Source organism: Anomaloglossus baeobatrachus, chromosome 11 (genome assembly GCF_048569485.1).
Source record: "Anomaloglossus baeobatrachus isolate aAnoBae1 chromosome 11, aAnoBae1.hap1, whole genome shotgun sequence".
Lineage (NCBI taxonomy): Eukaryota > Metazoa > Chordata > Amphibia > Anura > Aromobatidae > Anomaloglossus > Anomaloglossus baeobatrachus.
The window spans coordinates 69,113,273-69,185,361 of NC_134363.1; the positions used below are offsets into that span (position 1 = coordinate 69,113,273).

The following is a 72,089-nucleotide window of genomic DNA, read 5'->3' on the forward strand; positions in this document are numbered from 1 at the left end:
TATATATATATATATATATATATACACACACAGAGTGCAAGCCAAAAAATTCATAACCAATAAAGATGAAGGCTGCACATCCACTATTTGATAATAGTATAATGCTACAAGCATGCTGACAAGTGCAATGAAAAATGCAATTTGCTAACTGGAAATTGAAAATGTGAATAATGACATGCATACCTGCGAAAAATATTTAGAAAAAATGAGAGATATTTAGCAATCGCATTGATCAATGTAACTAAGCCCCAATACCTCGCCAAGGTGTATCTCTATATTGGGGTCCCTAGCTCTGTGACCCTAACTGTGTGTCATCTCATTGCAATTAAAAACTGCTGTGTGTGGAGAGGGGTAACATTCAGAAAATGAATGTAAACACAGCTCCGCCCCTTTCGGCCATGTTTTTTCCATCTCCTATATAAGCAAGGCTCAAATTGAGGTATTGAACCAAACTTTTAACTACAATTTGAATCAATCAGAACATCAATGGATCCACTCATCCATAGTGTTAATGGATAAACAATTATCTATATATATAATTGCCTTATTCTGTCTGTCTGTCTGTCTGTCTGTCATGCTCCAAAATTGTGTCCTTACGGTGACACAAAGCTGATTGGCCGCTGGGCTCGCCATGGCCCCGCCCCCCCGCACGGATTGGCCGCTCGCCTTGCCTCGGCTCCTCCCCCGCATGGATTGGCCGCTCGCCTCGCCTCGGATCCGACCCCCCCGCACGGATTGGCCGCCACTCACACTCAGACTCACACTCACACGCAGACTCAGACTCAGACGCAGACTCAGACGCACACTCAGACGCACACTCAGACGCACACTCAGACGCACACTCAGACTCAGACGCAGACTCAGACGCACACTCAGACGCAGACACAGACTCAGACGCACACTCAGACTCACACTCAGACTCACATACTCACACTCAGACTCACACTCAGACGCAGACTCAGACGCAGACTCAGACTCAGACGCACACTCAGACGCACACTCAGACGCAGACTCAGACGCACACTCAGACGCACACTCAGACTCAGACGCACACTCAGACGCAGACTCAGACGCAGACTCAGACGCAGACTCAGACACAGACTCAGACGCACACTCAGACACAGACTCAGACTTACACGCACACAGACTCACACTCAGACACAGACTCAGACACAGACTCAGACACAGACTCAGACACAGACTCAGACACAGACTCAGACACAGACTCAGACACAGACTCAGACTCACACTCAGACTCACACTCAGACTCACACTCAGACTCACACTCAGACTCACACTCAGACGCACACTCAGACGCACACTCAGACGCACACTCAGACGCAGACTCAGACGCAGACTCAGACGCAGACTCAGACGCAGACTCAGACGCAGACTCAGACGCAGACTCAGACACAGACTCAGACACAGACGCAGACTCAGACGCAGACTCAGACGCACACTCAGACGCAGACTCAGACACAGACTCAGACACAGACTCAGACGCAGACTCAGACGCAGACGCAGACACAGACTCAGACACAGACTCAGACACAGACTCAGACACAGACTCAGACACAGACTCACACTCACACTCACACTCACACTCACACTCACACTCAGACACAGACTCACACTCAGACACAGACTCAGACACAGACTCAGACACAGACTCAGACACAGACTCAGACACAGACTCAGACTCACACTCACACTCACACTCACACTCACACTCAAACTCACACTCAGACGCACACTCAGACGCACACTCAGACGCACACTCAGACGCACACTCAGACGCACACTCAGACGCAGACTCAGACACAGACTCAGACTCACACTCAGACACAGACTCAGACACAGACTCAGACACAGACTCAGACACAGACACAGACACAGACACAGACACAGACTCACACTCAGACTCACACTCACACTCAGACTCACACTCACACTCACACTCACACTCACACTCACACTCACACTCACACTCAGACGCACACTCAGACGCACACTCAGACGCACACTCAGACGCACACTCAGACGCAGACTCAGACACAGACTCAGACGCACACTCAGACGCAGACTCAGACGCAGACTCAGACGCAGACTCAGACACAGACTCAGACACAGACTCAGACGCAGACTCACACTCACACTCAGACACAGACTCAGACACAGACTCACACTCAGACACAGACTCAGACACAGACTCAGACACAGACTCAGACTCAGACTCAGACTCAGACACAGACTCAGACTCAGACACAGACTCACACTCAGACACAGACTCACACTCAGACTCACACTCAGACTCACACTCAGACTCACACTCAGACTCACACTCAGACTCACACTCAGACTCACACTCAGACTCAAACTCAGACTCAAACTCACACTCACACTCAGACGCACACTCAGACGCACACTCAGACGCACACTCAGACGCACACTCAGACGCACACTCAGACGCAGACTCAGACGCAGACTCAGACGCAGACTCAGACACAGACTCAGACACAGACTCAGACACAGACTCAGACACAGACTCAGACACAGACTCACACTCACACTCAGACACAGACTCAGACACAGACTCACACTCAGACTCACTCACACTCAGACTCACACTCACACTCAGACTCAGACTCACACTCAGACTCACACAAACACTCACACTCAGACTCAAACGCACACTCACACTCAGACTCACACTCAGACTCACACTCAGACTCACACTCACACTCACACTCACATTCACACTCAGACTCAGACTCACACTCACACTCACTCAGACTCACTCACACTCAGACTCACACTCAGACTCACACTCAGACTCACACTCAGACTCACACTCAGACTCACACTCAGACTCACACTCAGACTCACACTCAGACTCACACTCAGACTCAGACTCACACTCACACTCACACTCAGACTCAGACTCACATTCACACTCAGACTCAGACTCACACTCACACTCACTCAGACTCACTCACACTCAGACTCACACTCAGACTCACACTCAGACTCACACTCACACTCAGACTCACACTCAGACTCACACTCAGACTCACACTCAGACTCACACTCAGACTCACACTCAGACTCACACTCAGACTCACACTCAGACTCACACTCAGACTCACACTCACACTCACACTCAGACTCACACTCAGACTCACACTCAGACTCACACTCACACTCACACTCAGACTCACACTCAGACTCACACTCAGACTCACACTCACACTCACACTCAGACTCACACTCAGACTCACACTCAGACTCACACTCACACTCACACTCACACTCACACTCACACTCACACTCACACTCACACTCAGACTCACACTCACACTCAGACTCACACTCAGACTCACACTCAGACTCACACTCACACTCACACTCACACTCACACTCAGACTCAGACTCAGACTCAGACTCACACTCAGACTCACTCACACTCAGACTCAGACTCACACTCACACTCACTCAGACTCAGACTCACTCACACTCACACTCACACTCACACTCAGACTCACACTCACACTCAGACTCACACTCAGACTCACACTCAGACTCACTCAGACTCAGACTCACACTCACTCACACTCAGACTCAGACTCACTCAGACTCACACTCACTCACACTCAGACTCACACTCACTCACACTCAGACTCACTCAGACTCACACTCACACTCAGACTCACACTCACACTCAGACTCACTCACACTCACACTCAGACTCAGACTCAGACTCACACTCAGATGCAGACTCAGACGCAGACTCACACTCACACTCAGACTCACACTCAGACTCACTCAGACTCACACTCACACTCAGACTCACACTCACACTCACACTCACACTCACACTCACACTCACACTCAGACTCAAACGCACACTCACACTCAGACTCAAACGCACACTCACACTCAGACTCACACGCACACTCACACGCACACTCAGACTCAGACTCACTCGCACACTCAGACTCACACGCACACTCAACGCAGCAGACACACAACACCCAACACACAAACACCGCTGCACACACAAATATACGCACATACCGCACAACACACACATTGCACAAAACATACCTCCCCCCAAAACACACACACACACCCACACAAACCGCGCAACACACATACACAACGATACAGACACACAGCGCTCCACAAATAACGACACACAACGCAACACTCAGACTCACACGCACACTCACACTCAGACTCACACGCACACTCACACTCAGACTCAGACTCAGACTCACTCGCACACTCAGACTCACACGCACACTCAACGCAGCAGACACACAACACCCAACACACAAACACCGCGGCACACACAAATATACGCACATACCGCACAACACACACATTGCACAAAACATACCTCCCCCCAAAACACACACACACACCCACACAAACCGCGCAACACACACACACAACGATACAGACACACAGCGCTCCACAAATAACGACACACAACGCAACACACAAACAACACCGCTCTCACCCCCCGCTACACCCAGACAACACCCAGAACATGTACAGCCCCTACACAAACACTTGGTAACTACACACAACAACATCTATATATATATATATATATATATATATATATATATATATATATATATATATATATATATAACAAAAATCATACATGAACTACACAATACGTAAATTCTAGAATACCCGATGCGTAGAATCGGGCCACCTTCTAGTACTACAATAATAACCATGAGCATTTAGGCTTGATTAAAAAATAGTAAAGGAGTTCTTTAGGTTTGGGATGAAAAACTATAGTAACTCTATATGACTGTAAACTTCTGAATCCTGACAGTGTGTGGTGAGCACAGTGTCAGGATTCCCCGGTATTGCTGGTGAAAGCAGGCTATGACAAGATTGCAGGTATGCGATTTGCAAACTTGCATTCACTTCCCAACTAGCAAATTTGTCCTACTTGGAAACTTATAGACCTCTTGTGTTCTAGGATTTGAAAGGGCTTTCAACATGTACTGCTGTCACTCTCAATGGTGTCAGGCAGTTTGGGACCTACTGGCAACTGCAGTGTTTCATGAAGCATGCCGGAGGTCAAAAATCAGTACAGCTCTATGAGAGCCTTGTTCTGGCTCTCATAGAGTTTCACTGAGATCTTGTGACGTAACTTCTGACTTCCAGTCAAAAGATGCTGTGGGAGCGGAGCGGCGCCAAAAACCGATGAAGCGTATATAAACTCCAAGATGTCCAAGGCACCAAAGATCCTCCTTCACAAAGAAAGTTTATTGAACCAGAAAAAAAATGCAAAGTTTTGGACACGCAGGGCCTCTATCAAGTTGTACACCTTTTTAATGGCTTAATAAAGGACCTGTATGGCCGAAACATTGAAAATATAACAGTATCAGATGACTTAGTAATGATAAGTGATATCATGCATTCCTGACCGCTGAAGTTCCAGTTTTCAATGCAAACATCTAATAAACTTCATTGATTAATAATATCCACCTCGTATCATCACCCCAACTGTTGGTTTTAAAGGGAAACTGTTTTCTGATTCATACGGGTCAAACAGCATGATTCACATCCTGGCTGAACAATTGCAGACAGGTATATACTCTGAAGCACTTTCAGAGAAAGTATATGTTAAATTAAGGTCAGAGACCAAAGAGATACATGAGACAAGCCGCCCTTGAAATCTGCTGCAGACATTTCTGCACCGAATTTGCACCTCCTGGCAGGAAACTGCACCGAAACGGCGTCAAAACCGATTTTGTGCATTTTTTTTTACTAAGAAATGCAGATATGGTGCTGAAATTTATACACTATATTCCTGCACCAAATCTGCATCTCCTTGCAAAAAAGCGTTGTATCAAAACTGCATGGTGTTTTGATGAGTTTTTTTTAGCCAGAAAATGCAGATTTGGTGCAGGAATATAATGTATAAATTTCAGCACCAAATCAGGAGATGCAGGTCTGTGAACTCAGTGACCTCACCTGAGCTGAGGTTATTGAGTTTAATGAGGTCACCTGAGGTCAGCTTACCTGAGGTCACAGGTGGGGAACCGTGGGAGCTGTGACCACAAAATAAACTATGACGTCACCACTCATCGCACGGCTCATTCAGTCTCTGCCTGAACCCCACAGTGTGCGTTCATATTCTGTGTCCGCGCGCTGTGACTTCAGTATGTAGCAGAGCCGGGATCGTCATAGGACCTTGTTTGAATTACGTCGGAAGTGGGTATTTTGGGTGTTAATAAAGGGGTGAAAGGGTGTTTTTGTAAAAATATTATTTAAAATAAAGAAGTTTTTCAGTGTTTGTTATTTATTTATTTTCACTTACAGATTAGTTATAGGGGTCTTTTAGACACCTCCCATTACTAATATAGGGCTTAGTAGCAGCTGTGAGCTGTCATTAACCCCTTATTACCTCGATGGCCACCACACCAGGGCTATCAGGAAGAGCGGTGCAAAGCTTGGGGATTGTCTGATCTAATGGATGCGACAATTCTGGACGGCTGTAGGCTGCTATTTTTAGGCTGGGGGGCAGTAACCATGGCTATCCCTAGGCTGAGAATAACAGCCCTCAGCTGTCGGCTTTATCTTGGCTGTTTATCAAAACTGGGGGGGACTGCTTGCCGTTTTTAAAATTATTTTTTAAACAAAAGAGAAAAAGCCGCATGTGGTCCCCCTTATTTTGATACACAGCCGTATTAAGCGCACGGCTGGGGGCTGCGGCCTGCAGCTGTATGCTTTATCTGTGTTGGGTATCATAATATGAGGGGACCCTACACCAATTTTTTATTTATTTATTTTTACACCTTTAAAGGGACACACAGACAGGGGCTCTGATTGAAAGCAGCACAACATGCTGTTGTGACGCCCCTGGACTATTCAGGTCGTCACGGGGTACTGTACAAACTGTCCTTACCGTTCAGTATTCGACCCCCCATGGTTCTGGGTCTCTATCCTGCACTACTGCCTTCACCAGCAAATCAAATCCTAGATACACCCTGCACCACACCCACCAGGCACACCAGTGGGCGGCCTAAGCTGGAATAGGGCCGCCTACCTAGGGGTCAGGCAGGGAGGTGAGAGGTGTCAAAGAGAGTGGAGTGGTAGCCCTCAAGCTGAGAGGAGCTCTGAGGAAGCTAGGAGTAGTGGCTCCCAGGGGAAGCAGACTAGGTCGCAGACGGTGGTCTGGACCTAGAGGAGTCGGACCCGCGGTCGCAGGGGATTGAGGCTAGGTGCCTGGGACCTGTCTTGGAGAACGGTCAGCAGCCTGGTCCTATCACCGGTCCGGGACCGAAGGCACGGTGGGTTAAACAGACCCTAGGTCGGGGAGAAGCTTCAGGCGACCCGGAAATTAACCTGTGGAGGACGGGGCCTTTATGGACTGTGTCGCGGGCGGAGGAGGGGACGCTGCGCTCTCCCACTGCTCGGGTCCGGCTGCCGCTGCTGCTCGGTGGCTCGAGCGATGGGCCGGATCCCGGGGACTCGAACGGCGCTCCTCGCCCGTGAGTGAAAAGGGGTTTGGTTTTGGGGATTTATTGTCCGTGACGCCACCCACGGTTGTGGTGATTTTTGGTAACACCACCGCTGCTCTGTATGGGGATCCCGGGAGCGGTGACAGGGAGCAGCAGAGTTGTTAGTTCTCCCCTCCGTGGGTAGGGGTTGGTTGTCCCGGGGCCCAGTGATGGGGTGGAGGATGAGGGATGGCAGGCCAGGTGCGGGGCCTGGTGAGGTGCAGGGTCGCGGGGGGCAGCGCTGTGCCTCACGGCACGGTGGTACTCACTTAGCCTGAGACGGTGACACAGTTCTCGGTAAAACACACGGCTGGAAAGACGGTTCCCACGGACGGCTGCTGTTGCTTTTCCCCGGTAGTTAACGGTGACTGTCTCTTTCCCTGCACCTTGTGTAATGTTGGTAGCGATGGATTCCCACCGGTAACCCGCTCCCCGACTTGGATATGGGCCGGAGGAGCCCCTCTTTGCCCGCAGGCGCTGGCCCTGAGAAACTGGTGCCTTGGCGGTGTCGGTGTCTCTCTCATACGGTTGGACTGTTGCCTTCAATCGGGACTTAGTTGTTTGGAAACCCAGAGGTCCCCTTCACTGACGGATTTGGCAAATTACGGCGACTCCAAGCCTTGCCGGGGTCCGAAAGGCCCCTGCCAATGGTGCTGGCTTCTCCTTGTGTACCGGTCCTGTACCGCCGGGTCACCACCCGTCCACGGTCCTCACGGCACCTCCGATAGGCCACTCCTGCAGACGGTCACCGCCGTCTGCTAACCTTGCTGTCTCCGTCCGGGGCACACACCCGGACCAACTTCAGGCTTTTTGCTGCCACTTTTCTCCTCTCACTTGCTCCTCTACCACTCAACTCCTCTCACTTCCTCCTCCAAACTCTAACTGCCCGTGTTCTCCCTCCTCCAGGACTGTGAACTCCTTGGTGGGTGGAGACCAACTGCCTGGCTCCACCCCCTGGTGTGGACATCAGCCCCTGGGGAAGGCAACAAGGATTTCTGGTCTAGCTTTGATGTGCCTAACCGGGGTGTAGGGTGTGGTGATGTCATTACCTGTGACCCCTGGCTTGCCCAGGGCGTCACAACTGTTCCCAAGAAGCTCAGAGATCAGGAGCACTAGCGCAACGAGGGGGATAGGGCTTTCCAAACAAGCAATCCACTGAAATCCCAAGCGTGAGCTCCTGAGAGCAGGCTCCTTCACTTAGCCATAGTAGGGAGCGGGGTCCGGAAAGCTCCAAGCTGACGGGCCACAACGGACACTTTAAAATGAATGTGCCAGGAGGCAGGCCACAGACCACCAGGCAGTGCTGCAGGGGACGGGACCTGGACGAGCTCCCCTCAAGAGGCAGCGGCAGTCAGAGACTTGGTTTACCCTGTTGTCAGCGTCTGCTTTATTGCTGTGTAAGTACCTAATTAACCCCTGAAACTAGCGAGCCTGCGCTCCCCTTGCACCCCATCACTCCATCCAAAGTCCCGGGGCCTTTCCCTACCCGTGGAGGGTGATGACATCTAGCTGCCCCACTCCATCACCCCAGGTACTCCCAACGGCAGCGGCGGTACTCCCAATTACCGTATACCACGGGTGGCATCACGAACTATATCTCCCCTGTAAATACCCCCTTTACCATTTGAGTATGGCCCCTAGCCCCCGGGTCCGGAGACCCTCGAGCCATGAGTAATCCCCCCCCCCACGGATCCGGGCGGCACACTGTCACACAGGTTGGGGGCTTCTCACTGCAGCCAATCAATAACGGACTGGGACTGTTGGTGGGCGGGGAAAGCAGCAGTGCATATGTATGAGGGTGATGAGTGGCCCTGGAAGTAGTGTTACAGCCAACGGGGGTCTCGGTAAGCATAACGTTCCTGCTTTAATCCCCCTATCCCTTCTACCATTATAGACGTATATGGGGATCGGCATCCGACCAAATATCCGGGATTAATTCCAGGGCGTTTTTACAAACCCGGTTGGACCTGCTGATCCCAGGTAACGGCGGGTCCACCCATCACTACTCCTGATTAACTATATCCCTTACCTCATGTGCAGGGCATTGCAGCTTAGGTATCCACTCGTATAGTGACAGTTAGTTGCTAGTGGTCTTAACCATGGATACCTAAGCTACTGCAATACCCTGCACATGAGGTAAGTGACATAACTAATCAGGAGAACTGCACTATATTTCTAATTGGAGGTATTTGCTAATATTATTTTTATTACCTACTACATATGGGGATAGGATCACGGAGATGGGGATACCCTTTAAAAGAATACGGTGTGAAATATAGCCTAATAACCCCAAACTAGACAATAAATTAAGAAGCAAATGCCTTGTATATTAACCTTTTTTTAGGGGGAGGCATTTTTGTCAGTAAAACTTTCAGCAAAGTTTTTAAAGTTAGCAATTTAAAGTATTAAACACATGGTGCGCTGTTGAGCACTACAACTCCCAGCAGCCTGGGGAGAGCCCTCAGCAGAGCACAGAGGAGGCTGCAGCAGAGCACAGAGGAGGCTGCAGCAGAGCACAGAGGAGGCGGCAGCGGAGCACAGAGGAGGCGGCAGCGGAGCACAGAGGAGGCGGCAGCGGAGCACAGAGGAGGCGGCAGCGGAGCACAGAGGAGGCGGCAGCGGAGCACAGAGGAGGCGGCAGCGGAGCACAGAGGAGGCGGCAGCGGAGCACAGAGGAGGCGGCAGCGGAGCACAGAGGAGGCGGCAGCGGAGCACAGAGGAGGCGGCAGCGGAGCACAGAGGAGGCGGCAGCGGAGCACAGAGGAGGCGGCAGCGGAGCACAGAGGAGGCTGCAGCGGAGCACAGAGGAGGCGGCAGCGGAGCACAGAGGAGGCGGCAGCGGAGCACAGAGGAGGCGGCAGCGGAGCACAGAGGAGGCGGCAGCGGAGCACAGAGGAGGCGGCAGCGGAGCACAGAGGAGGCGGCAGCGGAGCACAGAGGAGGCGGCAGCGGAGCACAGAGGAGGCGGCAGCGGAGCACAGAGGAGGCGGCAGCGGAGCACAGAGGAGGCGGCAGCGGAGCACAGAGGAGGCGGCAGCGGAGCACAGAGGAGGCGGCAGCGGAGCACAGAGGAGGCGGCAGCGGAGCACAGAGGAGGCGGCAGCAGAGCACAGAGGAGGCGGCAGCAGAGCACAGAGGAGGCGGCAGCAGAGCACAGAGGAGGGTGCAGCAGAGCACAGAGGAGGCGGCAGCGGAGCACAGAGGAGGCGGCAGCGGAGCACAGAGGAGGCGGCAGCGGAGCACAGAGGAGGCGGCAGCGGAGCACAGAGGAGGCGGCAGCGGAGCACAGAGGAGGCGGCAGCGGAGCACAGAGGAGGCGGCAGCGGAGCACAGAGGAGGCGGCAGCGGAGCACAGAGGAGGCGGCAGCGGAGCACAGAGGAGGCGGCAGCGGAGCACAGAGGAGGCGGCAGCGGAGCACAGAGGAGGCGGCAGCGGAGCACAGAGGAGGCGGCAGCGGAGCACAGAGGAGGCGGCAGCAGAGCACAGAGGAGGCGGCAGCGGAGCACAGAGGAGGCGGCAGCGGAGCACAGAGGAGGCGGCAGCGGAGCACAGAGGAGGCTGCAGCGGAGCACAGAGGAGGCGGCAGCGGAGCACAGAGGAGGCGGCAGCGGAGCACAGAGGAGGCGGCAGCGGAGCACAGAGGAGGCGGCAGCGGAGCACAGAGGAGGCGGCAGCGGAGCACAGAGGAGGCGGCAGCGGAGCACAGAGGAGGCGGCAGCGGAGCACAGAGGAGGCGGCAGCGGAGCACAGAGGAGGCGGCAGCGGAGCACAGAGGAGGCGGCAGCGGAGCACAGAGGAGGCGGCAGCAGAGCACAGAGGAGGCGGCAGCAGAGCACAGAGGCGGCAGCAGAGCACAGAGGAGGCGGCAGCAGAGCACAGAGGAGGCGGCAGCAGAGCACAGAGGAGGCGGCAGCAGAGCACAGAGGAGGCGGCAGCAGAGCACAGAGGAGGCGGCAGCAGAGCACAGAGGAGGCTGCAGCAGAGCACAGAGGAGGCTGCAGCAGAGCACAGAGGAGGCTGCAGCAGAGCACAGAGGAGGCGGCAGCAGAGCACAGAGGAGGGTGCAGCAGAGCACAGAGGAGGCTGCAGCAGAGCACAGAGGAGGCTGCAGCAGAGCACAGAGGAGGCTGCAGCAGAGCACAGAGGAGGCGGCAGCAGAGCACAGAGGAGGCGGCAGCAGAGCACAGAGGAGGCGGCAGCAGAGCACAGAGGAGGCGGCAGCAGAGCACAGAGGAGGCGGCAGCAGAGCACAGAGGAGGCTGCAGCAGAGCACAGAGGAGGCTGCAGCAGAGCACAGAGGAGGCTGCAGCAGAGCACAGAGGAGGCTGCAGCAGAGCACAGAGGAGGGTGCAGCAGAGCACAGAGGAGGCTGCAGCAGAGCACAGAGGAGGCTGCAGCAGAGCACAGAGGAGGCTGCAGCAGAGCACAGAGGAGGCGGCAGCAGAGCACAGAGGAGGCGGCAGCAGAGCACAGAGGAGGCTGCAGCAGAGCACAGAGGAGGCTGCAGCAGAGCACAGAGGAGGGTGCAGCAGAGCACAGAGGAGGCTGCAGCAGAGCACAGAGGAGGCTGCAGCAGAGCACAGAGGAGGCTGCAGCAGAGCACAGAGGAGGCGGCAGCAGAGCACAGAGGAGGCGGCAGCAGAGCACAGAGGAGGCGGCAGCAGAGCACAGAGGAGGCTGCAGCAGAGCACAGAGGAGGCGGCAGCAGAGCACAGAGGAGGCGGCAGCAGAGCACAGAGGAGGCTGCAGCAGAGCACAGAGGAGGCGGCAGCAGAGCACAGAGGAGGCGGCAGCAGAGCACAGAGGAGGCTGCAGCAGAGCACAGAGGAGGCGGCAGCAGAGCACAGAGGAGGCGGCAGCAGAGCACAGAGGAGGCGGCAGCAGAGCACAGAGGAGGCGGCAGCAGAGCACAGAGGAGGCTGCAGCAGAGCACAGAGGAGGCGGCAGCAGAGCACAGAGGAGGCGGCAGCAGAGCACAGAGGAGGCGGCAGCAGAGCACAGAGGAGGCTGCAGCAGAGCACAGAGGAGGCGGCAGCAGAGCACAGAGGAGGCGGCAGCAGAGCACAGAGGAGGCTGCAGCAGAGCACAGAGGAGGCGGCAGCAGAGCACAGAGGAGGCGGCAGCAGAGCACAGAGGAGGCGGCAGCAGAGCACAGAGGAGGCTGCAGCAGAGCACAGAGGAGGCGGCAGCAGAGCACAGAGGAGGCGGCAGCAGAGCACAGAGGAGGCGGCAGCAGAGCACAGAGGAGGCGGCAGCAGAGCACAGAGGAGGCGGCAGCAGAGCACAGAGGAGGCGGCAGCAGAGCACAGAGGAGGCGGCAGCAGAGCACAGAGGAGGCGGCAGCGGAGCACAGAGGAGGCGGCAGCAGAGCCGCTCTGCATACACTCAGCCTCCTGGAGATGTAGGGACGGAGGGTAAATATCCGCTCACGCACGGCACTGGCGGGGCGGGCGCTGCTCTGCGCTCAGGGTGTGTCGTGCGCTTGTCGCCGCTCCCTCAGCCGTGTGTATGTGTCCCGGCCGCACCCGCCCAGCCCCAGGTTCCGCTCACTCCCCGCTAGTCCTCGGGCGCAGAGCAGCACACAGGACCCCAGGTAAGTGCCCAGTGCCCCCCACGTGTGACCAGGGACCTCCAGGTGTGGCACAGATGTTCCCAGCCGTATACACTGGCTGTGGGCTGGATACAGCGATGGGAGAAACTTTCTTCTCCTTTTTGTTCTCCATTGCTCTCTTTACATCGCTATTGATGACGTCACGCTATGGTTTCTCTGCAGTGATGTCATCACTCAGGGTTGTGACGTCACTCTGGATGTTATTTTGTAAACAAAGGACTATTGGGTGAAAAAAACCCCCTCAGATTATCACTACATTCAGTGCACAGTATGTGTTTTTTTTTTCTTTGTGCATAAAAAAGTGAGCATTTTACATATGAAAAATAGATGAGATTTCTAAGGTCTCATTCACACGGTTTTCCCTGCAGTTTTTTTTTTTTTTTAAACCAAATGCGAGTTCTTTAATATATTGGGTGCATTTTTTCCATTAAAAGTGTTAAAAATGCATTATAAATCCCTATAAAGTATGCAGATATTTTTTCCTGACAATACTCCTGTGACAAAAAAAACACTGAAAAAAAAACAACCCCCTGTGTGACCAATAGCCTGTATGGATCGAGGTGTCACAGATTTTCTATCTACTGTCTAGATTGGTGATAAATGTCTGACACCCAACTAAATATGACTCTGGGCTCATTCAGATATTGGGGCTTTTTTTTTTTTTCTTGAACACAAAAAAGTCTTATCAGTTTTGTTTATGAGATTTCCATCAGTGTTGAGTTTTTACCCTTTGGCTTTGTGCACATGGCGTCTGTTTGCTCAGTTTTGGAGAAGTTTTCCAAGTTTTCAGATCTGAAAAGTTTCCGCTTTTAAAAAATCTCAGCAAAAAGACTGTGCACATGGAGTTTTTTTTTTTTTTCAAGGTAGATTCTGATTGGCTGCATCTTCCTGCTCTAGTCTGTTCAATAGAGAACAAAAAAAATTCAGAATAAAACCACTTTCCCAAACTATTCAAAAATTCAGGAAATGAAAAACACTCACCCAAAAGAAAGGTGCAATCTCTTTTGAAGAATTGTGGGATGTATGAACATAGGCTACTTAGACAATGTGAGGCTAGGACTTTTTGTTTGCCAACTCAACACTCCTGGGAACTAATGATGACCCAGCGCTACAATACCCGGGTGCTCGGTACTAGTGATGAGCGAGCACTGCGATGCCCGGGTGCTCTGTACTAGTGATGTGCGAGCACTGCGATGCCCGGGTGCTCTGTACTAGTGATGAGCGAGCACTGCGATGCCCGGGTGCTCTGTACTAGTGATGTGCGAGCACTACCATGCTCAGTTCTAGTAATAAACGAGGAGTAACATGCTGTGATGCTAGGTACTTGTGATGAGTGGGCACTACCTTGCTCAGGTGCTCGGTACTAGTAATGAACGAGGACTAACATGCTGTGATGCTAGGTACTTGTGACGAGCGAGCACTACCATGCTCGGGTGCTACTACTGATGAGCGAGCACTACCATGCCTTGGTCTTCGGTACTAGTGATGAGCGAGCACTACCATGCCTTGGTCTTCGGTACTACTGATGAGTGAGCACTACCATGCCTTGGTCTTCGGTACTACTGATGAGTGAGCACTACCATGCCTTGGTCTTCGGTACTAGTGATGAGCAAGCACTACCATGTCTTGGTGCTCGGTCCTAGTGATGAGCGAGCACTACCATGTCTTGGTGCTCGGTCCTAGTGATGAGCGAACACTACCATGTCTTGGTGCTCGGTCCTAGTGATGAGCGAGCACTACCATGTCTTGGTGTTTGGTACCTAGTGATGAGCGAGCACTACTATGTCTTGGTCTTCGGTACTAGTGATGAGTGAGCACTACCATGCCTTGGTCTTCGGTACTACTGATGAGTGAGCACTACCATGCCTTGGTCTTCGGTACTACTGATGAGTGAGCACTACCATGCCTTGGTCTTCGGTACTACTGATGAGTGAGCACTACCATGCCTTGGTCTTCGGTACTAGTGATGAGCAAGCACTACCATGTCTTGGTGCTCGGTCCTAGTGATGAGCGAGCACTACCATGTCTTGGTGCTCGGTCCTAGTGATGAGCGAGCACTACCATGTCTTGGTGCTCGGTCCTAGTGATGAGCGAGCACTACCATGTCTTGGTGCTCGGTCCTAGTGATGAGCGAGCACTACCATGTCTTGGTGTTTGGTACCTAGTGATGAGCGAGCACTACCATGTCTTGGTGCTCGGTCCTAGTGATGAGCGAGCACTACCATGTCTTGGTGCTCGGTCCTAGTGATGAGCGAGCACTACCATGCCCAGTTCTAGTAATGAATGAGGAGTAACATGCTGTGATGCTAGGTACTAGTGATGAGCAAGCACTACAATGCTCGGGTGCTCAGTACTATTGATCAGCGAGCACTACCATGCTCAGGTACTCGTAAGTAGTGATGAGCGAGCACTACCATGCCTTAATGCTCAGTACTATTGATGAGTGATCACTACCATGCTCTGGTGCTTGGTACTTGTAAGTAATGATGAGTGAGCACTACCATGCTCGGGTGCTCAGTACTATTGATGAGCAAGCACTACCATGCTCGGGTGCTCAGTACTATGGATGAGTGAGCACTACCATGCTCGGGTGCTCAGTACTATTGATGAGTGAGCACTGCCATTCTTGGGTGCTCATTGCTCAAATCAAAGTCAATGGGGGACTTGACTATTTTTCCAGAAGATGTTTCAGAAAAGTTCTTGGGTTCTCCATTGGTTTCCGTTATACTCAGTACTCAAGTCACATTCATCCAAGCATCCGACTGCTCGTTTTCAGGCAAGGTAGTGCTCGCTCATCACTACTACCAAGACCCACACATGGTAGTGCTAGTTCCGAACATGGAAGTGCTCGCTCATCACTACTACTGAGCCCCGGGCATGGTGGTGCTAGTTCCGAACATGGAAGTGCTCGCTCATCACTACTACTGAGCCCCGGGCATGGTGGTGCTAGTTCCCAGCATGATAGTGCTCGCTCATCACTACTACTGAGCCCCGGGCATGGTGGTGCTAGTTCCCAGCATGGTAGTGCTCGCTCATCACTACTACTGAGCCCCGGGCATGGTGGTGCTAGTTCCCAGCATGGTAGTGCTCGCTCATCACTACTACTGAGCCCCGGGCATGGTGGTGCTAGTTCCCAGCATGGTAGTGCTCGCTCATCACTACTACTGAGCCCCTGGCATGGTGGTGCTAGTTCCCAGCATGATAGTGCTCACTCATCACTACTACTGAGCCCCGGGCATGGTGGTGCTAGTTCCCAGCATGGTAGTGCTCACTCATCACTACTTCTGAGCCCCGGGCATGGTGCTAGTTCCCAGCATGGTAGTGCTCACTCATCACTACTACTGGCCCCGGGCATGGTGCTAGTTCCCAGCATGATAGTGCTCACTCATCACTACTTCTGAGCCCCGGGCATGGTGGTGCTAGTTCCCAGCATGGTAGTGCTCGCTCATCACTACTACTGGCCCCGGGCATGGTGGTGCTAGTTCCCAGCATGGTAGTGCTCACTCATCACTACTACTGAGCCCCGGGCATGGTGGTGCTAGTTCCCAGCATGATAGTGATCGCTCATCACTACTACTGGCCCCGGGCATGGTGGTGCTAGTTCCCAGCATGATAGTGCTCGCTCATCACTACTACTGGCCCCGGGCATGGTGGTGCTAGTTCCCAGCATGGAAGTGCTCGCTCATCACTACTACTAAGCCCCGGGCATGGTGCTAGTTCCCAGCATGGAAGTGCTCACTCATCACTACTACTGGCCCCGGGCATGGTGGTGCTAGTTCCCAGCATGGTAGTGCTCACTCATCACTACTACTGGCCCCGGGCATGGTGGTGCTAGTTCCCAGCATGATAGTGCTCACTCATCACTACTTCTGAGCCCCGGGCATGGTGCTAGTTCCCAGCATGGTAGTGCTCACTCATCACTACTACTGGCCCCGGGCATGGTGGTGCTAGTTCCCAGCATGGAAGTGCTCGCTCATCACTACTACTAAGCCCCGGGCATGGTGCTAGTTCCCAGCATGATAGTGCTCGCTCATCACTACTACTGGCCCCGGGCATGGTGGTGCTAGTTCCCAGCATGGAAGTGCTCGCTCATCACTACTACTAAGCCCCGGGCATGGTGCTAGTTCCCAGCATGGTAGTGCTCACTCATCACTACTTCTGAGCCCCGGGCATGGTGCTAGTTCCCAGCATGGTAGTGCTCACTCATCACTACTTCTGAGCCCCGGGCATGGTGCTAGTTCCCAGCATGGTAGTGCTCACTCATCACTACTACTGGCCCCGGGCATGGTGCTAGTTCCCAGCATGGTAGTGCTCGCTCATCACTACTACTGAGCCCCGGGCATGGTGGTGCTAGTTCCCAGCATGGTAGTGCTCACTCATCACTACTTCTGAGCCCCGGGCATGGTGGTGCTAGTTCCCAGCATGGTAGTGCTCGCTCATCACTACTACTGGCCCCGGGCATGGTGGTGCTAGTTCCCAGCATGGTAGTGCTCACTCATCACTACTACTGAGCCCCGGGCATGGTGGTGCTAGTTCCCAGCATGATAGTGATCGCTCATCACTACTACTGGCCCCGGGCATGGTGGTGCTAGTTCCCAGCATGATAGTGCTCGCTCATCACTACTACTGGCCCCGGGCATGGTGGTGCTAGTTCCCAGCATGGAAGTGCTCGCTCATCACTACTACTAAGCCCCGGGCATGGTGCTAGTTCCCAGCATGGAAGTGCTCACTCATCACTACTACTGGCCCCGGGCATGGTGCTAGTTCCCAGCATGATAGTGCTCACTCATCACTACTTCTGAGCCCCGGGCATGGTGCTAGTTCCCAGCATGGTAGTGCTCACTCATCACTACTACTGGCCCCGGGCATGGTGGTGCTAGTTCCCAGCATGGAAGTGCTCGCTCATCACTACTACTGGCCCCGGGCATGGTGCTAGTTCCCAGCATGGTAGTGCTCACTCATCACTACTACTGGCCCCGGGCATGGTGGTGCTAGTTCCCAGCATGGAAGTGCTCGCTCATCACTACTACTAAGCCCCGGGCATGGTGCTAGTTCCCAGCATGATAGTGCTCGCTCATCACTACTACTGGCCCCGGGCATGGTGGTGCTAGTTCCCAGCATGGAAGTGCTCGCTCATCACTACTACTAAGCCCCGGGCATGGTGCTAGTTCCCAGCATGGTAGTGCTCACTCATCACTACTTCTGAGCCCCGGGCATGGTGCTAGTTCCCAGCATGGTAGTGCTCACTCATCACTACTTCTGAGCCCCGGGCATGGTGCTAGTTCCCAGCATGGTAGTGCTCACTCATCACTACTACTGGCCCCGGGCATGGTGCTAGTTCCCAGCATGGTAGTGCTCGCTCATCACTACTACTGAGCCCCGGGCATGGTGGTGCTAGTTCCCAGCATGGTAGTGCTCACTCATCACTACTTCTGAGCCCCGGGCATGGTGGTGCTAGTTCCCAGCATGGTAGTGCTCACTCATCACTACTACTGAGCCCCGGGCATGGTGGTGCTAGTTCCCAGCATGGTAGTGCTCGCTCATCACTACTACTGAGCCCCGGGCATGGTGGTGCTAGTTCCCAGCATGATAGTGATCGCTCATCACTACTACTGGCCCCGGGCATGGTGGTGCTAGTTCCCAGCATGGTAGTGCTCACGCATCACTACTACTGGCCCCGGGCATGGTGCTAGTTCCCAGCATGATAGTGCTCACTCATCACTACTACTGAGCCCCGGGCATGGTGGTGCTAGTTCCCAGCATGGTAGTGCTCGCTCATCACTACTACTGAGCCCCGGGCATGGTGGTGCTAGTTCCCAGCATGGTAGTGCTCGCTCATCACTACTACTGAGCCCCGGGCATGGTGCTAGTTCCCAGCATGATAGTGCTCGCTCATCACTACTACTGAGCCCCGGGCATGGTGGTGCTAGTTCCCAGCATGATAGTGCTCGCTCATCACTACTACTGAGCCCTGGGCATGGTGGTGCTAGTTCCCAGCATGATAGTGCTTGCTCATCACTACTACTGAGCCCCGGGCATGGTGGTGCTAGTTCCCGGCATGATAGTGCTCGCTCATCACTACTTCTGAGCCCCGGGCATAGTGGTGCTAGTTCCCAGCATGGTAGTGCTCGCTCATCACTACTACTGAGCCCCGGGCATGGTGGTGCTAGTTCCCAGCATGGTAGTGCTCACTCATCACTACTACTGAGCCCCGGGCATGGTGGTGCTAGTTCCCGGCATGATAGTGCTCGCTCATCACTACTTCTGAGCCCCGGGCATAGTGGTGCTAGTTCCCAGCATGATAGTGCTCGCTCATCACTACTTCTGAGCCCCGGGCATAGTGGTGCTAGTTCCCAGCATGGTAGTGCTCGCTCATCACTACTGGGTACAGCTCCCGGTTTACCAGTTGGTATCTTCCCTGATGATCAGGCAGCCGGTGCCCCCATACTCATTAGTCTGTCGTCTGAACTTGTTGATGTCGGTGAGTAGGGCTGACATTAGTCTGTGTATGGGGGGCTTTAGTCTAGACCTAACACAGTGGCAGATACGGGACCATGCCAGCGTGTCAGCACTGTGGTAATGGAGTAAGGGGTGACAGAGCTGGGGACCCCACTTCTAGTGATCATCTGTGGATAGATGATAAATGTCAATTGTGGAGAAAATAAAATAATGCCCTGACAGTATCCTGTATATACAGCCTGTGTACAGAGCTGTAATCCCACTGCGCAGGATATACAAAGCTGGATTTTACTTGTGACTCGGTGCATGTCGGGTTACAACAGCTGGAGAACCACAGCTGAGCGGTGGAAATCCACGGCACAGATGTGATATTTCGGATATACTGCCCCAGCCTGTAGGGAGGGACGGTAATGTCATATTATCATATAGTAAATGTCATATACACTTGGCATGGATGAGCTGCATAGAAGCGTGTCATCACTCTGTGTTGCCGGCTGCACTCGGCCTCCTCCCCATGGCTCGCATCCTCTGTGTCTGAATACCATTATGACCATAAGTGGACAAGTAATGTGTGTGCCTGGCAGCCGTCCATAGCATGTCCTGTAATGGGGATACGGCCCAGTAAGTCGCATGTTACTGGCCCAGTATAGCTGGAGGTAAAGTGCGTCCCCGGGTAATCCCTTGTGCTATATGGGAGTATATCAGGTGATGTGTAGATCACATTTGTAGCCGGGGAATGTTCTCCTTCTATTTCTATGCTGAGATAAGTGGAAGCATCCTACATGGGCGCGTCCTACAGCTACATTAACAGCATTAGCTAGTCACGAAGCCCAGCTACTGTTTATACTGTGATTGTGCAAGGAGATTGCAAAATTTAATGCTCCTTTTTAAAATAGCATGGAAACCCCCCCCCCCCAAACATTTTAAAACTCCACCTTATCTTTATGATGGTGTTAAAAAGAATCTGTCAGCAGGTTTTTGCTGTGGAATCTAAGAATAGCATGATGTAGGGGCAGAGACCCGGATTCCAGTGATGTCACTTGCTGAGCTGCTTGGAGCAGTTTTGATAGAATCCCTGTTTTATCTGGTATGCTAAGCTGTGTATCACCCCGTTCACACCAATGATTGGCAACTTCCTGTGTACACTGAATTTTCAGCAAGCTGCAAATCCAATGTTGGGGGCAGGTTATACAGATTAGCTGGACTGTCTGGTACCAGACACCACCTAGTCCTGCAGTGATAATCTCTTGATGATAAAACACTGATGGTATTAAAGCTACAAAAAGCTGCTGAGTAAGTTACAACCCTGGAATCAGGCTCTCTGCTCTTACGTTCTTTTTTGTGACAGTTTTCGAAATATGAAGCTTTTCCCTTCCCCCATGACAGCACCACCAAAGCAGTGGTGCTGTCATGGGCTCTGGAAAAAATCATTACCGGTAAGTAATTATGATTTTTTTTTCCCCTTCCCCCATGACAGCACCACTGCTTTGTTGATGCTGTCATGGGCTCTGGAAAAAATCATTACCGGTAAGTAATTATGATTTTTTTTCCCTTCCCCCATGACAGCACCACTGCTTTGTTGGTGCTGTCATGGGCTCTGGGAAAAATCATTACCGGTAAGTAATTATGATTTTTTTTTTCCCTTCCCCCATGACAGCACCACTGCTTTGTTGATGCTGTCATGGGCTCTGGGAAAAATCATTACCGGTAAGTAATTATGATTTTTTTTTTCCCTTCCCCCATGACAGCACCACTGCTTTGTTGATGCTGTCATGGGCTCTGGGAAAAATCATTACCGGTAAGTAATTATGATTTTTTTTTTCCCTTCCCCCATGACAGCACCACTGCTTTGTTGATGCTGTCATGGGCTCTGGGAAAAATCATTACCGGTAAGTAATTATGATTTTTTTTTTTTTTTTTTTTTTTCCTGCTACAAAGTCTCAAAACCAGTTAGACAGAACCTAAAGGTAATATTGGGCTTTGTGCAGAATTCATGAATTCTGTGCTCCATTTTGATGAATTTGGAGGAAAAAAAGTCAACTTTTAAAACTACATGAAATAAAAAAACCCCACAACTGCTGCATTGTGCCTGACGTGTGGCTTTTTAAAAAAGTGGATGTATCTGATCAACAAACTTGTAATATATCATATCTTTATGTATTATTGATGTATCAAATGACGGTAAGACATGTGCATACGTTTGTTTTGGTTTTTGTTTTTTGCTTTTTTTGCGGCATAAAAATATATTGTAATTTCCAGTGTTAGCAGAAAAAATGCGTAAAATCTGTGCATTTTTGGCACGTTTTTCTATTTTATTTTTTTCTCCCCACATTTATTTGAAAAATGAGTAAAAGAATTGACATGCTGCTGATTAGAAAAACACTTTGAAGGTTCAAATCTGCAAGGAAAAAATGGGCAGCGTGTGCAGGAGGTATCAGCATTGTAAAACGCAGTTTACTTTCCCATCACAAAAAATGTATGAAAAAAATGTGGCATAAAACACAACAAAAAAAATGCAACGTGTGAACAATCCTTTACGCTTTGTTTTTTTTGCATTGTTTTACATTACACCTTATACAACTAACTTATAAGGTGCAATACAGTATTGTGTGTTGTTTCCTATTTACTTAGCTATGGTGCAGTTACAACTCATTTGCACAACAGTACTAGTAATTGTGGTTGATTGTGTCGTCTTCTGTGTACTATAGGTCCAGTGACAACTGTTCTTATAGTGCATATACATGTGTTATAGTTTCCATACTAGCACTACAGTGCACATAAATAGTTCTGCTACCTAGCGGTGACTCCTCTACTTGTAGTGTATATCCATGGGTTATAGCTTCCATACCAGCTTTACAGTGCACATAAATAGTTCTGCTACCTAGCGGTGACTCCTCTACTTGTAGTGTATACCTATGGGTTATAATTTCCATACTATCACTACAGTGCACATAAATAGTTCTGCTACTTAGCGGCGACTCCTCTACTTGTAGTGTATACCTATGGGTTATAATTTCCATACTATCACTACAGTGCACATAAATAGTTCTGCTACCTAGCGGTGAATCACTACCCCTGTGCTGATACTGCTGTATGTATATTTTAGTGTCAGACACATATTAGTGCACGCACAATGTAAAGTACGGGATGGCAAAGCCTGTGAGCCCGTCCTCTAATGCCAGCTGTTGTGCTGATAAAAATCAATAATCTGATAGTTATCAAAGCCAGTGCTTGCGTCATAATTGAGGCAATTTTCTTGGAAAGTCTGTTCCGCTGACGTGTGTATCTGCAGTGTGATCTGCCGGGGCTTCCTGTCGGAGGCTGATGTCTAGATAAGATGTCCCCGCACAATTGTCTTCTTGTGTAGTAATTAGTAGATCTCTGATCAGTTCCCAACCAACAGCCTGGTTTTATCCTCCATTTGTAGCCAGCATTAATATTAGTGTAGCAGCTGCTTTATTGCATACACTGGTAGAGCGTAAGCTACCTGTATATGTGGCTTGGTAGAAAACATTTAGGTAATGTGACCCTTACATGGAATTTGTCAGTCTGCTCAACCCTCCTAAGCCATCTATATGGGTATGTGGGTCATAGGAAGCTGAATGTGATATCTGCAATCCAATGTTTTATTACAGAGAAATCCCTGTTTTTCTTCCTATGTAAATGAGTAGTGATGGGCGAACCCAAACTGTAAAGTTCAAGGTCCGTACTGGACACCTGAAAAAAGGCAAAACTGGGATTAAAGCAGGACAATTATACTTACCGAGTTTCCGTGTGGCCATCACACTGCTTCTGGGTCCACTCATTAAATCTCATGAATATTCAATGCTTCCCACGCCCACCCTCTGTGATTGGTTGCAGCCAGACTGCTGCCAGTGTCTGTGATTGGTTGCTCTCACACTAGCTATCACAGATGTTGGCAGTCTGACTGCAACCAATTGAAGAGGGTGGACAGGGGAAGCGGTGAATATTCATAAGCTTTAATGAGAGAGGCATGCAGAAACTCTGTGTATAATTGCCCTACTTTAGTTCCCCTAGCCTTTACTAACACCATTTTATAACACTTAAGTTCATGTCTCTTAAAATTATATGGAGTTTGGGCCAAATCCGCTCCAAGTGTCTGACCGGGTTCCCAAACATCTGCGAGCTGTTTAGATCCATGGGATGTAAATCTCCCCAAGAATTTGCCTCCTTATAAATTTGAATTTTACAGTTTGAGACATGTAATAACTGACAGTCTGCTCTCCTGATCTACATCTCACACTGGTAACACCCTCTTTCATTTACAGTAATCTCTGGAGGCAGATTCTCAGGGAGATCCATGTCCGGCCCATAGATCTTAACAGCTCATTTACATATTAAGAAAAACATGGATTTCTCAGGAATAAAACTTTAGATCGCAGATATCAAGGTGGTATTTTATTTTTTTTCAGATTTCCTTTAATTTCTATTGTTTTATATTGCCTATCTGCATGAGGACTAGTCTGGTTATATCGGGTTAGTCCCCATTTTGTGAAGTTTTCCCATGCATGTGAGCGTGGTTGAGGAAACCCTTTTCCCAGGCTTGGAATGCCAATTGTGGTCTCATCATGGAAGATACACCGCCAAATTGTGACCAACTTATGTGGTCATACGATATGGTTGCACACACATATGGTTGTCACTGCTTCACGTTCGCATGTAGCTTGATGGTCTGTAGTATATTAGTGTTCAGACATCCTGAGCAGTACATTATCAGCAATGCTGCAAACTGTCATATGGTAATGTAGTACACGAGTGACCCCGTCATCGGCAGCCCCCTACCATGTCTAGACAAGATCATTCCGGACATTACTCTCCACAGCCACTTACCGGCTCCGCATAATCCAGAGAATATTGGGACCAGGATGTTTTTTACTGTATAATCTGCCCAGTGATGTAATCTGATCGGTGTGACTTTACCACTAACCCCTAAGAGGAACTTGTGTGACATCACAACGACAACAGATTTTCCTAGCAGCCTGAAAACAGAAGTCCCGAGGTCTCAAGTTGACCTTAACCCCTTTTCTATCACTTTTGTCACACTGCTTGATTCTGATGGGCTTAGGGTTCTGTGGCAGGAGAAGTCAAGTGTTGTGAATTAAAGGCTATGGGCACTTTTGTAATGGGGGAAAATATCTTTACCTATATTACTGGCTACCTTTAAAGCATCAGTCTGCAATCTTCATTCCTTTTCACAATTTACAGCCAAGTTTAATATTATTTTCCTGTGGGAGTGTCTCTATCAGTAATATAGGCTGGATATCCAGGTTGCTGCTGCTTTCATTTACCTTCTTGTGTCCTTTACTCTTTATGTGCTTTCCTCCCTTTCTGCCACATTTTGCTGCCCTCACCGAGACTGTTGTTGATTTCCACTTTCTCCACTTTTTGGAGATCTGTGTCTTCCTGACTTCTGTTGCTATTTGAAACCCTGATAGAAAAAAGAAGAAGGCGCGCTCCTGTGTAAAACCAATGATAAAAAATTGGAAACAGTGTGATGGACACACTCACCTGATTCCGTTGTACAACAGGTACAACGCTGGGGAAACAGCCGAAGGGAGATCCCGGGTGTACCACTAAGGCATCAGCGGGGAACACGTCCTCTAGAGCCCGCAGGAATTTCCAGCCCAGGCGGCCGCTCACACGATCGATAGTCCACGTGGAGCGCTCAGCCGCCAGACCAGCGTTAAGCTGCAGTTCCTCCTTAGAGATGGACGGACCCGTAACCAAGATGCCAGTGACTCACCGGCCCTTCAGAAGCGTGGATGGATTCAGGCAAATCCTCAATTAGCTGCAGCAGCCCCGTGAGCTGCAGCATGGAGATGAAGGATTAGGGGATGAAGAAAAAAACACGGTATCGGCTGCGCTGCTTTTGAAGTTTTTATTTACAAATAAATATGCCACAACGCGTTTCGGGGATAAAAATTCCCACTTCCTCAGGTAGCCAGGCTACCTGAGGAAGGGGGATTTTTTTCCCCCGAAACGCGTTGTGGCATATTTATTTGTAAATAAAAACTTCTGAAATAATACCATCATCCCTATGAACTTTCCTAGCAGCGCAGCCGATACCGTGTTTTTTTTCTTCATCCCCAAACCCTGATAGAAGGGAGAGGGAATATATCGCTGATCACTGCTTTGTAATATTTACATTCCCTTGTCAATCTGACTGTAGTATTTAAATTATTGCAAATGGTCCACGTGCCATTTGATCACCCATCACTCCTGCGACTAGATTGCAGGGTGCCAGTGACTTAACATGGCAGCTTGGGGCTTTCTAAAGGCCCATGGTGCTGTCGTCTTGGTGCACCTAGGAGTCTGGGCTTCATAGGAGGTCAGTAAATAATAATTAATAATAATTTTATTCATTTATATAGCGCTATTAATTCCACAGTGCTTTACATACATTGGCAACACTGTCTCCATTGGGGCTCACAATCTAGAGTCCCTATCGGTATGTCTTTGGAGTGTGGGAGGAAACTGGAGAACCCGGAGGAAACCCACGCAAACATGGGGAGAACATACAAACTCCTTGCAGATGGTGTCCTTGGTGGGATTTGAACCCAGGACCCCAGCGCTGCAAGACTGCCGTGCTAACCACTGAGTCACCGTGCCGCCCTATACTATATACCGCAGTACCGAAGATAAGAGATTCAAGTTTATGAAGGAACTAAAAATCAACAAACTAAAAATGTTCAAGGAAAAAAAAAATCCCTAATACTCGCCATGGACCTACGGTCCGGTTTTCTTCTTTCCGCCGTCACGTGCATAGTCTCTGGCCTCTTCACTATAGACCAGGATTTCAGACTGTAGGCAGGCGCTGACTGTGTTACAAAAACATCAAACCCTCATGACGTGCAGTGAGAGCTTGGGTTCGGCCGTAAGTACTGGCCTATAGTGACGAGGCCGGAGATGCTGCGTGCCTAGTGATTGGGGTAAAAAAGCAGACCAGACAGCGAGCAATGGAGCAGCCGGAGAGGTGAGCATTGGTTATAAAAAAAAATAAAAAAAATTAATACTTCTCAAGCCACCCGCCGGCTGTTTTTTTTTCTGTTCGCCATAGTGCGTTGCATGTATCAAGAGGTCAGGCCTCATTAAGGCCCTGGAGGTCACAGTGCATCATAAGGTGGTGACATTATTGCGCCCAGTAACCTCTGAGGCCTGGATGTGGCTTGTGGTCCTGGTGTATAGTGAAGAGGCTGGAGATGGCGGATGGAGCGGGGTAATAAATATAGCTGGTGAAAAAAAGAATGCAAAAAAAGTGAAATCGCCTGGTCATGGAGGGGTTAAAGGAAGATATTTTTGAATTTTGAGTAATAAAATAATTTCCTGTCCCTCCCTTTTCTGTAAAATATCGAATTTTCATTACGACTGCTATAGAAAAGCCTGGCCCGGGATCAGGACTCGGTGCAGAACCTCCAAGACAATGAGTCATAAGAATGTGCCATGGAAAACTAAGATTTGTTTAAGGAGTCAGAAAAATGAGTTCATTGCTCAGGATCATGGGGATTAGGAATGTCTGTAGTGTCACATTCTCGAGTATATCCTCTGTCTGCAGAGTCGCTGCTCCCACGCCGCTGCTAGGGAAACCCGGTACTGCTTCCTATGGGGATATCCTTAGCGGAAAAGATGTCTGCAGGCACCTCCATCTCATCAAGGTGCTGACATCCAGTCCGCAGAGCTTTCGTGTATGTCCAGATGAAGTTTTCCTTGATAATAAGAAAAGCCTGCAGCCCTGTATGTCAGTGCAGATTGCCGAATCTTGACAGTGTGCAGTGCACGCAGCAGTACAAGTGGGCAGTTTGCATACTTCCAATCCCATGCCAAATAGATTCTCATCTACGTCTCTCGATCAAATCAGTATGTCACCAAAAGTATGCAAATTGCTTACATGACTGCCCACTTGCTCTGCTGATACAGAAGAATCATGACAGTGTGTGCACTGCACAAGCACAATCCTGCAGTGACATACAGTGGCTGTAAACTTTTCATCCCGGAAAACTCCCGTAACTACAGATACAGTTAGGTCCAGAAATATTTGGACAGTGACACAAGTTTTGTTATTTTAGCTGTTTACAAAAACATGTTCAGAAATACAATTATATATATATAATATGGGCTGAAAGTGCACACTCCCAGCTGCAATATGAGAGTTTTCACATCCAAATCGGAGAAAGGGTTTAGGAATCATAGCTCTGTAATGCATAGCCTCCTCTTTTTCAAGGGACCAAAAGTAATTGGACAAGGGACTCTTAAGGGCTGCAATTAACTCTGAAGGCGTCTCCCTCGTTATCCTGTAATCAATGAAGTAGTTAAAAGGTCTGGGGTTGATTACAGGTGTGTGGTTTTGCATTTGGAAGCTGTTGCTGTGACCAGACAACATGCGGTCTAAGGAACTCTCAATTGAGGTGAAGCAGAACATCCTGAGGCTGAAAAAAAAGAAAAAATCCATCAGAGAGATAGCAGACATGCTTGGAGTAGCAAAATCAACAGTCGGGTACATTCTGAGAAAAAAGGAATTGACTGGTGAGCTTGGGAACTCAAAAAGGCCTGGGCGTCCACGGATGACAACAGTGGTGGATGATCGCCGCATACTTTCTTTGGTGAAGAAGAACCCGTTTACAACATCAACTGAAGTCCAGAACACTCTCAGTGAAGTAGGTGTATCTGTCTCTAAGTCAACAGTAAAGAGAAGACTCCATGAAAGTAAATACAAAGGGTTCACATCTAGATGCAAACCATTCATCAATTCCAAAAATAGACAGGCCAGAGTTACATTTGCTGAAAAACACCTCATGAAGCCAGCTCAGTTCTGGAAAAGTATTCTATGGACAGATGAGACCAAGATCAACTTGGACCAGAATGATGGGAAGAAAAAAGTTTGGAGAAGAAAGGGAACGGCACCTGATCCAAGGCACACCACATCCTATGTAAAACATGCTGGAGGCAACGTGATGGCATGGGCATGCATGGCTTTCAATGGCACTGGGTCACTTGTGTTTATTGATGACATAACAGCAGACAAGAGTAGCCGGATGAATTCTGAAGTGTACCGGGATATACTTTCAGCCCAGATTCAGCCAAATGCCGCAAAGTTGATCGGACGGCGCTTCATAGTACAGATGGACAATGACCCCAAGCATACAGCCAAAGCTACCCAGGAGTTCATGAGTGCAAAAAAGTGGAACATTCTGCAATGGCCAAGTCAATCACCAGATCTTAACCCAATTGAGCATGCATTTCACTTGCTCAAATCCAGACTTAAGACGGAAAGACCCACAAACAAGCAAGACCTGAAGGCTGCGGCTGTAAAGGCCTGGCAAAGCATTAAGAAGGAGGAAACCCAGCGTTTGGTGATGTCCATGGGTTCCAGACTTAAGGCAGTGATTGCCTCCAAAGGATTCGCAACAAAATATTGAAAATAAAAATATTTTGTTTGGGTTTGGTTTATTTGTCCAATTACTTTTGACCTCCTAAAATGTGGAGTGTTTGTAAAGAAATGTGTACAATTCCTACAATTTCTATCAGATATTTTTGTTCAAACCTTCAAATTAAACGTTACAATCTGCACTTGAATTCTGTTGTAGAGGTTTCATTTCAAATCCAATGTGGTGGCATGCAGAGCCCAACTCGCGAAAATTGTGTCACTGTCCAAATATTTCTGGACCTAACTGTATATAAGATATCTTCTGAATTGATATCAGCAACTTGTTTGGATGTGAAGAGTATTGTGGAAAGATACTTAATCTGCCGCACATTAATTCTTTCATCATTGAAAGCAATGAAAAACTCGTGCAAAAAAAATGGCAAAAACGCTACATCATCTGAGAGCAGCATCACGTAGGCAAAGAGATTCTGAATCCAACTATGTATCACTTAGATTACTGGGTGCAGCCGTTCTGACACAATCTGCATTTTTAGGTTTAGTGGTATAGCAGAGTCCAGAGAGCTGTCCCTGCCCACATCAGGCTCTGTATAGAGATTGTACATTGACAGTGAGGAGTCAGTCACATCCGGAAGAGGGAGGGGGGGGGGGGGTTGTTGGACTAGTATTGTAGTAAGGGTACAGAACCCTTAAATGCTGTGATTTGCTAGGAGTTTAAATAACTAGGGCCCATTCAGTCAACAGCCCTGGCTGTGAAAGCCGGGTCTTGGCTATTACTTAAGGGGAACCTGTCACCAGAATTTTTGCAATTAAACTAAAAGAGTCCCCTTCTGCAGCTCCTGGGCTGCATTCTAGAAAGGTTCCTCTTGATACTGGGCCCCCTTTCGGACCTAAATAAACACTTTATAAAATATTACCTTTTGGTATGCTAATGATGATTTCTGGCCACTGGGGCGGGTTGTTTTTCGTCCGTTATTCCCTCTCCTGCCGCTGTTTGCCGTCACCCATCGTTCATTTACATATATGAGGCCGCCGCCCTCCGGTAACGCAGTTCTCCTGAGTTCTTGCGCATTCCCAGTGGCACTATCGCGGGACTGAGCATTGTGCAAATTGCAAGCGTTGGTGAGGTTATTGCGCAGGAGCGAGATTATGGGCGGTGCTGTGAATGTCATCACCAGCGTCATCCAAGTACCCGCCCATAATCTTGTGCCCGCGGTAATAGGTAAGATGGATGATATGGCTATCGCTAGCGCATAACGGTGCAGGCAGAGGGAAAAGCGCGGGCACGAGATTATGGGCGGGTACTTGGATGACGCTGGTGATGACATTCATAGCGCCGCCCATAATCTCGCTCCTGCGCAATAACATCACCGGCGCTCGCAATTTGCACAATGCTCAGACCCATGATAGTGCCACTGGGCATGCACGAGAACTCAGGAGAACTGCGTTACCGGAGGGCGGCGGCCTCATGTATGTAAATGAATGATGGGGGACAGCGGCAGCAGTGGGAATAACGGACGAAAAACAGCCCCCCCTCCACGGGGCCAGAAAACATCATTAGCATACCAAAAGGTAAGACTTTTTATAAAGTGTTTATTTAGGTCTGAAAGGGGGCCAGTAGCAAGATCAACCTTTCTAGAATGCAGCCCAGGAGCTGCAGAAGGGGATTCTTTTAGTTTAACACTAGAACTACTGAGGTAGTCATTTTGACTACTTTGCACCATGTATTTCTATATAGGTGTCACGAGTCCAGTAGTTCTAGTGTTAGGCTATGTGCGCACGTGTGCGTAATTCATGCAGTTACACTGCGCTCTGCAGCGCAGCGTAACTGCATGCGTCCTGCGTCCCCTGCACAATCTATGGAGATTGTGCAGGGGCCGTGCGCACGTGGCGTCTTAGAGCGCAGCGCTTCGGCTGCTGCCCGAAGCGCTGCGTTCAAGAAGTGACATCTCACTTCTTCCGTGCGCTTTGCCGGCAGCTCCTGCTCTGTCTATGGCAGGAGCTGCATGCAGAGCGCACGTTCTCTGCTGGCACCATGCGCTTCAGAACGGAGCTTTTCAGCTGCGCTCTGAAGCGCACCTTTTAGGTTCAGTGCAGAGCGCACACGTGCGCACATCTCCTTGATTGTGAAAATTCTGGTGACAGGTTCCCTTTATGCCGAGGTTCCAGTGGTGATCCCGCGGGCTCAGCTCCTGTGCCTGCACGATCACCCAAGAAGTATCAGTATGTCCTTTGTGGTTGTGGGAATGAGCCGCAATATAGGACGTACCAATACGTCCAATGTCGGGAAGGGGTTAAATAATTTTGAATATATATTGTAGGGACTCATACGCGTGGGGATGCTTGAAGATTGGGATACGAACTTACATATTTTGTATGGGTGTCTTCAATAGTTTGTAAGTCAGACACTGCATCACACGTACCTGTGTGACTGGCACCCTATGCAAACCTCATCTGTGTGCGTGGTTAATACCAGCAACCACCCCCTCCAGGCTGTGAGTGGTTGTCTCATCGGTATTCTGCACCCATGTTACACCCACCTTTATCACAGGGGGCCTGCTGCATCCCTATGAGTGCATTTGCTATTTAACCCTTGTTGGCTAATTGCTTTTACAGGTGAAAAAATAAATTCTGTAATATAATTGTGTGTGTATGTATGTAAGTGTGTGTGTGTGTGTGTATGTATGTATGTATATGTGTGTGTGTGTGTGTGTGTGTGTATATATATATATATATATATAATATTATAAATATAATTTTTTTTTAATTAGAAGACTATGTAATGTTTCCTTTACACTCCACAATTACTTGTTACTTAGTGTTCGTGTATCACATAGCATCCAAATAAAATAACTTAAAGGGAAGGTATCGCGGTTTTTTATTTTTGTATTAAAAATAGTGATTATGAAATCAAGTATTTCTAATACAAAATGAAAATCGCAGCTTATTTAGTTTTTATGTAATTCTTATTTTACTGGGGGCTGCCATGCTGGATTTGCCTTGTGTGTAACGACAGTAACTCCTTCCTTTTATGGCAGCCCCTGTGCATAGACTCTGATAGTCGGGCTCTGACCCCTTGCCATACGTTACAGTGGGCGTCTGCTGTGACGTGGACGCGCCCCCTGGGCTGTCCAGTTCACAGCAGAGGGAGGAGACCAGCGCCATTATTGTGGAGCTCACAGCGTGTGCTGTTTGCTCCACTTTACCCCTGTCACCCGCCGGGATGTGTGAGTACGGGCTCCCTCCCTCCCCTCGTTACTGTCTCCGATGACATCCCATCCCTCCGTTCTCCCCAGCCCCTGCTCTGCCCCAGCTACTGCCGCCGCCGTTACCGTCTCCAATAACACCCCCCTCCCTCCGTTCTCCCAAGTCCCCGCTCCGTCCGCTGCAGCAGCTCCCCCAGCTCTGGCCGTGTGTGTGTGTGTGTGTGTGTGTGTGTGTGTGTGTGTGATTGTACAGGTATGTGCGATATCGTGAGTGTGTGTGAGTGTATGCAATTGTACAGGTATGTGCGATATCGTGAGTGTGTGTGAGTGTATGAGATCGGATGTGTGAGTGTATGAGATCGGATGTGTGAGTGTATGCGATCGGATGTGTGAGTGCATGCGATCGGATGTGTGAAATGTCGGCCGGACGCAGGGGAGGAAGGCATGCAGCACAGCTGCCTGGAGCGCCCACCGGAGGTCACAGGGAGGAATGATGTGAAAGGTGTGTGTGTGTGTGTGTGTGGCACAAGGTCCCCATCAGGGGTGATTGTGTGTGTGTGTGTGCATGCGCGCGCCACTGCATGTGAGTACCTGTGTGTGTACCGGTGATACTGTCTGCAGGGCTGTGTATCTAATCCTATCCTTTGTGATTCTGTCTGCTGAGCTGTGTATCTAATCCTCTCCTGTGTGATACTGTCTGCTGAGCTGTGTATCTAATCCTGTCCTGTGTGATACTGTCTGCTGAGCCGTGTATCTAATCCTATCCTGTGTGATACTGTCTGCTGAGCCGTGTATCTAATCCTCTCCTGTGTGATACTGTCTGCTGAGCCGTGTATCTAATCCTCTCCTGTGTGATACTGTCTGCTGAGCCGTGTATCTAATCCTCTCCTGTGTGATACTGTCTGCTGAGCCGTGTATCTAATCCTCTCCTGTGTGATACTGTCTGCTGAGCTGTGTATCTAATCCTCTCCTGTGTGATACTGTCTGCTGAGCTGTGTATCTAATCCTGTCCTGTGTGATACTCCTGCTGTCTTTGGTGACACTTTAGACATTTCTGGTCACCAGGAAAATGGCTGTGCATTGTGTCCTTACATGTCATTCTCTGTTATCTGTTGTAAACACTCAGATTAGGAGGGGGGAGGCGACATCACACACAGGAGAGCAGACTCCGCCCACTTTACGGCAGGCTGTAATCTGAGCTTTTTATACAGTGGAAATTCAGTAGGATTTCAGAAGCTGCTCCCCCTAGTGTTTAACAGTGGAAAATATAAAACTTTTTAATTTTTTTTTTTTTATATTTTGCACAATTAAAAAAAAATAATAATATTTAAACAAAACATTTAAACATTATTACTTTATATTTTTTTCAGTTATTATTATTTTTTTTTTTTGATGATACCTTCCCTTTAAATTTCTGGGTGTCGCATGAAAAAAAATGTAGAAAAGTTTACAGGGTATGAATACTTTATCAAGGCACTATACGTGTCTTTGCAAGTAGCTGACAGAATGATATACTGCAGGATGAGGTTACATACAGGGGCTGAAATTAGTTGATTTGTTTGTTGCCTGCTTGTGAGAGAGTAGTCGTGTGAAACTACAGATGCTGCTATATTGATGCATGTAACAGAGGATTATCTTCTGCTATATGAATCAGTAGAGCAGCATTTGCAGTCTTTTCTCTCTAAGGTTAGGTGATTGTACAGGGAAATGTTGCAAAGAGCAGTGTCTGCTGCGTTTCACCGCTTCAGTGTAAACACCGCCTTAGAATGTCAACCTGTAGATGTTGTAGACTAGATTCCATCTGCAGTAATACGCTTGTAAATTCGGGTGTGCATGTGTTGTTTGGCTAGTTTTCTCTTCCTTTTGGCACTGACATAAAACCAGAAAATGGAGGGAGAATACATCAAATCACAAAGTTTATGTTGCTTTGGCAAGAAATAAGTTATTAATCTGCATTTTCCAGCTTTGAGCCATGTGGGATCGGGTTTGTTCCGTTAACCTGTAATGTACAAGTAACGGCTGCTGGGCTGTGACTGCGTCTGATGCTGCGCACATTTTGGGCTGCTGGCAGGAAGCGCCCCACCTTTACTTGGCCGCGCTCGTGAATGCTGCAGTATTACTTTTATTACAGGTTAAGTCATTCTATAAAGTACAGCCGGAAATGTCTGTGACTCATGTACCGAGGCTGCAGAAGTGTGTACAGGCGAGGCTTCTGTGCACCAGAAAATCCAGGCTCAGATCTCCCCTCCCTCCACATTAGGCAATACAGATGATGAGATTATACTATTTTTTTGTTACATGTTTTGACCTCCAGGTATATTGTGTATGGAGTCCTACCCCTTTCTTAGTGTGGTTAGTCTATATACCCCTGACCAGATTGCGGCTGCATTCTCAATGGCGGTACAATGGGGCTGCCATGAAGGTGAATAAGGGGTTTACAATACCTAATGAAGGTTATATTTTCCTGTTTGTGCAAATCTCCATTGATTCTCCATGGTTATTTAAGGAGGAATGTCCCCCTGGAATTTCCATCATACACAAGGAGGCCAACACAGACACGGTGTGCTGCTGTTTGCTTGAGTTTTTGTAGTTAATCTGTCACCAGATTTTTGCTACATAAGCTTAAAGCAGCACAATAAAGGGGCTGTGATCCTGATTTTAGCAATGTTTCACTTACTGGACTGTGTGCACTTTCAATAAAATCAGTGTTTTATCAGCAGGAAATTATCAATACAGGGCTAGGTGTCTGGTCCCTCCTAATCAGCTGCTGTGTAACCCCGCCCCCACAACTGATTGGCAGCTTTTTGTCAATATACAGTGTACACAGTTGCTAACCAGTGGTGTGGGCAGGGTTATACACAGCTCCACATTCCGAACTCTGCTAGACCTACAGCAGAGAAAACTGTGATTTTTATCACAATTGCTGCACCCAGTAAACTACACTGAAGAAACCCTGCATAGTGGTGATAAGCCGGTAAATATCTGTCGCACGTGATGCTTGACACCTAAGTCAGAACCCTGTATTGGCTTTGTTCCCAGTTATCCGGCGGTGCCAGTAGCTGTGAACATACTCCTTTATACTGGGGGAAAACGCTGTAATCATATGTACGGTAAATGTTTTGGGTTTTTTTTTTCTCTTCTCAGAACAGGTTCTCTTTTAAAGGGGTTGTCCACTACTCTGAAAACCCTTTTCAATTAGAGTGTTTGCTCCTGTTAAAATAACACCTATACTAGTCTTCGGTGCTTTTAAATGCTATTGGCACTCACTCTCATGGGGTTCACGTGACGTTGTTCTGTTACGTGGGCCCTGTTAAGGGCTACGTAAAACTTTTTCTCCTTTTTTTTTTTTTTTTCTTTGTTTCCTAACTGCAAAATGAAAGCAACTTTCTATATACAGTAAAACATTCTACCATTTTGTTGCTGCAGAGTATGTACAAGTCCTATACCTAGCTGGCTTCCCTGCAAAACTGGCCTAAATCTATCAGAGCCCAGCCCCAGTGCTGACACCTCTCCCTTCCTTCTTTCGGTGTAAGGAATAGGAGGCAGAGATGGGGCTGTTCACAGATCAAAGCAGCAGGGAAAGAAGGCATCCACTTCTCAGGGAGGACAGGGAAAAATGGCTGTAGATAACTGGGTAACATATGAAAGGTAAAACAGTCCTTTGAGGCTCTGCTGATACTGAGCTGGTGGGGGATGCCCGGTGTGCTGTGCTGATACTGAGAGCTGGTGAGAGATGTCCGTGTGCTGTGCTGATACTGAGAGCTGGTGAGAGATGTCCAGTGTGCTGTGCTGGTAGGGGATGCCCGGTGTGCTGTGCTGATACTGAGAGCTGGTGAGAGATGTCCAGTGTGCTGTGCTGGTAGGAGATGTCCGGTGTGCTGTGCTGATACTGAGAGCTGGTGAGAGATGTCCAGTGTGCTGTGCTGGTAGGGGATGCCCGGTGTGCTGTGCTGATGCTGAGAGCTGGTGAGGAATGACCGGTGTGCTGTGCTAATACTGAGAGCTGGTGGGGGATGTCCGGTGTGCTGTGCTGATACTGAGAGCTGGTGAGAGATGTCCGGTGGGCTGTGCTGATACATAGAGCTGGTAGGGGATGCCCGGTGTGCTGTGCTGATACTGAGAGCTGGTGGGGGATGCCCCGGTGTGCTGTGCTGATACTGAGAGCTGGTGGGGGATGTCCGGTGGGCTGTGCTGATACATAGAGCTGGTAGGGGATGCCCGGTGTGCTGTGCTGATACTGAGCTGGTGGGGGATGCCCGGTGTGCTGTGCTGATACTGAGAGCTGGTGAGAGATGTCCGGTGGGCTGTGCTGATACATAGAGCTGGTAGGGGATGTCCGGTTGGCTGTGCTAATACTGAGAGCAAGTGAGAGATGTCCGGTGGGCTGTGCTGATGCGGAAAGCTGGTAGGGGATGCCCGGTGTGCTGTGCTGATACGGAGAGCTGGTGGGGGATGTCCGGTGTGCTGTGCTGATACTGAGAGCTGGTGAGAGATGTCCGGTGGGCTGTGCTGATACATAGAGCTGGTAGGGGATGCCCGGTGTGCTGTGCTGATACTGAGAGCTGGTGGGGGATGCCCCGGTGTGCTGTGCTGATACTGAGAGCTGGTGGGGGATGTCCGGTGGGCTGTGCTGATACATAGAGCTGGTAGGGGATGCCCGGTGTGCTGTGCTGATACTGAGCTGGTGGGGGATGCCCGGTGTGCTGTGCTGATACTGAGAGCTGGTGGGGGATGCCCCGGTGTGCTGTGCTGATGCATGAGAGCTGGTGAGGAATGACCGCTGTGCTGTGCTGATACTGAGAGCTGGTAGGGGATGCCCGGTGTGCTGTGCTAATACGGAGAGCTGGTGGGGGATGCCCGGTGTGCTGTGCTGATACTGAGAGCTGGTGGGGGATGCCCCGGTGTGCTGTGCTGATGCTGAGAGCTGGTGAGGAATGACCGGTGTGCTGTGCTGATACTGAGAGCAAGTGAGAGATGTCCGGTGGGCTGTGCTGATGCGGAAAGCTGGTAGGGGATGCCCGGTGTGCTGTGCTGATACGGAGAGCTGGTGGGGGATGCCCGGTGTGCTGTGCTGATACGGAAAGCTGGTAGGGGATGTCCGGTGTGCTGTGCTGATGCTGAGAGCTGGTGAGGAATGACCGCTGTGTTGTGCTGATGCTGAGAGCTGGTAGGGGATGTCCGGTGTGCTGTGCTGATGCTGAGAGCTGGTGAGGAATGACCGCTGTGTTGTGCTGATGCTGAGAGCTGGTAGGGGATGTCCGGTGTGCTGTGCTGATGCTGAGAGCTGGTGAGGAATGACCGGTGTGCTGTGCTGATGCTGAGAGCTGGTAGGGGATGCCCGGTGTGCTGTGCTGATGCTGAGAGCTGGTGAGGAATGACCGGTGTGCTGTGCTGATGCTGAGAGCTGGTGAGGGATGTCCGGTGTGCTGTGCTGATGCATAAGAGCTGGTGGGGAATGCCCCGGTGTGCTGCTGTCTGTGCTGTTTTCCTTGTAGTGCCTCCTGCCATGGCAATGCAGTGGGAGGAGATTTGTGCGGCTGTTGACAGTTGGTGAGCAGCCATTTTGCACTGATAAGCAACTGCTGGTGGCACAGTCACAAGTGGATCCAGGAGTGACATAACCATTGTTATTGCCTTCCTATAGTGTGAGGAACGTGAATCCCTGACAACAAGTAAAATTATACATTATAAAATTATAGTATAGATTCAGGTGGGATTAACTTCTATAAACCCCATTGTATATGTCTTCCTCAAGTGACCGCAGGTGCATCGCAGTGGTCACCTAAAACAAGTTAAAGCCACATTGTGTCCATGTAAACTTCATATAAGGCCCCGGTTACATTTGGTGTAGTCGACAGGCTACGACCCAGACACAAATAATGACATCAAATCGGCACTAGAGCTTCTGAATAACAAGCATGAATCATTCCTACAAGGGCAGCCAGTGTGATGGTAAAGCTATGCCATGAACGGACTGGGCTGACCGGCTGTGTCAGGACTTGGAATAAGATGGGCACCAAGCAGTTATTGACATGCTGCAAAAGCTGCCATCAACCATAAAAGCCTTCATACAGAGACTAGATACATTATATGGGGACTCAAACACCATGACAGACCTTTTAAAAGGAGGGAGAGCATGTCCAGCAGGTCTTCATTGGCTTGAACGGTCTGTGGCGGCGCTTGGCATCATATGACACGGATGGTTGTGCTGCCATACCTCAGCTGGACAGGTTGCTTCAAGAGGGTTTTGTGGTTGGCCTCCATAACCGCGCCATCGTACAGGTGCTTAGAGGTTACATACGAGTGAAATCCTTGTCATCTGTCATTGATGTAGATCAGAAAGCTCTTGACCTGCAAAGAGAGCAGGGGCAAAAAACACTTGTCTCCATCCAGAAGATGAAAACCCCCAATATAAGTGTTTGGTTGTAATTGACGCAGCTGAGTGTCAGGAGAGAGTTAATCGAGGATATTAAGAAACCTTTCAGGGAACTGAAGATGACAGAATGGTGGGCAAGTCATCAGACTATGGGATCGGGGGTGATCCAGGTCTTGATACCCCCCCCCCCCCACGCAACCATCACCAGTCAGGCAAATTACAGCTCTAAAGTGCGCAGAGTGGTGTACAGCCTCAGCAGTAAGCCAATGGGGGTTACCACAAAGCTGTGTACACACCCCTAGACTTGCTATTGAGCTCATACATTGCTCTGTGCACTTCAGGGCAGTGATAGGACCCCCACCACATGGTCAAAAGCCTTGGCTTAGCTAACAAATTGTGCCAGGCAGCCCCTCCATGGGCACCGTGTCCAGATTGGTTTCTATGGCAGCAGTTTGGTACTTGTCTATTTTTCATACACGAGTCCTCAAGCAAGGACCAAAGGAAGCAGTCGACTAGACGTGGCCGGTTGCACCATCTTTGATCTCTAGAAGCGGCCTGCCTATAGATCACTTAAATGTCAGCCCCTTCCTTCACAGGAAGCCAGACATAATGTAAAAAGCTGCTGCCATTCTGGCTACTATTTTGTTTTGCATTCATGGAACCTAATTGACTTATTGGAGACGTTTCCTGCTTGATGATTTTTTTTTTTTGCTCCCAAGACTAACGTTTCTTTTCTCATAGTTGTATAGAGGTCAATTTGACAATCCGTGTGCAAGGAATCCCTTACTAATGGTGAAAAAATGATGAGAGGGAGAACTGTGCATCCTTATAAGGTCTCCGTCCCCGGCAAGGCCTGGCAGCCCGCCACACATTGCACTCACTCTATCACTATGTAACTGAATACGTTTACATGTGGCTAATACGCTGCACTTCCTTCCTAATTAGACATTTGGCAGCGTGAGCTTGCTTCATATGTACTGTCAGTCTGAATGGCTTTTTAGAGTCCTCACTATTAGTAGCTTACTGCTACTGTCCTGTGAGTATTAAATGTTTAGTGATGCTGTTTTGACTATTCAGGCAACTTTCTCTTGTAGCCATTGTAACCTGTCATCGGGGCGGTGCCAGGGCAGTGAACCGTGCCATTCCTTAACTAATATCCTGCTCTACAGCTTGGGCAGAGCTAGGTATCACTTAGGGGTAAGGCAGAGATATAGCACACACCTTCTCAATAACTGAAAGCCAGTAGCTGCAGGGAGAAAATACGCTCAATTTTTCCCTGTAGCCGCACATCCAGGTAGATAGTCTAACATGTTTAAAAACGTTTTTATTTTCCGGCAAGTTACCCTTATGGCTGCAGGTAGATGCATTTTATTTTGCTGACTGATTCCCTTTAAGATGATGCCTTTCCCCCTAAAAAAGTGTACCATGTACAAAAAAGGTATGCCAGCATAAACAGGTAAATGGTGCTCTATGAGCTCATTTGATGGCAAACTTAGGGTCGTTGTATGATGTGGACAGAGGGAATATTGAAAACACTCAAGCAAAAAATGTGTGCAAAGCTTATAGTATGTAAATTTTATACAGATTTATGCATTTGTGTTTGTAAGGCTGGGGCCACACGGGGCACTACTGCGATGCTCGCATGAGACTCTGCTCGCTCTGGCAGCACAGCAGGAGCCGAGTGTCATGCGAGTGTGCCTGCATCTGAGGTCCGACCCTGCGAGCAGACCTCAGCTGCGGGGGGCGGGCCGGCACTCAGGAGGGGAGGGAGGGATTTATCTCCCTCTCTCCTCCGTAGTCGGCTATTGCCATTCTCACACTGCACTGGCAGTACACCAGTGTACCTCAAGTGCAGTGCGATTTTTCTCTCACTTGAATGGGTGCGAGAGAAAGAGTCTCAGCTTACAGTCTCAGCATGCTGCGATTGTTTTCTCGATCCGATTAGGGCTGAGAAAATAATCGCTCATGTGCGCTGATACACAGGCTAGAATTGGTCCGAGGGGAATGCGATGTTTTATCGCGCTCCACTTGCACCGATTTTTCTCGCCGTGTGGCTTAGGCCTTACATCGTCTGTAGTACGAGTTATGTGATGCACAGTATCTAAATAGGCTTCTCTATAATAGTCCTCACACCCAACCAAAAATTGTTTTTCTAATACTATAAACTAGTGGACATCAACTTACTTGCCACCTATATAATTTTTTCACCTATTGTAAATGCCACTATTGTCCTGAATCTGAAGGTTTCTTTGTTTTGGTCCTGCTCCAATGCATTCTTGAGATATGAGCCCTTTTTCCTGTTTGGGAAGTCTAGTCTTGTTTTCCGAATAGGCCGTTCTCTTCAATTCCTTCTCTGTGGCCATCTTTATGAGAATTGTACCCAGTTGGCTAACATACAGGGAAGTGATGGACATATCTTAAGAACATAGAAGTGCATGAACAAATGTAAAACAAGACTGGATTTAGGAGAACAATGACATTTACACCAGTTACCCAACATGACGTATCAATGGGGAGTGACCGATCTTCTTTAAAATTGTTGGGAAAGAACCACTCCCAATAAGTTCTGTTGTGTGGCATTTATACCCTACATGAAGGGTCCCCAACCTGTAGCTTGTAACATGTGATTTGTGGGCCCATGATGTGGCTCGTGGCTGTATTCCAGCTTGGTTCATTAGCACTAGGTCTAGCAAACAGCTACAGTTAGGTCCAGAAATATTTGGACAGTGACACAATTTTTGCGAGTTGGGCTCTGCATGCCACCACATTGGATTTTAAATGAAACCTCTACAACAGAATTCAAGTGCAGATTGTAACGTTTAATTTGAAGGTTTGAACAAAAATATCTGATAGAAATTGTAGGAATTGTACACATTTCTTTACAAACACTCCACATTTTAGGAGGTCAAAAGTAATTGGACAAATAAACCAAACCCAAACAAAATATTTTTATTTTCAATATTTTGTTGCGAATCCTTTGGAGGCAATCGCTGCCTTAAGTCTGGAACCCATGGACATCACCAAACGCTGGGTTTCCTCCTTCTTAATGCTTTGCCAGGCCTTTACAGCCGCAGCCTTCAGGTCTTGCTTGTTTGTGGGTCTTTCCGTCTTAAGTCTATATTTGAGCAAGTGAAATGCATGCTCAATTGGGTTAAGATCTGGTGATTGACTTGGCCATTGTAGAATGTTCCACTTTTTTGCACTCATGAACTCCTGGGTAGCTTTGGCTGTATGCTTGGGGTCATCAATAAACACAAGTGACCCAGTGCCATTGAAAGCCATGCATGCCCATGCCATCACGTTGCCTCCACCATGTTTTACAGAGGATGTGGTGTGCCTTGGATCATGTGCCGTTCCCTTTCTTCTCCAAACTTTTTTCTTCCCATCATTCTGGTACAGGTTGATCTTGGTCTCATCTGTCCATAGAATACTTTTCCAGAACTGAGCTGGCTTCATGAGGTGTTTTTCAGCAAATTTAACTCTGGCCTGTCTATTTTTGGAATTGATGAATGGTTTGCATCTAGATGTGAATCCTTTGTATTTACTTTCATGGAGTCTTCTCTTTACTGTTGACTTAGAGACAGATACACCTACTTCACTGAGAGTGTTCTGGACTTCAGTTGATGTTGTGAACGGGTTCTTCTTCACCAAAGAAAGTATGCGGCGATCATCCACCACTGTTGTCATCCGTGGACGCCCAGGCCTTTTTGAGTTCCCAAGCTCACCAGTCAATTCCTTTTTTCTCAGAATGTACCCGACTGTTGATTTTGCTACTCCAAGCATGTCTGCTATCTCTCTGATGGATTTTTTTCTTTTTTTTTCAGCCTCAGGATGTTCTGCTTCACCTCAATTGAGAGTTCCTTAGACCGCATGTTGTCTGGTCACAGCAACAGCTTCCAAATGCAAAACCACACACCTGTAATCAACCCCAGACCTTTTAACTACTTCATTGATTACAGGTTAACGAGGGAGACGCCTTCAGAGTTAATTGCAGCCCTTAGAGTCCCTTGTCCAATTACTTTTGGTCCCTTGAAAAAGAGGAGGCTATGCATTACAGAGCTATGATTCCTAAGCCCTTTCTCCGATTTGGATGTGAAAACTCTCATATTGCAGCTGGGAGTGTGCACTTTCAGCCCATATTATATATATAATTGTATTTCTGAACATGTTTTTGTAAACAGCTAAAATAACAAAACTTGTGTCACTGTCCAAATATTTCTGGACCTAACTGTATGAAGAGCAGGTCTCCAGATGGTGACATTTGAGTAGCTCCACACAAAAGAACAGATCTCAAATGGGGGTAAGATGGGAACCCCGAGATCTTGGTATGCTACCTCAGTGGGATTTCTGTGAAAAAGATTTGTATGTTATTATATGGGAAATGGGAGCACTGGGTGTCACTACTGTAAGGGAAGCTGTAACTGAATGGGGCTCACAACCCTCTCTGAGGGGAATGTGGCATCCAAGCTCTAAATGGTTGAGGACCACTGCCCTTAAGGCTTGAAAATCTCATGCAACAGACCAGATTTCACTAATTTGGGGGTCTTACAACTTTTTGATTGTTGAAATGGTTTGTTCTCATTACTAAACTCCAATAAAATTGTGATTTAATTATAATGAATTTCAGCCTCTGTTCTATTGTAATTGTGTCTTTCTTTTGGTAGGTACAGCAACCATGCCAGTCCAAAAGAGGACCGTGATTGTGGGCAATGCCAACACCTTAAAGTCTCCTGTTGGAATTGTGCGCATTCTAGCAGCCATCTTTGCCTGTGTCACCTTCAGTTTGGTCGCTCACGGTGGAAGATGGGGTGGCCGAGTCGGAGATTTGTGCATGTTCTCCTGGTGCTTTTGCTTCGTTGTCACTATCATTATCCTCGTTGTGGAGTTTGCCGGAGTGCAAAACCGGATGCCAGTATCCTGGAAGAACTTCCCAATCACTTTTGCCATGTTTGCCGTTCTGATGTGTCTTTGTGCCTCCATCATTTATCCATTGTACTTCTTGGAAGACAGAAGTTATGGCAATAGGCGTACCTATGAAATTGTAGCCACAGTCTTCTCGTGCCTCACCACCTTGGCCTACATCATCGAAGTATCCTTAACCAGAGCTCAACCAGGAGAAGTTACCGGATACATGGCCACTGTGCCGGGACTTCTGAAAGTCATAGAAAGCTACATTGCCTGTATCATTTTTGTCTTTATTTCAGATCCACCTCTGTATGAAAACCATGATGCTCTGAAATGGTGTTTGTCCGTATACTGCATCTGTTTCATCCTTTCTATTCTGGTCATTATTTTGTGTGTCGGAGAGTGCACCAGCTGGTTGCCCTGTGCTTTTGAGAAGTTCCTCAGTGGTTATGCCCTTCTTGCAGTCCTCTTCTACGCCTCCGCCTTGATCATCTGGCCTATCTTTAAGTTTGATTCCAAACATGGTGGTTACCGCCACCGACCTGATAGCTGCAGAAACACCGTGGGAAATTACGGACTGTGTGACTATGACAAAGCTGTAGCCATTGCTGTGCTGACCGCCGTCAACCTTCTAGCTTATATCGGTGATCTTGTGCATTCTGCAAGACTCATTTTCATCACGGTTTATTAGGACCTCAGGGCTTACAAGCTGTAATTAGACCACAGAAAATTTTGTTTAGTCCAAAAAATATCCACACAATGCAATATAGATATAGATATTGATATGAAGGTGTCGTGTGAGTTTTTTTTTGTTTTTTTCATGAAGGGATATTGTGAAAGTGTTAACTAATTTCATTCGGACATCTTCTTGATTGTCCACACTGCATCTTGTTACATGCGATGCACTAGTTTTTTATACCCTTTTTTGGCCTTTCTTGGTCTGGTTGCTTTCTGTTTTTTAATGTAGAGCACTGTTAGTAACAAACCCTTTGGCACTGCCTTTTCTTTTTAAAGAACTTCTGGTTAAAGAAAAATAAAAAAAATACCACATTTCATTGTATTCATGTAAAACTACATATAGTATTTTTTGTGTTTTTAATGCCATTTAAAAATGTTTTATGTGATATTTCAACTATTATAGTAAGGAATGTTAAAAAAAAAAAATCAAATATCCATTAATAACCCCCTTGATTCTCCCTTTCCAGGACTCTCTCTTTGGAATCTAGAAGTAATGATGTCCTACCCATCAGTCTTGTGACCACTGCAGCCAATCACAGGCCTCCACAGTGGCACTTGCATGTATAGCTAATAACCGCTGTGACCAGTCATTGACGGTAGTGGTCACCTGACTAATGAATGGGACGTTACTGCTTCCAGTACCAGTAGAGACCATTGGAGAGAGATTCATGTAACATGTAAGTATAAAAGAAGAGCCAAAAATGTATTTTTCTCTGCCTTCTCTCAAATACAATGAGCTTTAAATATGATTGCATCGTAATATTAATATGGGAGAAGAAATGACTGTAAACCTCCATGTCATTCAAAATTGTGACGTTTTGCCATGGGTCATTACGACCTATAAGCCCTGGTGTCATATTTGGTAGTTTTATGCTTTATTTTATCTGGGATTCTCATATGTTTTTGTTTTTTGGAGCTTTTCATTACAATTAGAAATAGCTTTGGTTTCTGGGAACCAAATGTTGTATTATACATTTATATATGTATGTATAGCGTATTGTTAGATTTAGTAAGATATTCACTGAAATATTAGATCTCACAAAAGTTCCTACTTTTTTTTTCACAGAAAATAAAGTTTGTTTTCATTTTTGGTTTTGAGAATGTGATCACTTTTTTTATGTATTGTCAAAGCCCTCCAGGTATAGGTGTATGACTTGCACCACAATAATTTACATGTGCGTTTGTGTTGTGTTCCGAGATGATCCTACACCCAAAATTGCAATCCTTTGTTGGCTGCCCCGTCAACTGATAGTGTCCGCAACCGGGAACTGCACATCCACCTCCCATTCAAATCAATAGGAGGCGGATGTGTAGTACCCGGCCGTGGCCGCTATCAGAAAACACGTCAGCTTCGGAACTGAGCATTACCGGCCACCTGCTGCCGCCACCAGCACCGAGATCATCATCTCCTGACACTTTATTAAATGGAACACGGTGACATTAGGGGAGGACCGGTCATTCATTGGAGGTCAGGCAGCAGAAGCACAAAATGAACTGGTCACGCTGTTAGGCCTCAATTAGACGTCCATTTTTAGGTACCTATCCTATCTGTGTTTTGCACTGATAGAACACATATCCGCTATGATGTATCAGCACATTTGCATCTTCTTTGTTCCTTTTGCCCCCAAAAATGTCTTCTTCTAAAGTGGGCTTTACACGCTGCGATCTCGATAGCGAGATCGCAAGCGATTTTACCCGCCCCCGTCGGTTGTGCGATACGGGCAAATCGCTGCCCGTGCCGCACAACCTCGCTTAACCCCGTAACACGCACTTACCTGCCCTGCGACGTCGCTCTGGCCGGCGAACCGCCTCCTTTCTAAGGGGGTGGTTCGTGCGGCGTCACAGCGACGTCACACGGCAGGCGTCCAATAGAAGCGGAGGGGCGGAGATGAGCGGGACGTAACATCCCGCCCACCTCCTTCCTTCCTCATTGCCGGTGGAGGCAGGTAAGGAGATGTTCGTCGCTCCTGCGGTGTCACACACAGCGATGTGTGGTGCCGCAGGAACGAGTAACAACATCGCTAATAAGCAGAAAACGACTTTTTGTTTCAGGACGACCTCTCTGCGGCAAACTATTTTGACCTCTTTTGCGATCGAGTAAGGTCGCTCATAAGTGTCACACACTGCGATATTGTTAATGACGCCGGATGTGCGTCACAAACGCCATGACCCCAAAGATAATTCATTAACTATATCGTAGCATGTCAAGCCCGCTTAACTCTGATTTGCAGATGAAAGTCAGCCAAATTTGCCAAAAAAACAGCTCTATTATCATCCTAGTGTTGTCAAGTTTTCACTAACATTAGTCCAATGGGTGCTTCTATTTAATGATTGACAGTCTCTCCTGTATGTATGTGTATGCACATAGCTGTCAATCACTGAGTAGGACTGCCCACTGGACTCCTGTATAGTATATCATAAAAGTGAGTACACCCCGCACATTTTTGTAAATATTTTATTATATCTATTCATGAGACAATACTGAAGATCTGACCCTGTGATACAATGTACAGTGTCGGTGTCCAGCTTGTAGAACAGTGTAAATTTGGTTCCCTCTAAATAACTCAACACACAGCCATTAATGTCTAAACCGCTGGGAATAAAAGTGAGTACACCCCTAAGTGAAAATGGCCAAATTGTGCCCAAAATGTCAATATTTTGTGTGGCCACTATTATTATTATGAATTGCTGCTCCTAACTCGTTTGGGCATGGAGTTCAGTAGAACTTCACATGGGTCACTGGGATCCTCTTTCACTCCTCTACAATGACATCACAGAGCTTTTGGATGTTAGAGACCTTGTGCTCCTCCACCTTTTGAAGATGCCCAATATATGCTCAATAAGGTTAAGTTCTAGAGACAGTTGGCCAGTCGAGCACCTTTGCCCTGTGTTTCTTTAGCAAGTCATTGGTTATCTTTTCATGTTGGAATACTGTCCTGCAGACCAGTTTCCAAAAGGAAATAATCACCCTCTACTTAATATGTCACAGTACATGATGACCTTCATGGCTCCCTCAATGAACGGTAGCTTCTCACAGCCGGCAGCACTCATGCATCCCCAAACAATGACACTCCTACCATTATGCTTGATTGTAGACCAGACACACTTGTCTCCATACTCCTCACCTGCTCTCTGCTATATTTTCTTCACTCCATATGGACCAAGTAAGTTAATCCTTGTCTCCGCAGACCACAGGATATGGTTCCAGTAATCTATAACCTTAGTCTGCTTGTATGCAGCAAACTGTGTGCGGGCTATCTTGTTCATCATCTTTAGAAGAGGCTTCCTTCTGACCACCCACCCCCCTTCTCCACTCCTTTAACCTTTGCAGCAATGCTGGCAGCACTTTAAGGCTAGGTTCGCACACTGCGTCTTTTTGACGCTGCGTTTTTGTGCGTTTTTGGCCGCCAAAAACGCACCTGCGTCGAAAAAACGCATCAAAAAAGCATGCGTTTTTGCCGCGATTTGGTGCGTTTTTGGCTGCGTTTTGCTGCGTTTTTGATCTCTGCGTTTTGCTGCGTTTTTCCAATGCATTGCATGGGGGGAAAACGCAGAAAAACGCAGGAAAGAACTGACATGTCCATTTTTTTTTTTTAAACTCAAAAACGCAGGTAAAAAAAACAGATGTGTGCGGACAGCAAAAATGAAAACTCATAGACTTTGCTGGGGAAGTAAAGTCCTGCAGTTTTGAGGCCAAAAATGCACCCGAAAAACGCGCAGAAACGCCGCGAAAAACGCACTGTGCGCACATAGCCTTACATCTATTTTATAAAGACAACCTCTGGATATGATGCTGAGCACGTGCACTCAACTTCCTTGGGTGACCATAGTGAGGCCTGTTCTGAGTGGGCCCTGTCTTGTTAAACCACTTTATGGTCTTGGCCACCATTCTGCAGCTCAGTTTCAGGGTGCTGGCAATCTTCTTATAGCCTAGGCCATCTTTATGTAGAGGAACAATTGTTTTGTTCAGATCCTCAGAGAATTCTGTGCTATGAGGTGCCATGTTGAACTTTTTCTGATGATGGAGGTTCTTGGGCCTATCGATTTTATAATAGATATGTTCTCCATCCATGTAAAACTCAGAACGTGTGGGGGGGATAAGAGATTGGACACTTCAACTTGAACTGCAGGTATCATTTAATATACGCATCTTAGTTAAAAATTTTCATTTTTTTTTATTTATTTTTTCCCTTCACCTGTAGCCTTTACACTTGATAGCATGAAGGTTTTGTGCTTTATCAATCTTGAATAGCTAACATTAAATATGCTTGACCAAAATCCAAAAATATATTCTTGCACATAGTGTATCAATGGCATGCTCTGAGCTTTATTTTTGTACCAAAATGCCTCCTTCCTATCAGTATTGTAAACTTTTAAAGCTTTATATTCATTTTTTTATGTTTATATTTTTTGTATTGTTTTTAAGTTGAACAAATCCTGTGCCTTTTTTATTTTTATTATAATAAATACATTGATGTAAAATATTCACGAGTTGTGTGTTTGTGCAGTTGATGGAAATAAGTTTTATAGTAGTGATTTTATAGTATTCAAAAGAATCGCTAAACACAACAGTTGTCTCCCCCTCAAAAATATCCATCCAAGATATTGCAGTCTGTGGTCCTGAAACAGCCACAGAACGTATTTATTTTCCTGGCAAGAAATAGCCATCCAAGCAACTTGTAGGCATAGTACTGAAAAACCAAGAACCCAATATAGAGTAGACAGGAGACACTGAAGCGGGCTTTACACGCTGCGACATCGCTAATGCGGAGTCGTTGGGGTCACGGATTTTGTGACGCACATCCGGCCGCATTAGCGATGCCGTTGCGTGTGACACCGATAAGCGATTTTGCATCGTTGCAAAAACGTGCAAAATCGCTAATCGGCGACATGGGGGTCCATTCTTAAAAATCGTTACTGCAGCAGTAACGAAGTTGTTCCTCGTTCCTGCGGCAGCACACATCGCTGCGTGTGACGCCGCAGGAACAAGGAAGCTCTCCTTACCTGCCTCCTGGCCGCTATGAGGAATACTTCATTATAGACAGCAGAAACCCTCAAAAGAAAAGCAGAAGACCCCGCAATCATAATCACCAGATGCCAAAACAGGAGGACCTGCAATGTATCGCACACCCTCACACATCAGATCACACACGCACAATCGCTACATCCAGCAATACCGATTTTCTTCTGGCCTGCTGAATCCTGACATGCAGAGTGGTGGAACGCAAGGACCTGTGGCTGTGGATGGAATGCTTACAGGACCTGCGATGCATAACTTCTTCCCATCTTTCCCTGAGGCTGGAGGCATTCAGTATCACCAGATGTAGTGAGTGACGTGTGTGTGTGTGTGTGTGTGTGTGTGTGTGTGTGTGTCGCGGGCGGAGGAGGGGACGCTGCGCTCTCCCACTGCTCTGGTCCGGCCGCTGCTGCTGCTGCTCGGTGGTGGCTCGAGCGGTGGGTCGGATCCCGGAGACTCGAGCGGCGCTCCTCGCCCGTGAGTGAAAAGGGGGGGGGATTGGATTGATTGTGAGGATTTATTGTCCGTGACGCCACCCACGGCTGTGGTGATAATGATGACACCACCGCTGCTCTGGACGGGGATCCCGGGAGCGGTGACAGGGAGCAGCTTTGTTGTTAGTTCTCCCCTCCGTGGGTAGGGGGTTGGTTGTCCCGGGGCCCGGTGATGGGGTAGGGATGGATGGCAGGCGGGTTACGGGGCCTGGCGAGGTGCAGGGTCGCAGGGGCAGCGCTGTGCCGCACGGCGGTGCTCACTCAGCCCAAGGATGAAGACACAGTTCTCGGTAAAACACTCGGCTGGATGGACGGGTCCCACAGACGGCTGCGGTGTTGTTTCTCCCGGCAGGTTGATGGTAACTACCTTTCCCTGCACCTAAGTACGGTTGATGGTTCCGATGGGTTCCCACCGGTAACCCGCTCCCCAGCTTGGATATGGGCTGGAGGAGCCCCTCTTTGCCCGCAGGCGCTGGCCCTGAGAAACTGTTGCCTTGGCGGTGTCTCCCTCTGTTGGTTGGACTGTTGCCTTCTGTCGGGACTTGACGGTTTGGAAACCCAGGAGGTCCCCTTCACTAATGGATTCGGCAAATTCCCGGCGACTCCTAGCCTTGGAGGTCCGAAAAGCCCCTGCCAGATGGTGCTGGCTTCTCTTTGTGTACCGGTCCGGTACCGCCGGACCACCGCCCGTCCACGGTCCTTTTGGTAACTCGGATAGGCCACTCCGGCAGACGGTCACCACCGTCTGCCAACCTTGCTGATCTGTCCGGGTCACACACCCGGACCAACTTCAGGCTGCTCTCTTACTACTCTCCTTCTTCCACTTCAACAACTAATCTGCCTGGTTTTCCCGCCTCCAGGACTGTGAACTCCTCGGTGGGCGGGACCAACCGCCTGGCCCACCCCCTGGTGTGAAAATCAGACCCTGGAGGAAGGCAACAAGGGTTTTGTGTCTGACTTCGGTGTGCCTGCTGGGAGTGTGGGGTGTGTGGGTGTTGTGCTCTGTGGCCCCTGGCTTGTCCAGGGCGTCACATGTGTGTGTGCGCGCGATCTGATCAGTGATTGTGTGTATGTATGAGTGTGTGTGTACAATCTGATGTATGTGAGTGTGTTAACCAGAAGCAGGGGAGGATGGCGGGATGCATATCTGCTGGGAGGGCCAGCTGAAGATAGCAGGAGGACCTGGGACCCACACAGATGTCAGGGGTCTAGTAAGTATGAGTCTCCTAGGAAGGGGGGGGTCTGCTTTTTTTTGGGGGTAAACTTACCCCCAACCATGTTTCTCAAAGAATAAGACAGACTTCAAAAATAAGCCCTAGCGTTTTTTTGGGGGCAAAAAAAAGTCTAAAACAGTGTTTTATTTTTGGAAAAACATTGTATATAGGTGACTGTCATGGCTTGGTTTGGGGATTCGATCCGGTGACCTTTGGTTTTGTGATCGGTTCCTCTGTCTGCTGAGCTATTGCCTTTTTCTTCCCATCCAAATGCTGATGGCTTCTATTGTCTGTTTTCCTTTCTTGGTTTGCTCCTTTCCTGGTGTCTCTGTGACGCCCCTGATCTTATCAGGGTGTCACAGGGAATCTGCAGTCCTTTTTCTTATGGTGCAGAACTCACCCTACATGGTTCTGGGATCCTAAATATTGGTATTGCTCCATCAGCAATAAAATCCTAGCCACACCTCACACCACATCCTGTCAGGCACACCAGTGGGTGGTTTAGCTGGAAAAGGGCCACCCGCCTAGGGGTCAGATAGACTGGTGGGAGGGGCATGGTCAGTCAAGTAGTAGCCATCAGAGTGAGGAGCTGAGGGAGTTGTAGCTCCCTGGTAGACTTTGGTTAGGTCGCAGACAGTGGTCTGGGACCGGAGGAGTCAGAGACCCGGTCGCAGGGTATTGGAGAAAGGTGCCTAGACTTAGTTTTGGAGAACAGTCGACACCGGGAAATCTAGTAACTGGACCGGTACTGAGCACGGCGGGGTACTGGACCCTAGATCAGGGAGTAGCTTCACGACACCTGATAATTAACCTGTGGAGGTTATTCTCTCTTTATGAACTTTCCCCAAGAGCTCAGAGATCGAAGGCACCAACACAACGAAGGGGATAGGGCTTTCCAGCTTATGTGGCCCACTGAAATCCCAAGTGTCAGCCATCGAGAGCACAGCTCCTCTATTTAACCATAGGGAGCCGGACCCCGACAGCTTCAGGCCGAGGAGTCACTCAAATTTCTCAACACAGTGTGTGGAGGCAGGTCCAGAACCATCAGCAGCACCAACGGGGATGGATTCCCGGACGAGCTCCCCAGAGTGGCAGCGGCACCTAGAGATTTGGTTTACTCCTGTGTCAGAGTCTACTTAATGGTCGCACCAACATCCATACGGCTTGATTGAGTACGCTGCTCCCTCCTTGCATCCTGCCTGCCGCATAGTCTGCACCACGCTTCCTACACCTCCACCATCTCGAGTCCCGGGGCCTCCCCTACCCGTGGAGGGAACGTCATCTGGCTGCCCCGCTCCATCTCCCCCGGGTACTCCCATCGGCAGCGGCGGTACTCCCCTTACTGTGAACCACGGGTGGCATCATGAACACTAATCCACTAAATAGTCCCCTTTTATTTTTGAGTGGCTGCAAGCCCCCGGGTCCGGAGACTCTCGAGACACAGCATCCCCGGATCCGAGCAGTCCGACTGCTTCAGGGGCGGTACATCTCTCATTTTCCCTTTGTGATTTGCCCTATCATATTCTGGATTGGGCTGCATGTTCACCTCTTGCTGGCTATATCTCTGGATTTATCTCTGGGAGTTCCAGCCGTTCTGCTTAGGGTTTACTCAGGAGGTAAATACCCTAGGTGAGTGCCTGCTGTGTGTTTGTTGTTTTCCTACCCAGCTCCTCCTCCTTGTACCTCATTTCAGATTACCTCACTCTGGGTTCGTGTTTGTTCCTGCACACCTTTCTCCTCCCCTTGTTGGTAGTGGGTGGCGGCCTTCTCTCGGGTCCTTCAGGAGGCATGAGAAACCGTACAATGGCATTTTAGGGAGCCAGGTTCTTTTAGTTGTGCCTCTAGGGTCTTTTAATCTGTACAGGGACCTGTGGAGTGCGGTCACTCTTTCCCCCCCCTTTTCCACTACTCGTGTTTGAGTGTATTAGAAGCATAACTGTAACATCTCCGCTGTCTTAAGATGGGCCTTTTGAGACCATTGGACAGTAATACTCAAACGCATTTCAAAAGCACACAGCTTTCTTCCTCAGGGATCTGTAATAATGTGTCCTGTCCCAGCCCCCAATCTGTAATACTGTCCCCCATCCTGGTATAATGTCCCCCTCCTGTGCCCCTTCCATTTTTTTTTTTAGTACATTTTAAAAAGAACTAGCTACTCTGACCTTCCTCCTCTCCTATGATGTGAAGCAGGGTCCTTTTATAGCCGGTGCAAAAGCTGGCAGCACATGATGTCACACTGTCATGTGACGCCTGTCACTGGCAAGTCGACATCTGCTGCTGACCACTGATTTGCCAGCAGTGTGTATTGCGTCACAGGGAGCCCACGGATCTCTGCGCCGCATTACATTTCAGCTGAAATTGGCGTCTGCAGGCCCCCCTCCTGCATGGATGCAACCACGATCATTACGCTCATACTTGTTGCTTAACTATGAAGTGAACTTGTCTTCTGAATTCTCTATCCAAAACCAGCACGTATTCTGTGAAGCCCAGGTTCAGATAAGTGTATTTCACTGCTAATATATGAAAGACAATCCCCTGACTGACTGCGAGCCTCCTGACCTGAACTCACTCATCTGTGTTGCTATAAGATGGGTCAGAAGACCTGTCATCAGTCCAAGAGCTCGCATCCGTAAACAGATCCTGAAATACCCAGCCAAATGCTGAACACTTAGTGTGGACTGATTGGAAGCAATTAAGCCTTAATGTATAATTTATTGAATCCAAGTCCTAATTCCTGGAGACTGTGCCTTGCCTTACATATGATCTTTGCTCTGCTATCTACCCTCAAACTTGTGCCTGGTATTCTGAGTAAGAGCCTCCTGGTTTTGTTAGTGGTATAACTTGGTTTGTTAACACCAATGTTAATTCTCCAACAGGGCTGAGTCATTAAGGCTGTGTGCGCACGCTAAGGTTTGTGATGCAGATTTCGTGCCGGTTATTGCCCAAATCTGCATGTCTATCCTTAAGGTGGTGTCGCACACAGCGACGACATCGCTGCTACTTCACCATTTTCTCTGACGTAGCAGCGACGTCCCGTCGCTGTCGCTGTGTGTGACATCCAGCAACGAGCTGGTCCTGCTGTGAGGTCGCCGCTCGTTGCTGAATGTCCTGCTTCATTTTTTGCTCGTTGCTCTCCCGCTGTGAAGCACACATCGCTGAGTGTGACAGCGAGAGAGCGATGAACTGAAGCGAGCAGGGAGACGGCTTCTGGCAGCCTGCGGTAAGCTGTAACCAAGGTAAACATCGGGTAACCAAGGGAAGCCCTTTCCTTGGTTACCCGATATTTACCTTCGTTACCACTGTCCGCCGCTCTCACACTGCCTGTGCTGCCGGCTCCCTGCTCCCTGCACGCCAGAGTACACATCTGGTAAATAAGCAAGGGTTTGCTTATTAACCCGATGTGTACTCTGGCGTGCAGGGAGCCATCGCTAAGCGGTGTGCGCTGGTAACCAATGTAAATATCAGGTAACCAAGCCCTTGGTTACCCGATATTTACCTTAGTTACCAAGCGCAGCACCGCTTCAGTCGCGGGCAGGGAGGTACGCCGCTGCCGTGCTTGCTAACGCTCTGGTCCGGCGCTGCTGCGGCTGCTGCTGCTCGGTGGCTCGAGCGGTGGGCCGGATCCGGGGTCTCGAGCGGCGCTCCTCGCCCGTGAGTGAAAGGGGTGGTTGGTTTGGGGGGGATTTAGTCCGTGACGCCACCCACGGGTTGTGGTGAAGATAGGCACCACCGCTGCTGGTGACGGGGATCCCGGGAGCGATGGTAGGGAGCAGCTGGGATGTTGTTTTCCCCCCTCCGTGGGTAGGGGTCAGTGGTCCCGGGGCCCAGTGGTGTGACGGAGGGAGGCAGGGTGTTGTTGAGGTGCAGGGTTGCAGGGACAGCGCGGCGCGGTGCCGGATGGCACGGGTGTACTCACTCAGTAAGAGATGCACAAAGTCCTCGGTAAACCAAACTGCTGGATGGGCGGGTCCCACAGCCGGCTGCAGTGTCTCTCCCCGGACAGGTGATTGCGGCTGTCTTTCCCTGCACCTTTGTGTACTTGAAAAAAACCAAAGAGAAAAATTGTAGGAAAAATACCCTGACTATAAATAAATAAATTGCAAGTGCTTGATAACAGGGTACTTAGTGTATACATTTTTGCAAAAAGGTATAAAGCTGTCTCACCTCGTCACGGTGTACCCATCTGAGACAGTCCCTAACCTACTGAAGTTAAAAACATTATCAATACCTGACTTGTGTCATGTCAAAACTCCAATATGAATGGTAGCAAGTGGTCAGCTGTGTCCCAGATTAAATACGCAGCAAAGTGAGACGCAATTAGTTGTTCAGTCTCCGCATTAGGAGGGCTGCGCCCCCAACTTGCAATAAAGCAAGATAATATACAAAAAACACCAAAAACCTGAGCCTAAAACAATCTTCAGTAAACATGCAACATTAAGCATGTGAATTGCAGCCTTAAGACTAGAAAAAAACCAAAGAGAAAAATTGTAGGAAAAATACCCTGACTATAAATAAATAAATTGCAAGTGCTTGATAACAGGGTACTTAGTGTATACATTTTTGTAAAAAGCTGTCTCACCTCGTCACGGTGTACCCATTTGAGACAGTCCCTAACCTACTGAAGTTAAAAACATTATCAATACCTGACTTGTGTCATGTCAAAACTCCAATATGAATGAGTGAATGAGATTTTTTTGCAAAAATGTATATACTAAGTACCCTGTTATCAAGCACTTGCAATTTATTTATTTATAGTCAGGGTATTTTTCCTACAATTTTTCTCTTTGTTTTTTTTCTAGTCTTAAGGCCTAAGCCACACGGCGAGAAAAACATCGCATTCCCCTCGGACCAATTCTAGCCTGTGTGTCAGCCCTAATCGGACTGAGAAAACAATCGCAGCATGCTGCAATAGTAAGCTGAGTCTCTTTCTCTCGCACCCATTCAAGTGAATGGGGCGAGAGAAAAATCGCACTGCACTCGCGGTACACCGGTGTACCGCTAGTGCAGTGCGAGAATGGCAATAGCCGGCTATGCAGGAGAGAGGGAGAGAAATCCCTCCCTCCCCTCCTGAGTGCCGGCCCGCCTCCCGCAGCTGAGGTCTGCTCGCACAAACGGACCTCAGTTGCAAGGACACACGCATGACACTCGGCTCTGCTGTACTGCCAGCACGAGCCGAGTGTCATGCAAGTGGATCGCAGTAGTCTCCGTGTGGCCCCAGCCTAAGGCTGCAATTCACATGCTTATGGCTCGCCCACCCCAGGGCTATGGGACACCCGATGCCGGGCCGGACTAGTCCGGGGGACGTCAGCGGTGGCTGGGCCCGACTCCGTACCCTGGTGGGGTCAATTAATATGGCTTCAGTGGGGGTGATAATTAAAGTTTATATTCGTGACGCCACCTGTGGTTTGCGGCTATTAAGCCGCCGCTGCTGTATGAGGCCGCCGGGGTGATGGAACGGCAGCAATGGTGGTACTGCTCCCCACAGGTGGAGCTGGACCCCGGGGCAACAGTTGGTGCTTGTAAGTGTTGATGTAGTGCCGGCGGAATAACTGAGGCAACTCCAGAGGGTGCAATTTCAAGGTGTTAACTCACAGTTCCTGGTAGGTGCACACTGGTGCCTCTAGACTGCTGGAACCCACTGTCAGGGACCTCCGCCGATCCCGGGTAGATCCTGGAATAAAAGCCGGTTCACCCCTCTATATGTTCCTTTCTTCAGCTGTCTCCTTAAGCCTAGCCCTTGTTGGCTGAACCTGGCTCGGCCTCCACTACAGCCTCTGGGCCAGGGGCTTGCCTATCGATAATTTACCCCCTTTCTAGAGGTTCTGCTGTGGGCTGTGGCCCGGGGAGCTTGCAGCTTTCCCTGGGCCTCGGTTTTCACCTTTTGGAGATGACTTTTCCTCCTCCAGTTTCTAGGGACCGTCCCCTGTGTGCAGCTTGATCCCTCCACCGAACCTTCTTATTGTGGAACAGGCCACGAGCCTGAAAGCTATCTGTGGCCCTGGAATCCCTTCTTTCTCTGCTTGGTGTCACCTGGACCCTCTGAGTCTCAGGGTCTTCACCAGGAAGCGTCACTTTCTTCTCTTGCTCCTGACTGACTAGAGCACTACTCTTCTCTCTCTTCTGCCTCCCGCAGAACTCCTTCCTTCTCCTTCACTTCCACTTCGTCTCTCTAACTTCAACTCCTTCTCACTACTCCTCCTCCTCTGCTCCTCTTGGCAGACTGTGTGTCTCCTCTGCCTCCCGCAGACTCCTTCTCTCTGACTAACTACTCTTGACCTTCCTTTCTACTCTACACTCGGCTGGCTCCTCCCCCCCACCCAGTTGCTAAGCTACCACCCTATGGGAGCAGGGATGGGTCTTACGGCCCCTCCCAGCATGCAGCATGGGAGGGTTGCTGCCACTGTCCCTGGTCCCTGTGTGTACCTAAAAATGGGTGTAGTGTGAATTTGCCTGTGGACCGGCGTTCACTCCTTTTCTTACCTCTGGCTGGGGTGCAATGTCTCTGTGGCGACGGGAGCCTCAGGGGCGCCACACTTAATGTTGCATGTTTACTGAAGATTGTTTTCAGCTCAGGTTTTTGGTGTTTTTTGTATGTTATCTTGCTTTATTGCAAGTTGGAGGCGCAGCCCTCCTAATACTGAGACTGAACAACTAATTGCGTCTCACTTTGCTGTGTATTTAATCTGGGACACAGCTGACCACTTGCTACCATTCATATTGGAGTTTTGACATGACACAAGTCAGGTATTGATAATGTTTTTAACTTCAGTAGGTTAGGGACTGTCTAAGATGGGTACACCGTGACGAGGTGAGACAGCTTTTTACCTTTTTGCAAAAATGTATACACTAAGTACCCTGTTATCAAGCACTTGCAATTTATTTATTTATAGTCAGGGTATTTTTCCTACAATTTTTCTCTTTGTTTTTTTTCTAGTCTTAACCCCTTAACGACCCATGACGTACTGGGTATGTCATGGATCATGTGCCGGTAAGCCCCGCCCCCTGCCGCCGGCAGGCGGCGGCGATCCGCGCACATCTCAGCTATTATCAACAGCTGACATGTGTGCCTGCTAGCCGCGAGTGGAATCGCTTCCACCCGCGGCCATTAACCCCTTACATTTCGCTGCGAAAATCTGGCAGCGATATGTATATGGGCGCCGCCATGACAGTCACTTACCCCGCCCCCACCGGAAGTCACGTGACATGATCATGTGACTTTCAGTGGTTGCCATGGTAGCACAGGGTCATGTGATGACGCCTGTAGCTAACATGACTTACTTCCTCTCAATTCCGGAATACAGCCGGCATTGAAAGTAAAGCAGCAAATCTGCAGTTCTCAGCTCTGTAGCTGAGATCTGCAGATAGTGCAAAACGATCGGATTGCTGATCGCTATAGCCCCCTAGGGGGACTAGTAAAATAAAAAAAAAGTAAAAAAGTTTTAAAAAATTAAAAAAAAATAAAAAAACCTAAAAGTTCAAATCACCCCCCTTTCACCCCATTGAAAATTAAAGGGTTAAAAAAATAAAAAATACACACATATTTGGTATCGCCGCATTCAGAAATGCCCAATCTATCAAAATATAAAATCAATGAATCTAATCCGTAAACGGCGTAGCGGCAAAAAAATTCCAAACGCCAAATTTACGTTTTTTGGTCGCCTCAAATTTTGCGCAAAATGCAATAACACGCGATCAAAACGTAGCATCTGCGCAAAAATGGTACCCTTAAAAACGTCAGGTCGAGACGCAAAAAATAAGCTATCACTGAGCCTCCCGAAAAATGAGAACGCTACGGGTTTTGGAAAATGGCGAAAAAACGTGCGCCACTTTTTTTGGACAAGCTTGTGAATTTGTTTAACCCCTTAGATACAAGTAAACCTATACATGTTTGGTGTCTACAAACTCACACTGACCTGAGGCATCACATAGATACCTCAGTTTTACCATATATTGAACACAGTGAATAAAATATCCCAAAAACTATTGTATGATCACACTTTTTTTGCAATTTTTCTGCACTTGGAATTTTTTTGCCGTTTTCCAGTACACTATATGGTAAAACTATGGTTTCATTTAAAAGTACAACTCGTGCTGCAAAAAACAAGCCCTCATATGGCAAGATGGAAAAATAAAAAAGTTACGCCTCTCGGAAGAAGGGGAGCAAAAAACAAAAACGCAAAACCGGAAAGTGCACGGGGGCTGAAGGGGTTAAGGCTCCAATTCACATGCTTAGTGTTACATGTTTACTGAAGATTGTTTTCAGCTCAGGTTTTTGTTGTTTTTTGTATGTTATCTTGCTTTATTGCAAGTTGGGGGCGCAGCCCTCCTAATACTGAGACTGAACAACTAATTGCGTCTCACTTTGCTGTGAGAATAGGGAGTTTTTCCCTTGGACACCAGCACTATTTGGGTCTGCAGTGTGCTATTTATCATCAGGATCCCCTCTTTGAATCAGCCATCAGGCTACAGAGGGTTTTCCTGAACCACCATTGTAGTTTACTATTGGCCTCCTGAGGAACCCACTTCTGGGAGAAACGCGTTGAGGCTTGAAATTACTATTTTATTCATATCAATGAGATAAGTTTTTGAATTTTCCTCCCTACTGTCCACCTGCTACACCAATTTATTTGTTGCACTTATCTTAGGCACTGCACCTTTTTTCCGGCAGGGACTTCAGGGGCAGCAGGGTAAGTCGTCGCGGAGTGGGGGCGCCACATCGCATTTTTAGGGTACCAACACCCGCTGTAAGGCAGTGCACAGATAGGTGCAGCTATTGAGGGCTAGCAATCTATCCTGTGCACTTTTAGTAATCACGGTGTGGTTTTAAGTGATTTAATAAAGTATTTAAGTTTTATAGGGACAGTCTATGTGCATGTATTTTGTTATTCCCTAGTTGTTATCATCATATATGAGTCTCACTTTGCTGTGTATTTGCTGGGACACAGCTGACCACTTGCTACCATTCATATTGGAGTTTTGACATGACACAAGTCAGGTATTGATAATGTTTTTAACTTCAGTAGGTTAGGGACTGTCTCAGATGGGTACACCGTGACGAGGTGAAACCGCTTTTTACCTTTTTGCAAAAATGTATACACTAAGTACCCTGTTATCAAGCACTTGCAATTTATTTATTTATAGTCAGGCTATTTTTCCTACAATTTTTCTCTTTGGTTTTTTTCTAGTCTTAAAGCTGCAATTCACATGCTTAATGTTGCATGTTTACTGAAGATTGTTTTCAGCTCAGGTTTTTTTTTTTTTTTTTACCTTTGTGTACTTGTCTGACTACGGTGGATCCCCAACGGTAGTCCGCTCCCTTGTGTATGGATCCCGGAGGAGCCCGTTTGCCCACAGGCGCTGGCCCTTGGGTCTCTAGCCTCAGGCGGTAGCTGTATACCCTCATGGTGTGGGCGGTTGCCTTCTAACGGGTCTTTGGCTGTTAGGAAACCCCTGGGGTTCCTGTCACACTCAGATTTGACTGTTGACGGCGACTCCAAGCCTAGTCGGGGTCCGATGGCCCTGCCTATGTGTGCTGGCTTCACTTCGCTCCCCGGTTGGTACCGGCGGGCCAACGCCCGACCCCGGTCCTACGGTTTCGCGTCGATTCACCACTCCTGCAGACAGCCACCACCGTCTGCCAACCTTGTTGTCAGTGCCTGGGCCACAAACCCAGGCACTCTACACTTCAACCTCCTCCACTCAACTCCTGAACTCAACTGTCACTTTTCCCGCCTCCAGGCCTGTGAACTCCTCGGTGGGTGGGGCCAACCGCTTGGCTCCGCCCCACCTGGTGTGGACATCAGACCCTGGAGGGAGGCAACAAGGGTTTTATGTTTGGCTAATGTTACTGTCTAGTGGGGGTGGGGGTGTGTGTATGTTACCTGTGACAACCTGGCTAGTCCAGGGCGCTACATTCCCCCTTGGTGAAATGCAGACCGTCCGCAGGCTGCCTGTCCATCACCGGTTTTATTTTTTTCTTCCAAAAACATAAATAACATGTAAACATATCAAAACACAAGCATTTTTGTCAGGTCACTAGAACGTTGCACATAAAAACATTTTTAATAATGACGGACGGGTGTCTTCCGCTCTCCCACCCAAGCAACCTAGCCCTGATGCTGCCCCTAAGAAGTGGGCAGCACCCCTTGACCCCAGTCCAGGTTCAGGCTGCCCGAGCGGGAACGGGTACGGTAACTCGCACCCAGCTGTCACTTCAGGGAACCCCACGTCCAGGGGGACCCCTGACCCTCGGAGGATGGCCACCGGTCCTGGTGGTGGCCGGGCCCCAGCCTGCTCTGCTGCGGGCCTTTCCTCCAATCTGCCTCTCCGGAGGCGGCAACGGTTTCCATCCCACAAAACTATTTACAAGCCCACCAGTTCGTGGGTGGCCTGCCAGTTCTCGGCTATGTCCATGAGCAGTTTCTCATGTGGTTGGTAAAAACACACAGAGTCCCTGTGAGGACAACTTGCCGGCAACGGCCGGGATAATCACTGTAGCTAATCAGATGATCTTTTCGGTTGATTTTTGTCATTCATTCACATATTTACACACTTAACATATGACGCCCCTAAATGGTAGTTTCCCTGTACCTAAGTGGGGGTTGGCCTAGGTTGGGGCGTGTGGACCTTCTGGGCCCAGTGCTATCAGTGGAGGGCAAGGGGACAGAAGAGACAGTCAGTTCCTCTTCCCGTCTACCGTGTGGGGCCAGCGGAGACTCAGGGGGACTGGGTACAGGTGCAGCCCTGGGCACTGGTTCACTGGCGGTTACTTCCGTCTCCTTTTCCTCCACGGGTTGTGGGAACATTATTACCGGAATAAGCACTGCGCCGTTCTGTATAGGCCAGTCCGCTGGGAAATCACCCATCACTGTATGGATCACCTCTTTTTCTTTCTCCCCGGTTGTTCTGGGGGCTAGAACTTCAGCTGCCACCTTCAACGGAGATGGGCACCTCTTCAGGTGGTCCCTGGAAACCGTGGCCGAAGTCTTCCCCTGGTCCCGACTAATCTGGTAGGCCCTCTCATTCTCCCATTCAGTGGGTTGTATGACATACGAGGTCTTTTCCCACTGGTCATCAAGCTTATGGGTTCTTCTTTTTCGTTTTAGCACTACATCCCCAGGTTTAAAGGGACTAGCTGGAGCCCGCTTGTTGAAGTACTGTTCCTGCTGTTCCCGGCTCCGACACAGGTTCCTTTCTACGTACTCCTTGACCTGTCGGTACTGCGCTCTCCGCCGAGTGTCCCATCCAGCTGTCGAAGGGAGGGCCTCTGGAGCTTCCAAGCCCATTTCTAGGTCCACCGGCAACCGGCCTGGCCGAGCTCTCATCAAATACGCTGGTGTACATTTGGTAGAGCTAGAGGAGATGTTATTGTACATATCGACCAGGTCAGGCAGCTTTTCTGGCCACAGGTTTCGCTCTTCTAACGGTAATGTCTTGAGGAGACCCAGGACCAGATGGTTCATCTTTTCACACATGTCATTAGTCTGGGCATGGTAAGGCGTGGTCCGAATCTTCTTGCAGCCGTACAACTGGCAGAATTCTTGAAACACCTCCGCTTCAAAAGCTGGACCCCGGTCGGTAAGCACCCTCTCTGGATACCCGTGCAGTCGGCAAAAATAGGCCTGGAATGCTCTAGCGGCGGTACGGCCGGTCAGGTCCTTGACTGGAACAACCACCATGAATCTCGAGTAGTGGTCTACGATGGTCAGTGTGTAGGTGTACCCACTTCGGCTAGGGGTGAGTTTAACGTGGTCCAGGGCGACCAACTCCAGTGGCTGATGAGTGATGATTGGGCGTAGAGGGGCCTTCTGGCTGGCCTCGTCCCTTCTTCTCAGTGCACAGGGACCACACTCTCGGCACCAGGCCTCCACAGACTCCCGCATCCCACTCCAATAGAACCGCTCTCTCAACAGCATCTCCAGCTTCTTCCACCCAAAGTGCCCGGCACCGTCATGGTAAGCCCGTAGAACTGTGGGCACACTAGCCTGAGGAACCAGCAGCTGATGAACCTTCTCATGGGTCTTCGGGTTGATCAGTTCCCAATACAGTTTCCCCTGGTCCAGATGCAGCCGGGCTCGTTCTTTCCACAGCCGTTGGGCTTCGGGGGGAGCAGAAGGGTCCATTCTAGCGGAACCTTGTTCAATCATGGTCTTGACCACTTGGACGGCAGGCGCGTGGTCTTGGGCCTGTTGCCATCCTTGACTGGGTAGCGGGTCCAGGCTCGCCTGTTGCTGCTTGACATGCAACTGCTTGACTGGTGGCCGGTGAAATGCGGGCAGCTCGATTTCCTCGAGATCATCGCATTCCGGCCCCTCATCCGATAGGTGGGGCATCTGGGATAGCGCGTCCGCGTTGGTGTTCTTGCGGCCGGCTCGGTACTTGATCGTGAAGTCATAATTAGACAGCCTGGCCACCCACCACTGCTCTAACGCACCCAGCTTGGCTGTGTCCAGATGGGTTAATGGATTATTGTCCGTATAGGCGGTGAACTTAGCTGCTGCGAGGTAATGGCGGTATCGCTCAGTAATGACCCACACCAGGGCTAGGAACTCAAGCTTGAAGGAGCTGTAGTTCTCAGGGTTCCTCTCCGTGGGCCGGAGTTTTCTGCTGGCGTAGGCGATCACTTTTTCCCTTCCATTCTGGACCTGGGACAGGACGGCTCCCAAGCCTACATTACTGGCATCGGTGTAGAGGATGAATGGGAGATTATAGTCGGGGTACGCTAGGATTTCTTCCCCAGTCAAGGCCGTCTTCAGCTGGCGGAAGGACTCTTCATGCTTCTCTTCCCATACCAACGGGGCTCCAGAGGGCCTGCCACTCTTGGTCTGTCCCACGAGGAGGTCTTGCATGGGGGCGGCCATCTTCGTGTATCCCTTAATGAAGCGGCGATAGTAGCCCACCAGGCCCAGGAACTGTCTCACCTCCCTCACCGTGGTTGGCTTCGGCCAGTCCTGAATGGCGGTGATCTTAATGGCGGTGATCTTCTCGGGATCTGGGGCGACGCCTTCCGCGCCCACCACGTGTCCGAGGTACTGCACCCTGGGTTTCAGTAGGTGGCACTTAGAGGGCTTTAATTTCATCCCATATTTGGCTAGGGACGCGACCACTTCAGCCAGATGTTCCAGATGGGCCTCGTACATCTGGGAATACACGATCACATCGTCCAGGTACAGTAGGACCGTTTCGAAGTTGAGATGTCCCAGGCAGCACTCCATGAGCTGTTGGAAGGTTCCAGGGGCATTGCACAGCCCGAACGGCATGCTGTTAAACTCGCAGAGTCCCATGGGAGTGGCGAATGCCGTCTTCTCATGGTCCTCTGGTGCGACCGCTACCTGCCAGTACCCGCTAGTAAGGTCAAGGGTAGAAAAGAAGTTAGCAGTTCTCAGAGCAGCTAGCGACTCTTCGATACGGGGGAGAGGATAGGCATCTTTATGCGTGATCTGGTTGATCTTCCGGTAATCCACACACATTCTCATGGTGCCGTCCTTCTTTACCAGTACCATTGGGGCTGCCCAGGGACTACAACTATCCTGAATGACCCCTGCCTCCTTCATGTTCCTCAACATATCTTTGGCGCATTGATAGTGTGCTGGCGGAATGGGCCTATACCTCTCTTTGATGGGTGGGTGTAGGCCTGTAGGAATATGGGGTTGAATCCCCTTAATCCTCCCGAAATCGAATGGGTGCTTGCTGAAAACCTGTTCATACTCTTGCACTACCTGGTATACCCCCTCTTTGTGATGCGTGGGTGTGGTTTCAGTACCTACGTGTAGTTCCTGGCACCACTCCTCTAACTTTTCAGGGGGTGTATGGTTACTGGCAGGGGATGCTGAGGTAGGAGGGACGGCTTCGTGAATGGTGTGAGGGTCTAGGGTGAGCAACTTGGCGAGGGTAGCGTAACGGGGGAGCCTGACTTCCTCCTCTCCACAATTCAGCACCCTTACAGGCACTCTCCCCTTTTTAACGTCAACCACCCCTCTGGCCGCCATCACCGTGGGCCAGTGTTCAGAAGGCGTGGGTTCCACCATCGCCGGGTAGTCGCGCCCCTGGGGGCCTACTGCTGCCCTGCACCAGATCATCATTTCACTTCGGGGTGACACTACTAAGGGGGCCACATCCATCACCCTTGCTCCACCAATCTCTCCGCCAGTCGAGTTCACTTGCTGCCGATACAGAAGGGCCCGGATCTCACGCTGCACAGCCCTCTGTCGGCCCCCTCCTGCTGTGGCGGCCAACTTCTGCAACAGATTCAGCACCTCACTCATACAATGCTCCATCACGTTGGTCCCCAAGATTACTTTCGGGGTATGGTCACTGGGTTCATTCATTACCACAATCATCCCTTGATTCTTTAACTCTGCACGTCCCACAGTCAGGATCACTTGCTTGTATCCCACCTGGGTTAGCGGGAGCCCATTGGCTGCGATAAGGGTCAGGCTATCATCAGAGGGGGCAAGTTCGTCAGTGCCCCAATACTGCTGGTACAGTGTATATGGTATCGTGGTTACCTGTGATCCTGTGTCCAAGTGGGCCATGAGCGGGACGCCATCCACTGCCAGGGGGATGATGGGGCAAGCTCCGACGTACCGGTCTCGTCAATCGGGGGGGCCATTGGTGTCTAATCCTGAGGATTGGCCCTTGGCCCCAGGGGTTGTTCGTTTAACGAGCAAAGCCTAGAGTAGTGGCCAGGCTTGCTGCACCTGTAACAAATAGGAGGCCCATACCGTGAGTCATTGGTCCTTCTCCGCTGCATCCAGGGGACGTCCTCCGGGCTGTCGGCAAGCTGGATCCCTCCCTCCTGGGGGCTTGACTCTCGTCGGAAGCTGGAGTGCGTCGAGGATCTTGGCTAGGTCTCCATCCATGCGGCGGACCTGGGCCGCTAATTCCTCCATCATCCCGATGGGTGCTGCAGGGGCCGGTAGAGCCGGGGGTGGAGGTGCCACTGTGATAGGGGCGGTCTCAGCCGGCCATGAAGCCGCATCAGGAGCGTCTGGCGTTGGGGCCTGCAGGGCCTTTATGGCCCGCTCTTTCAGCACTGCAAAGTCCAGATTGGGGTGTTCTAAGGCCCACAACCGCAGCTGCTTGCGGTCTTCCACGGACCCCAGCCCTTGCAGGAATTGTTCTACTAGCATCTTATTACTGTCCACATCATTAATAGTGTCCACCCGCTTCAGTGAATGGAGGGCTGTTTGCAGGCGCAGGGCGTAGTCTCTTACATTGTCTGTAGGCCGTTGTCGGCACTGATAAAACTGCATCTGCAGCTCTGCTTCTGTGCGGGTCTCAAAAGCGATTTGTAGTTTCTCGAAAATGGTAGTCACCGAGGCCCGGTCCGCGTCGGTCAAGGTCTCCGCCTCCTGCTCAGCCGCGCCGGTTAGCTGCCCTAATACTACCGCTGCCCGGTTCCTATCAGCCAAGGGATATAAATCGATGACCGGGCTAATCATTTTCCGGAACACCTGCAAAGCATCAGGCTTCCCATCGTACTGCGGTAGCCAGGTAGCACCGGGCACATAGGGCAGGGAGAACGGCATCACCTGGGCGACCGCTGGGCCTGCGGCCTCCACTGCTCCTGCGGCCGGAGCATGGGCTATCCCGTTTTCAACTACGGTGCGGTGGCAGCTGCAACCGCCACTCCTCCAACAGCTCTGTCGGGCGCAGACATCTTTTTTCCGTCCCCCCTTGGTTCTCTTCAGCCCTTCCGCTTGTTGGGGCGGGGCTTCACTTTTGCGCCTTCCCTGCTCGGAGAAGACGCTCGAGCGGGAGATTTTCGCGCCAAAGATGGCGGCGATTCAAAATTTTCGGCCGGACACCGCCGGCGGAGATCACAAGGCGCACTTCTACTGGTAAGTAGATGGGTTCAATCCTGTTCGTGACGCCAAGTAGTCGCGGGCGGGGAGGTACGCCGCTGCCGCGCTTGCTAACGCTTGGGTCCGGCGCTGCTCAGCTGCTGCTGCTCGGTGGCTCGAGCGGTGGGCCGGATCCGGGCACTCGAGCGGCGCTCCTCGCCCGTGAGTGAAAGGGGTGGTTGGTTTGGGGGGACTTAGTCCGTGACGCCACCCACGGGTTGTGGTGAAGATAGCCACCACCGCTGCTGGTGACGGGGATCCTGGGAGCGATGGTAGGGAGCAGCTGGGATGTTGTTTTCCCCCCTCCGTGGGTAGGGGTCGGTGGTCCCGGGGCCCGGTGGTGTGACGGGGAGGCAGGGTTGGTGAGGTGCAGGGACAGCGCGGCGCGGTGCCGGATTGCACGGGTGTAGTCGCTCAGTAAGAGATGCACAAAGTCCTCGGTAAACTAAACGGCTGGATGGGCGGGTCCCGCAGCCGGCTGCAGTGTCTCTCCCCGGACAGGTGATGGCGGCTTTCTTTCCCTGCACCTTTGTGTACTTGTCTGACTACGGTGGATCCCCAACGGTAGTCCACTCCCCGGTGTATGGATGCCGGAGGAGCCCGTTTGCCCACAGGCGCTGGCCCTTGGGTCTCTAGCCTCAGGCGGTAGCTGTATACCCTCACGGTGTGGCGGTTGCCTTCTAATGGGTCTTTGGCTGTTAGGAAACCCCTGGGGTTCCTGTCACACTCGGATTTGACTGTTGACGGCGACTCCAAGCCTAGTCGGGGTCCGATGGCCCTGCCTGTGTGTGCTGGCTTCACTTCGCTCCCCGGTCGGTACCGGCGGGCCAACGCCCGACCCCGGTCCTACGGTTCCGCGTCGATTCACCACTCCTGCAGACGGCCACCACCGTCTGCCAACCTTGTTGTCAGTGCCTGGGCCACAAACCCAGACACTCTTCACTTCAACCTCCTCCACTGAACTCCTGAACTCAACTGTCAATTTTCCCGCCTCCAGGCCTGTGAACTTCTCGGTGGGTGGGGCCAACCACTTGGCTCCGGCCCACCTGGTGTGGACATCAGACCCTGGAGGGAGGCAACAAGGGTTTTATGTTTGGCTAATGTTACTGTCTAGTAGGGGTGGGGGTGTGTGTATGTTACCTGTGACGACCTGGCTAGTCCAGGGCGCCACACTTCCTCCCGTCGCTGCTGGCTTGGGGCTGGTCACTGGTCGCTGGTGAGATCTACCTGTTTGACAGCTCACCAGCGACCATGTAACGACGCAGCAGCGATCCTGATAAGGTCAGGTTGTCCGTCGTGATCGCTGCTGCGTCACTTTGTGTGAACCCAGCATTATGCTAGCAAAGTCAATGGGAATTTAGAAATACTGTTCGCACATTGCTTTTTTTTTTCCTTGTACTTTTCAGTGCAGAAAAAAATCTGCAGCATGTAAATTGTTGGTGCGTTTTTTTTCCTGTTTTTTCAGCCCTCCCAGGCATTGACTTCACAAAGAAAACGCATGGCTCAAAAATAATTTTTGGTGCATATTTCTGCCTCAAGCTGTGTTTCTTGGTGCAGAAAATTTCTACACCTCATCTGCAGCGTGCACACATAGCCTAATAGTGTACATTTTCTAATATGGGTCAAAGTCATCTTTTGGGCTCCCTAGGCTCAAGGACCTGAGTGCCACTGCAACCCTTTCACGTATTAAAGTTACACCACCGGCTGTGGATCTAGCTCTGCAATCTACTCTGTATCTTGAACCCTAAAACATGTGTTCGAAATAATAGCAATGTGTTAAAATACATAAGTTAAGCCCAACATCCTTATAAGTTCTTATTTCCATGTATTGATAATTTGGGAACGTTGCACACTGTTATCTAAAAAAAAAAAAGAAGAAAAATATAGATAATTTTTAATTACTTTACAGAAAATATAAAAGAATGAACATTGGGCTATTACAGAAACACAGCTGTGTCTGCATTTCTTTACTTATGTAAAATGTGTCCTTTTTATTTAGGATTTAGCATTCCTGTGAATAACTAACCTAATATTTAGTTGTATAAGCACAGTTCTTTTAGAAGCGCTTGACATCTATGTTGCACAGTCACCATTTTCTGGCCCCATTACCTGTTATTCCAACCCAGGATGCTGTGACTACATCCCATAATTGATTTGCAATTGTTGGCTTTGCCTCAAACGGCATTTCTTATGTCACCCCACAAGTGTTCTATCAGATTAAGGTCCGGGGATTGGGCTGGCTACTCCATAACCTCAATTTTGTTGGACTGGAACCCAGAATTTGCTCATTTACTAGTGTGTTTAGAGTCCTTGTCTTGTTGAATCACCCATTTCAATGGCATTTCTTCTTTGGCTTAAGACATGACCTCTTCAAGTATTTGGATATATGCAAGCTTTTCCATGATCCCTGGTATGCAGTAAATAGTCCCGACACCATAGTAAGAGAAACATGCCCATATCATGATGCTTGCTCCACAATACTTCAGAAGAGTGTACTGTGGTTTGAGTTCAGAGTTTGGGGATTGTCTGACAAACTGTCTCCGGTCCTTGGACCCAAGAAGAACAATTTTACTTTCATCGGTTCACAAAATATTTCACAATTTCTTTTTAGACTTCAAAGTGGAGAGGGAGAAGGGGTTAAACCCGCGCAATCCGCCAGTAATCCAGAAGGAGATGTTGATAAATTAAACAATCTTTTATTCCATGGGTCTACGCGTTTCAAGGTCTAAGACCTCTTCTTCAGGACCAGTAAATCAACCCAACCTAGTTTAGCTACAATTTCTTTTTAGGCCTTTTAGGCCAGTTGATGTGTTCTTTGGCAAATTGTATTGGCTTCACTATGTTTTTTGTGTTTTTTTGTTTTTTTTTTAACAGTGGGACTTTTTGGGGAATTCTTGCTAATAGACTCGCTTCACGCAGGTGTCTCCCAACTGTCCCATTACTTACAGATGACTTGAGAGGTCTTTGATCTTCCTGAAGCTGATCATTGTCTTAGCCTTTGCCATTCCTGCTATTCTTCCATCCATTCGAATGGTCGTCTTCTGTTTTCTTCCATGTCTCTGTTTTTGCTTCCATTTTAAAGCATTGGAGATCATTTTAGCTGAACAGCCGATCATTGTCTGCACTTCTTTATACATTTTACCTTTTCCAATCAACTTTTTAATCAAAGTACACTGTTCTTCTGCTCAGTCACGAACGACCCATATTTCTCAGGTTTTCATGGAAAAATGCATGTAGAGCATGGGCTGGCTTCACCCTTAAATAAGGACCACCTGATTCACACCGGTTGCTCCACAGAATGATTGACCTCAATAATATAACTCTACACGGCGATTATTTTGATCACCCTCTTTTAGTTAATTATTCAAATACAAAAACTTACAGATCATGAATGCCGAGTCTGGGGGTTTTCTAAGAATCTACTGCACCAACTGGTAAATTGGTTGACATGTGATAATATAGTTTATACCAAAAACACTGAATAATCTGGTTAGTCATATTGGACTGCTATTATTTTGAACATGACTGTATGAGGCTCCTGAGACCTTGATGTGTGCTCTCTCGTCCATCCAGAATGCTGACCTCAAAGGGGTTGTCTGGAAGGTGAGTGTATGACGGGGCTTACATTTAAAGCGTCACTCCAGCAGTGAAAGAAAAAATTCTGGTGTGTTGCTTTACGACAAAACTTAAGGAAGAAAGAGCCACAAATTAGCCACAAGTGAAATTTGCAGCAGTAAAGGTCAGGAAAGCATCACCAATGAAGAAACCCAGCGTTTTGTAGCTTCCAGATTTCAGGCCATCATTCTCTACAAAAGATTCTCTACAAAATATTTAAAATAACATTTTATTTACTGTAAAGTAAATTTGTCCACTTACTTTTGAGCCCCTGAAATTGGGAGGCTTTGTAGAAAAATGGTTGCAATTCCTAAATGTTTCACGGGATATGTTTTTTTTTTTTTTAATTCCTTTAATTAAACCTCAACTTCCGCACTTCAATTGCATCTCAGTTGTTTCATTGTAAATCAAAAATAGTGGCCTGCAGAGCTGAAATCAAGACGCTGACATCTTTTTCCCTGATTGACATTTTATGTTTAACATGAATACCTATTTTAAGCATTAGGTCTTTGACTGTTGACTCCTTCCCATTAAAGCAGATCTGTTCCTAAATTTTATTATTTAATTATTAATGGATCTCCTAGACCTGATGATACACCTAAAGGTGTACTTACTTTGAATATTCATATAAGAACAGCATCATTTCACAGAGATATATTTAATAATACATGCAGATTATTCTATGAAATCTGGTATCGTATTCACATTTTAGGTTTAAGTGAACATGTCACCAGGACTTTCCCTTATAAGCCACCACCAGTGAGCTCTTATATACAGCATTCTACAATGCATAATTGTATCTTTATTGTAGAAAAGGTGAAATATTTGTTACAATTACATAAGTGTAGAGTGGCGCTGGATGGTAGGAGAGGGCAAGAGATTGACTCCGGCTACTTGGTCCTGGCTGGGTGTGTGGACTTTTGCCGTGTGGGCTGGGAACCCATGAAGGCTGCAAACTGATGCTTAAGTCAGCTGTCCAGGATCGGATGATGACTCACACTCACAAGGAGACCAAAAGTTCACTTTAAACCACAACTCTTTACTGGACGGTTCATTCTCTTTCACAACTTTATGTTCCAGATGGCAGCCACCTATCTTCCAGCATGTTACAGCTTTGCACAGCATTATAAGACACAGTTCAAATTCCATCTGGGTTGCGTTAGATCTACCTGGACGTGTGAGTTCCAGTGTAACCCAGTTCATCATTATAGCACACACAATGACCGTCATGTTCCCTTCCTGCAGTCCCACATCCAAAATCCTCAGGGGTCCAGTAATGACTGGAGTAAAGCTTTGCACACCCGGACATCTAGAGGAAAACAGCTCGATTGGTGGACTATGACATGAGTCTGTAGGAGTTATCCAGTACCTTGACAATTAAGGGGCCTGGTTGCTAGGGTTCCATTCTTCGGGCCCTATCATCTGGGGCCACTCTTCCAGGATTGGTCTCTAGTTAAAATGCTGTTCACGCCTTGTTTCTCCACACAATCTCGAGGATCACCCTATCTTGCCTTCTGCCTCCTTTGTTCCATTGCCACAAACCACCCACTATATGTGTCCTTCATAACAACCGACTAACTATATATCTGTCAAATTCATTCACTAGGCCTTCATTGACACCTTTTAGATTGAACTGTATTTTCCCTGTCATTTTACCCCTCCCAGGCTGGGCTACT

At 49.0% G+C, this 72,089-nt stretch overlaps 1 protein-coding gene across 3 annotated transcripts; it reads left to right on the forward strand.

The window, feature by feature from the left end:
- The first annotated feature begins 12,890 nt into the window (after positions 1 to 12,890).
- On the forward strand, positions 12,891 to 48,716 carry MYADM (myeloid associated differentiation marker). 3 transcript variants are annotated; one of them, XM_075329349.1, is made up of 2 exons: positions 12,891 to 12,947; positions 43,250 to 48,716. In XM_075329349.1, the coding sequence occupies exon 2, from the start codon at positions 43,261 to 43,263 to the stop codon at positions 44,179 to 44,181; it is 921 nt and encodes a 306-aa protein (XP_075185464.1). In that variant the 5' UTR covers positions 12,891 to 12,947; positions 43,250 to 43,260; the 3' UTR covers positions 44,182 to 48,716. The 3 variants fall into 3 exon arrangements, with proteins under 3 accessions (XP_075185464.1, XP_075185462.1, XP_075185463.1); XM_075329347.1 differs by lacking the exon at positions 12,891 to 12,947 and adding an exon at positions 12,978 to 13,126; XM_075329348.1 differs by lacking the exon at positions 12,891 to 12,947 and adding an exon at positions 37,798 to 37,881.
- The last annotated feature ends 23,373 nt before the right edge of the window (positions 48,717 to 72,089 follow it).

Coding starts and splice junctions, on each gene's coding strand:
- MYADM (XM_075329347.1), top strand. CDS start 13,042: ATGTGTCCCGGCCGCACCCGCCCAGCCCCAGGTTCCGCTCACTCCCCG. Junction 13,127..43,249: donor AGCAGCACACAGGACCCCAG/GTAAGTGCCCAG, acceptor TTCTTTTGGTAG/GTACAGCAACCATGCCAGTC.